Source organism: Onychomys torridus, chromosome 5 (assembly GCF_903995425.1).
Source record: "Onychomys torridus chromosome 5, mOncTor1.1, whole genome shotgun sequence".
NCBI lineage: Eukaryota > Metazoa > Chordata > Mammalia > Rodentia > Cricetidae > Onychomys > Onychomys torridus.
The window spans coordinates 126387095-126459183 of record NC_050447.1 but is presented as its reverse complement, the minus strand read 5'-3'; the positions used below and the strand labels follow the sequence as shown (position 1 = coordinate 126459183).

The 72089-nt window shown below is 43.8% G+C and overlaps 1 non-coding gene across 1 annotated transcript; it reads left to right on the top strand.

Moving 5' to 3' along the window:
- Nucleotides 1-42310: 42310 nt before the first annotated feature.
- On the top strand, nt 42311-42531 carry LOC118584968. Its single transcript, XR_004945125.1, has one exon. It is a non-coding gene; the product is annotated as a small nucleolar RNA U3 (small nucleolar RNA).
- Nucleotides 42532-72089: the final 29558 nt, after the last annotated feature.

Below are 72089 nucleotides of genomic sequence, written 5' to 3'. Positions count from 1 at the left end.
AGAAGGAGATTTAATTGGACAGAAGACTAGACAGCAGCACAGAATTCTACTTGACCTTCCCAGAAGAACTAACTCCAATACTTCTCAAATTATTCCACAAAATAAAAGGAAGGAATGACCCAAACTTCTTTTTTGTGAAGCCAGAATTATCCTGATTCCAAAATAAGACTGTATATATACAATTCTCCCTGATAAAAATAGATGCTAAAATTCTCAATAAAAATAATGCAAACTGCCAGGCGGTGGTGGCTCATGCCTTTAATCCCAGCACTCGGGAGGCAGAGGCAGGTGGATCTCTGTGAGTTCCAGGCCAGCCTGGTCTACAGAGTGAGTTCCAGGAAAGGCGCAAAGCAACAGAGAAACCCTGTCTCGAAAAAACAATAAATAAATAAATAAATAAATAAATAAATAAATAAATAAATAAATAAAAAATAATGCAAACTGAATTCAAGAACACAACAGGAAGCTCGTTCACCGTCTTCAGGATGATTCCATTCCAGGAACACAGGGATGGTTCAGAAACGTAAATCAAGAAAACTTCTGATGGGGTTAGTGCCCAAAATACAAAAAATATCTTTAAAAAGTAAACATCCAACAACCTGATTTAAAAATTATCTATGTGGCTGGAGAGGTGGCTCCACAGCTAAGAGCATGGACTGCTCTTCCAAAGGACCCGGGTTCAATTTCCAGCACCCACATGGCAGCTCACAACTGTCTGTAACTCTAGTTCAAGGGAATCTGACCTCCTTGTATACTGAATGTATGTGATACACAGATGTACATGCAGTCAAAGCACCCACACACATAAAATAAGAATAAATAAAATCCAAATTTTTAATTAAAAAATTTAAATTTAATTTAAAAAACCTCATCTGTAGAACTGGACATTTCTCAAAAGAAAACACAATTGGTTAACAAATACCTTTAAAATATCCAACCTCTTAACAGGGAAATGGAAGACCTACCCCGAGATTCCCTCTCACTCCAATCAGAAATGCTACGATCAAGAAAACCATTAACAACAACTGCTGGCATGTATGTGTAAGGGGGTGCTTATTCATTGTAGTAAAAACTAGCGCAACCACTTTTGAGGTTCCTCAAAGTGCTAAAACTAGAGCTGCTATGAGACCCAGCTGCACTACATCTGGGCATATACTCCAAGGACCTCATACTGTACAACAGAGTTGCCTGCATTCCCATGTTCACTGTGGCTCTATGCACAATGTCAAGGAAATGGGACCAGCCTAGATGTCCCTCAGCTTATGAATGTATAATAAAAATATGGTGCATATACACAAAAAGAGTTTTAGCCAACTGTAAAGTAAAAGAAATTGTAAAATTCTCAGGGAAATGGGTGGGTTTCAAAAACATTATGCTAAATCAAGTAACTAAAGTCCAGAAGGACAATTGCCCCACATTCTCCATCATATGCGACCCTAGCTGGGAATTTGTAGAGTGATGTGCTTCACATTCTGGGCTAGTAAAAGCCAGAACAAGAAAAGAGGGCAACAGGGGTGAAAACTGAGGAAGAGAGATCTGAGGCAGAAAAGCCCAAAGTGGAGGGAAGAGGAGGAAGAGAAAGGAGCCAAGCTGAGGACATGTGGACAAGTCTATAGAAGTCTACTACTTTATAAGCTTATTCTTAAACATACAATTAAGAAAAACCACAGGGATTTTAATGGAGACAACATCCATGGATGAATACCATTACTCCCAGAAGCCACACTTTATCAAACAAAAATCCTTACACCAGGTGTGGGATACCTCCCAGTGAGCTGTTGGCCAGGGAGGTGCCAAAACACTTCTGAAGGTAACAAGCTATGGCCATGGTTCTTGGTTTCCACCAAAAACTTGGTGCTATGACCCTACTGCCAAAGATACCACACACTGTTTTACAGGACATAGAGAAATAAAGCTGGTCATGAGATAGACACTTCATCTCTACTGACCTACTGACATTTATAGTGTCAGAAGCTACTGTTCAGGCTGCTGGGGGAGAAAAATCATCCACAGTCTTATTCAGCTGTGCCTTTTTCAGGCTACAGTAATGACCTACCAACTATAGTGTAATACTGGCATGTCTGTTATGAGGAAACCAACTGCTTTCTGGTTGGATTTGAAGTCCCCTCCACAGGAAGGCACTTTTGCCTCATATTGTAAGCCTACTTAAGAGTCTGTGGATGATGGAGTCTCTGGAGAGACTCTATCACCATTGTGCTAAATGATCATGTTGTCAAACTGTGTGCTTCCTATACACACATTCAGATGCATAGATTGGTGCTGTGCCTTCACCATAGAAGCGGCTCACTACCGCAGGCAAGCTGGATGCCTTTCTTGCCTAAGCAGTGGATGTTCTGTTCTCTTTCTGTTGAACTTAAACACACCTTTAGGCTCATTACTGCCTGCCTGGAGCCAGTCCTGCTCAGCTCCTTTCTGATTTGCTCCTGTAGAAAATGAAAGTGAAACAAAAACAGAACCCGAGTAAAGAGTGGTTCATAGTCCACTCTGAGGAGCATCATATGACTAGTCTCTTGTGTGGGCTTTATGATGACTATCTAGATCCCTGCAAGACTTTTCTTCCTCCAGCTGCATGGAGATGCTCAGGGAGTGGTCCACTTTCTCTGCTTTCTACCTACCATCTTAACATAATCATCAACTTTACTAATTTTTATTCTGTAATGTATCCCAGTTTCACAATAAGTTATATGTTCAACTGCAGTAAATAATCTCTGGAAAAAGCATGGCTTTCTCAACATTTCTATCTCTGGGGCATCACCCTCATTGGAAAACTAAAAGTTAAATAAATAAGAGGCCAGAGAGACAGGTCAGTGTTTAAGAGCACTGGCTGCTCTTTCAGAGGATCTCAGTTCAGTTTCCCAGCACCTACATGGTGTCTCATGACCTTCTGTAACTAGAGTCCTGGGGGAATCTGATGCCCTCTTCTGGCCTCTGTAGTTACTGCAAGCAATATATACATGTTTGCAGGCAAACACCCATACATACAAAAGAAAAAGCAAATAAATAAATGGAGAAATGGGAACTATATTTTAAGCTCTTAAATTCTGGGTGGGTAATATTTATTTTCCTCCCTCTTTGGTCAATCAGTGTTCATAACCCATGTGCATGGAGCCTCCTATATGCACCTCCCAGCTCAGCCCCCAAGAACCTTCTCCCACTTCACAGAAAAATGATATTAATATTGGTTACTCAAATGTGTGTTCTTGAAGGTCAAGTAGTATTGGGTACTTTGGTGAGGAGAATGGCACTGAGGAGAATAACTGTGGCTCAGGGTGGCCTCTGTGGTGACCAGGGCAGCACACTGTTGTGTGGAATCTTCACAGGTATTGCCATGTACACATGAGAAGCACGCCACTCAGCACTCAGCCAGGCCATCCCGACCTCCAGAGACATGAGTTCTACCCTTGTATGTCTTCTTCCCCCTGGGGCCTTGGAAGATTGCTCTGCAGCCTGAAGAAACAAACACCTTTTGATTATTCGATTATTCTTCTCTTTACAAGATGAGGGGAGAGTCTGAAGAAAATACCAATTCTTACTGTATATTTTTTGTTTTGTTTTGTTTTTTTAAGACAGGGTTTCTCTGTGTAGCTTTGTGCCTTTTCCTGGAACTCACTTGGTAGCCCAGGCTGGCCTCGAACTCACAGAGATCTACTTGGCTCTGCCTCCCAAGTGCTGGGATTAAAGGCATGTGCCACCACTGCCCGGCTCTTACTGTACTTTTAAAAAAAGATTTATTATGTACATAGTGTTCTGCCTGCAGACCAGAAGAAGGCACCAGATCTTATTATAGATGATTGTGAGCCACCATGTGATGCTGGGAATTGAACCCAGGACCTCTGGAAGAGCAGCCAGTGAGTGCTCTTAACCTCTGAGTCATCTCCCCAGCCCCCTTACTGTACTTTTAAAAGAAAGGAGGAAGAGGAGGGGAAGGAGGAGAAGGAGGGGAAAACGTTCTCTGTCCTGACAGAGTGATGGATCTTTCAGATGCTCTAGTTAGGCACCACAAATTACATGTGCACTGACCTGCTGGCAGACTGCCCAGTTCACATGACAGAGGTAGCTAATGATTTGGGGCCATGACAGGTGAGGTGGAAAGGGGCCTGGGGCTCCCAGGAGAAGGGAAGGGACAATCAACAGCTTGGGAATGAAGGGTAAGAAAGGCATAGGAATTTGGTTCCAGTTGAGATCTTTCATTCCCTGGACAGAGGACTCACAAGGTAAGTGAACTGCACCCACAGAGGATTAGCCCATTCATTCTCACGCAGTAGACCCATCCAGGACCGCTGCTTGGCACTCCACGTGGAAAATCATCCACGACCTCCTCCCTACTTTCCACCAGGGTAAATGCTTCCACCCTCTACACAAACATCCTCTGGCAGCACTCCTGGATGTGCCGCTCTGATTCTGCCAGCCCTCCCCTATGCACAGCCCTCTCCTATCCACAGTCCTCCCCTATGCATAGTCCTCCACTATGCACAGTCCTCCACTATGCACAGTCCTCCCCTATGCACAGGCCTCTCCTATCCACAGCCCTCTCCTATGAACAGTCCTCCCCTATGCACAGTCCTCCCCTATGCACAGTCCTCCCCTATGCACAGGCCTCTCCTATCCACAGCCCTCTCCTATGCACAGTCCTCTCCTATGCACAGTCCTCCCCTATGCACAGTCCTCTCCTATCCACAGCCCTCTCCTATGCACAGTCCTCCCCTATGCACAGTCCTCCCCTATGCACAGTCCTCCCCTATGCACAGTCCTCCCCTATCCACAGCCCTCTCCTATGCACAGTCCTCCCCTATGCACAGTCCTCTCCTATGCACAGTCCTCTCCTATGCACAGTCCTCCACTATGCACAGCCCTCTCCTATGCACAGTCCTCCCCTATCCACAGCCCTCTCCTATGCACAGTCCTCCCCTATCCACAGCCCTCTCCTATGCACAGTCCTCTCCCTATCCACAGCCCTCTCCTATGCACAGTCCTCCCCTATGCACAGTCCTCCCCTATGCACAGTCCTCTCCCTATCCACAGCCCTCTCCTATGCACAGTCCTCCCCTATCCACAGCCCTCTCCTATGCACAGTCCTCCCCTATGCACAGCCCTCTCCTATCCACAGTCCTCTCTGCAGTCAAAGCCCATGGCTAAACACCTACTCTCCATCAACTCCCCAAATGCAGAGTTGCAACTATTGTTTACATCTCTATTATAATACAATTGCATTTTTTTCAAAGTTAAAAAAAAAAAAAAACTTGCCCCAGTATTTCAACCTTCTAACATCAGAATGTGGATGTATAATATAATAAGGTATTTTCCATAAAATGGTGCCTTTAAGCACATAGCACTTTCCCCAGCTGATGAACTGAAGACACAGCTCTTCATCCTCCCTGCTCTGGGGTTAGTCTTTAAAGTGCCCATCGCCCATCTTCCATTCTGGCTAGTGATGTTCTGGGCAGTAACCCACATTTTTTCCCAGTACCCATGCACTGCAGACACCTGAGGCTCCTCAATAAGAGTGTGAGAGTAAAATTGTTTTTATGTGTTATGAGGCATATCCCTGAAGAAACCTAGGAGCTCACACCAGTGTGATTACCCACACAAGATCAAGCTCGCCCAGATTTCAGCATCGACAGGGTTGGTGATCTCCAGCCCCACACCCCACTGGGAAGCTATTGGTTCATCGGTGGGTGGAGAATTGATTATTCTTTTTTGAGGATATGGTTACTGATAGGTTTCCGTGTTCCCATGGATGGCCCCACACCCTGCACAAATTGGCAGCACTAACGTGACTTAGTGAGTTATAAAATAAATAACATCAACTTGAGAGGATAGAGTGGAGCAGTTAGAGTGGGAGTTGCATATGACTCTAATTCATTATATAAATGTATAAAATTCTCAAGAATTGAGAAACACTTTTCATTAAAAGACAAAAAGAGTGCTAATTAATCCTTGATAGCTCATGTAAAACATGAATTACTATGTTTTCAGCATGCAGATGAGCATGTAGTTGCCAATGTCTTTATTACCCTCCTTCACCTTTTTTTTAAAGTCCAACAGAGCCCACCTGATATGGGAATGCACACCGCATGAAACACTGGCACACACGTTTATTTTCTAAAGTGTAACATGTGACCGATGTTTTGGCTCTTATCTCTGTGGTATCCCCGACATCCATTTCACAAAAGGCAAGCCACACACATTCACTCATTCATCAATGCATTTGCTCATTCACAAATTCATTTGTTCAGCAAGCACATGCCAATCTCCTATCAGGTACCAGCAGAGTCCTGATGGAATGGTGAATCTCTCAGACACTCTAAGTACAAGCCACTAACTGCTGGAGCCCTGCCTGATTCATAGGATAGCAATCACTGATGATTTGGGGGATTCGGTAACGTGGGACCATCTGTGCTCCAAGGAGAACCAGGTCCTAATGGAACTAATTTGAATTTAGTTGTCAAGGGGAAACAAACTCTATGCAACAAGGAAGAGGAACAAGAGAACACCTCAAGTAGCATTAAACAATTAGCAGGCAGATACCACAGTTGAATATGAACATAAAAGACCACGTGGTGGCCTTGGTGTTCGTGTGCACATATTCAATTGTCTCTGCAAGCTACTACCAGGATTTTACAAGTGAGGGGCTAGCCTGCCGACTACAGCTCACTTTCCAAGGCAAAGGAACCATTGTAGCCTTCATCTTTCTAATCCAGAGCAGCAAAACTGAGAAGCCAGTAGAGCAAGGCAGGAAGCCCTCCCTGCTCCCTTCCTCTCACTTCAACCCAGAGCTTGACTTAGCCTGGCACTCGACCTTCAGGGCAATGTGCAGCTTCATTTAGAATTGATGGCGCCTTGGTTTGATACTCTGCCAGGTACTGACTCATACTTTGTATTTTGTTTTTTTACTTCCTGATATTCACTGACACTATGCCACTTCACAAAAGGGAACCTGCCTCACTTCTAAATAGTCTGGTAAGAAGCAGGCCATTGCATTGGCTTGTTAGAATTCCTGTGTTGGACTTCGATCATTCCTGTGAAGCTGAAGTCTTGGAAGACAGAGAAGTATTTCAAGGTACTTACTTCTCAGGACAGTGAAAATATATATACATAGACAATGCTACATAAGGGCAGCTGCAGGGGAGAAACCGAATACTGTTGACCAAAATGATGGCTAGATGGGATGGATGGATTATAGTTGATAGGTAAATGGATAGGATTGATGTCTAGATAATGTTGGATGGATGGATGGATGGATGGATGGATGGATGGATGGATGGATGGATGATGGATGAATGATGATGGATGGATGGATAAGTGGGATGGAATGGATGACAGAAGAATAGATGGATGATGGGTAGATGACCAATAGATGATAAAGCTCTGCCAACATCAGGTGGACCAGTGATGTGCAGTACTAAAATGAAGTTAAAGCTGGACTTCAGAATAAGATTCTGTCACAGTGGTTAAATGGCCTAGGTTGGAGTCAGGACATCTCAATTGGAAGATCGAATCCATCTCTTCCTTGAGGAGCTTGAGGAAGCTCTTTTCCTTGATTCTCCTTCAGTGTAAGAGATGATCACAGTTTCTGTTGTCGTGGTTTATCATAAGGATTACAGTGAATCCCAAGTCCACAACCCACAGCCTGGCTCAAAGTGGGAATAGTAAACATGAACACTTGTCATATTCGCATTTTCCTATTTTTGGTAGGCTTGATTTTTTGAAAAAATGAAGGTTTAAAACAAAATTGAGCAGAAAGTAGGGCGATACCCATGCACACTTTGTCCCCTGTCCCACAGTGTCCTCCACTGTCAACATGTCACACCAGAGGAGGCATGCTTTGGAACTGATGAAGCGACATTGGTCCATAGTTGCCACCAGAGTCCACAGTTAACATCAGGTTCCCTCTCGGGTTGTATATTTTACCAGCCACACAAGCACACAATGGCGATCACTCATCAACTGTGGTACTGCAACCCCTCTGGCCTTGGCTTGTCACCTCTGCCTTCCTTCCTAATATGTCCTAGAGTTGGGAATAGCATATGTAACACCGTTCACTTGGAAATGTTCATTTAAGTCTTCTCCTTTGCTTTTAGTGGCTAGAAGTTTGTTTAGTCTTGAATACTATCCCATTGTGTGAATGTACTACAGTTTATCCATTCACCATCTGAAGGACACCAGTGGCCTCCAAATTCGGGCAACTGTTTAAATAACGCTGTTATAACTATCCTTAGAGGTTTTTGAATGGACATGAATTTTCAGTACATTTGGGTGAATGCCAAGTGGTATGATCACTGAAATGTGTGAAAATTCACAGGAAACTCACAAGCCATCTACAGAGGGCCTGTGTTCCTGCACTCGAAGCCATCGCCATGCGAGTCCCTATCACTCCACATCCGCACCTGCGTTGGTGCTGACAGGGCTCTGGATTTGGGCTGTTCGAACAGGTGTAAAGGGTAGCTCACTGCTTTAATTTGCAGCTCTCTAATAGCCTATGGTTCGTTACTTAAATATTGTTCTTTCTTAATTACCTTGCGGGTTTCTGTAGGAATGAGATGAGCTAATACGAAGTGATTAGCTCCATAACACAGCTTGCCTGCAGCATAACAGTCGCTCACACAGAGAGCAAATGAGAGAGAAGGCTAGGAGGAGAGGGGTGTGTTGATGAATCTGATTGTAGTGGTCATTTCACATGTACTCACATCAATGAATAAACAGTATCCATTTACCAATACCTATTAAAATATTAAAATATACCAATATCTAATAAAATACCAACATATCTATATTTGTCTATCACTTGTGCCTATAAAAGCTGTTGAAGGCTGATCAATGAAATGAAGCAAGATAAATATTAACCACTTCTCTCCCTGTTGACAATCCTTGGATTCTGGAGGTAGTAAAACATTTGTCAAAGGAAGTCCATTTTCATTAAGAAAAATGGTGAGGAGAAATTACCATTTTACACACACATGCATCCACACGCATGTGCGTGTGTGTGTGTGTGTGTGTGTGTGTGTGTGTGTGTGTGAGAGAGAGAGAGAGAGAGAGAGAGAGAGAGAGAGAGAAAGAGAGTATTTGATAGTATTTTACAGTTATTTATTCATTAATTTGGTCTTCTCAGGGGTTTCTGAGGGGGAACTAAATACAGCCCCATGGTTTTAGACAAAGAAGAATTTGAATCACTAGGAATCCAGTCTGCCATCTAAAAGTTAACAGAGTTAGCAAAGAAAGGAGACTCTGCCCCCAAGGTCTAGCTGAGGAAGACAGCAGCACCAAGTCCTAGCTCCCCTCAGGTCCCTAAGGCCATGTCCTTCCCACAGTTCACTCTCCACTGCACTGCGACCAGACATCTGCTCCCTGTTTGATTGATTGTTCAGTTGACATAAAACCCAACAATGGTGTAATTAGACGGTTCAACCTTGGGTGCCTGGAGGGAGGGCAATTATTTGCTGAGAGATGAGTTGCGATAAAGGAAGGAAAGTGTAATTTCCCTGCTGTGCGGAGAGCCTGCAGTTCAGAACTTGTTAAATGTGCTTCTTTAATGATTGTACAGATTTCCTTAGAAGGTGCAATGGCTGTTTTCCTTGCCTGAGACTAGGTTCCCAAAGGTTCTGCTCTGGACCTTCCCCCACCTGCCATGCAACAGAGCAAGCAGCAAGTGCGTGTCTCCTGAGCAGGTCTGCTGCCCCCAACTTCCCTTCCTCCCAGGACAGCACCTGCCTAGGGCAACAGGAATAATAAAGTAAGCTAGTGTCTGCTGAGCACTTACTCTGCTACACACCGACCCATTTCACCCAAGGCAACAGCAGGGGTAGAAAGGCAGGGATCCAAGCTGTGTTGGTTGGGTTCTGAAGTGTACAAGTTGTTTTCTCTCTTCCCCGATTCAATCTGCCTCAGCACAAAGGGAGACACACCAAGTCAGACGGCTGGTCACATCCAGGCCATTTGACTCCTTGTAACCATAACCGATCCCAGCAAAAGAGACGGTTAGTTCTGTAATTCTGATTCCTTATCCTGAGTCATGTTGACTCTACTAAGTGTTCCATTCTAGGTCAAGGTGACCCCACACCAGGTGTGTTCCAAGCAGAGGAAAAGAGCCAAGTTGTGGGGCTAAAATATGTCAGGGAGTAGGCTAATTTTCTAACAACTGCCTAGTAAGCACCTTGCAAAGCTAGCCTGTGGCTCTGCTTCATAAGGTCCGTGTGTGTGTGTGTGTGTGTGTGTGTGTGTGTGTGTGTGTGTGTGTGAAAGAGAGACTCAGTCTCTCTGTCTCTGTCTCTCTCCTTGTCTGTCTCTCTTTCTTCTGTGTTCATGTCTTTCTCTCTTTCTGTCTCTGTCTGACTGTCTATCTGCTGCACAACAGTGAAGTGGCCGGACAGCTAGTCTTGTTCATGTAGACTTTATGTCACTCAGGCTTCTGGGTCCCTGGCCTTTGGTAATGATCTCTCCACATCCTCACATGCAAATTTGGAGGTAGAGATAATCGATAATCAGCCCCATTTTCAAAGGGGAGAAAACTGAGGCTCAGAAAGTCTGAGCGAATGTATGTGCATCAAAGCAGAACTGGATTTGGGGTCAGGAAGTTTGACTTTGGATACCAGTGTTATGGTGTGGGTACTAAATGCTTCCCCAAAGGTTCATATGTTGAAGTTTGAAGCAGTCAGAGGAGATTGGATTATGAGGGCTCTGACCTAATCAGTGGAGTAACACATGGACACACTCATGTTTTGATAGTGTTCTTGTGGGGGTGTTAGGGAGTGGAGTCTTGTGGGAAGAAGCAGGTCACTGCGGGTATAACCTTGGTCCTGTTACACTTGCCTTCCTCCTCCTCCTCCTCCTCCTCCTCCTCCTCCTCCTCCTCCTCCTCCTCTTCACCATGAACTGAGTCCCCTCCTCTCCACATTCCTGCAGTGATGTCCCTGGCTTGGACGGAAGCTCCTGAAACAGGGAGTCACAGTTGTCTTCCTGCTTCCTTCCGGCCTTTGTCACCTCCATCTGTCGTCCCTTCACAGCCATTTGCCCTTGGAAAATGTCAGATTTTCTTGACTTCAACCCAAAGTAAAGAAGAAAATGATCTCTTTGAAATTTGGGGTGAGAATTAAACAAATGTTTCTTTAAAATACCTGCCTAGCATAGTGTCCTATTGTGAGCAGTGTTGTTACAGCATAAGTCATTCTTGAGGGCTTACAAATGAACGACCTGTGTTGAAATGTATTTGGAGCCCACATATGGGGGGAAAAGGACTGGAATGGATGAGTCGTGTCTGTCCTGGCATGGGATAGGCTGTGGCTGCATGTATGGTAAGTATGCCCCATGCTTATGTTAATACTGTCTAAGGTCTTCAAACGGGATCTATTTCTATTTCTACATTTACTTAAAGTGCCCACTTTTAAAATAGATTTGCTTTGTCCTTCCCCTGTGGTAATTTCCTGGATATCTTCTTGGCTTCCATAATGTTACTGCAAACTAGACAGTCTAAAGCAACAGACATTTGTCTCTTAGGTATGGTCACCAGAAGTCAGAAACCAGCATGGCTGGGTGGAAACTGAGAAGTAAGGCCATTCATTGCTTCTCCCAGCTTCCTGCATCCCCAGGCACCCCTTGGGTTATGACTGCATCTCCACATGGCCACTTGTCACTACATCACCTCTTCTTCACATCTCTTTGAAAGACACTTGTCATTGGATTCTAGGCTTCGTGTCAATAATCCAGGATATTCTATCTTAAGTCATAGCTGCAAAGATCCCATTTCTTATTTAAGGTTACATTTAAAACTCTAAGGAACAGATTTGACCCTGTGGGAAACAGTTCTCAGCTTCTGAGCTGAGCCTCAGGCTCACAGACACACCCAGGGGTGTGACCTGCCAGTCTTTGAGCTGTGTTGAAAATGCAAGTTGAAAATGAAGATTAACCATCAGATCTCAAGAACAGCACAAAAAAGGGAAAGTCGGAGAAACTGTCAACCGCCAAACGTAGCCTAAGGGACAGAGTGACTAAAAGCAGCGTCCCAAATGAGGTCCCGAAATAGAAAATAAGCGCCATTAAAACCAAAGTAAGACTCTAAAGAAGACCCAGACTTAGTTCTCAGCACCATGCCAATAGCAGTTCATTAACTATGACAAGTGTAACGCACCACGGTAGCATGCTACTTATAGAAGAGACTAGATGTAGAGCATATGGGAATGCTCTGTTCTGACATTGATACTTTTCTGTTCAACTAAATTTATACTAAGCTTTTGTCATTGTTGCTAAAAAAAAAAGTTATTAAAAGCTTCTCAGTTTCAACAGGTCTCATTGATTGATGGTTTCTCTCAGTGTCTGTGCTACTGGTGTTATATTTAGAAAGTGATCTCCGGTGCCAAAATGCGTTCAAGAGTACTTCCTACTTTCTCTACTATCAGGTTCAGAGTAGCTGGATTTATGTTGAGGTCTTTGATCCACTTGGATTTAAGTTTTGTGCACGGTGACAGATATCGATCTATTTGCATCCTTCTACACGTTGACATCCAGTTATGGCAGCACCATTTGTTGAGGATGCTTTCTTTTTTCCATTGTACAGTTTTGGCTTCTTTGTCAAAAATTATATGTTCATAGGTGTGCGGGTTAATGTCAGGGTCTTCAATTTGATTCCATTGGTCCACATGTAGGTTTTTATGCCAGTACCAAGCTGTTTTTATTACAGTAGCTCTATAGTAGAGCTTGAGGTCGGGGATTGTGATGCCTCCAGAGGTTGTTTTATTGTACAGAATTCTTTTGGCTATCCTGGGTTTTTTGTTTTTCCATATGAAGTTGAGTATTATTCTTTCCAGATCTGTGAAGAATTGTGTTGGTAATTTGATGGGAATTGCGTTGAATCTGTAGATTGCTTTTGGTAAGATTGCCATTTTTACTATGTTAATCCTGCCTATCCATGAGCATGGGAGATCTTTCCATTTTCTGACATCTTCTTCAATTTCTTTTTTCAGGGACTTAAAGTTCTTGTCATATAGGTGCTTCACATGCTTAGTTAGCATAACCCCAAGGTATTTTATTTCATTTGTGGCTATTGTAAAGGGTGATGTATCTCTGATTTTCTTCTCAGCCTGTTTGTCTACTTTATATAGAAGGCCTACTGATTTTTTTTTTTTTAGTTGATCTTGTATCCTGCAATGTTGCTGAAGGTTTTTATTAGCTGAATCAGTTCCTTGGTTGAATTTTTGGGGTCACTCATGTGTACTAACATGTCACCTGCAAATAGGGAGAGCTTGACTTCTTCCTTTCCAATTTGTATCCCCTTAATCTCCTTATATTGTCTTATTGCTCTGGCTAGAACTTCAAGTACTATATTGAATAAGTAGGGGGAGAGGGGACAGCCTTGCCTTGTTCTTGATTTTAGTGGTATTGCTTTGAGCTTCTCTCCATTTAATTTGATGTTGGCTGTTGGCTTGCTGTAGATAGCCTTTATTATGTTTAGGTATGTTCTCTGTATTCCTGATCGCTCCAAGACCTTTATCATAAAGGGGTGTTGGATTTTGTCAAATGTCGTTTCTGCAGGAGTACTACTCAGCAGAGAAAAACAATGACATCATGAGGTTTGCAGACAAATGGATGGATCAAGAAAAAATCATCCTGAGTGAGGTAACCCAGACTCAGAAGGACAAACATGGTATGTACTCACTCATAGGAGGACACTAGATGTAAAACAAAGATGACTAGACTGCTACACAACTCCAGGGAGGCTACCTAGAAAACAGGACCCTAGGAAAGACCCAAGGATCACCCAATGACAGAGAAATGGATGAGATCTACATGAACAACCTGGAAGACAGTGGGAGTAATGAAGGGCAAGATTTGAGGGAAAGAAAGCTTAGAGGAGCAGGAGATCCCAGCTGGATCAAGAACAGAAAGGGAGAACGAGGAATAACAGACCATGATAAATGAAGACCACATGAGAACAGGAATAGGCAGAGTGCTTGAGAGGTCCCCAGAAATCCACAATGATATATCCTCTGTAGTCTGCTGGCAATGGTCAAGAGAAAGCCTGATCTGACCTAGTCTGGTGATCAGATGACTAAACACCCTAACAATAGTCTTGGAACTCTCATCCAATAACTGATGGAAGTGGATGCAGAGATCCTCAGCCAGGCCCCAGGTGGAGCTCCAGGAGGACATGGGAATGGAGAGGAGGGACTGGGGGGAAGGTGGGGGTGGGGGCGGGAGGGGGGAGGACAGGGGAACCCATGGCTGATGTATAAAATTTAAAACACATAATAACAAAGAAAATAAATAAATAAATAAATAAATAAATAAAAATGTTTTTAATAAGGTAGCTCCAACTTTAGACTCTAAAGCAGACATATCACTACTCTAATATCTCCAAGAAGAAATTTGAGCCTTGGGATAGAAATATGTAGATTGAGACATTCGAGAAGCAGATTACCCCTCACCACATAACTAACTAGAGAAAAGCTGAGGTGAACCCAGATATAGCATCAATGGGTTCCTAGCCCTTCTCTGTGCTGCTTGGGAACAGCATGCCAGCTGCCTCTGGCTGGTCATTGTATTTGTGTAAACAGAAATTTATACATGCATAAATATATACGTGTGTGTGTGTGTGTGTGTGTGTGTGTGTGTGTGTGTGTGTGTGAGCTCCAGACTCAGTCAGGTCAGCCAATCAGCCAATACTTCAATAACTTCAGACTCATTTCAATGCTGTTCCTTCCTTTCCCACTGTCCTCTGTCACTCCTCTTGAAGAGCTAGTCATCCTTCCTCAGTCACCTTCTCCAAGGAGCTGGGAAAGACGCCTCAGAACCACTGGGAATGTCCTTTCTGTGCTTGGCCACAAATCAACTGCAGTGATGGGAAGGGATGCTGGAGGAAGGAGGAGGAGACCTTGGGCTGCTGGTAAAGGGATGCGAAGCATGGGGTAAGGGGTTTCAGACTGTTGAAGTAGTTGGGACACTGAGCACACTTACCCATTAGTCCAAAGTCTTTGAGAGTACTCATTCATGCATGTAACAACAGTGTGTGAGCCTGCCTGGGACATGGAGATGAGGGATGGCTAAAGGAAGGAATTTCTATTCCAATTGGGCTTGGGTGGGGAGGCCTTCAATGTGATAATCTTCTTCTATCCACAGTGCCATTTTTATGGTTTCGTGTATCATGGGCAAACATGGTCCAGAAGTATTAACGTTTTTGAGGAGTTCTAGGAAACACCATGAGAATGTACACATTTCAAGTAGCGCACCATCCTGAGCAGTGTGATGGAGTCTTTTGCCATCTTGCTTCTTTCTACCCAAGACGTAGAGTGCCTTTTAATGAAGCATATCCTTGCTGTATAGACTACCCACCTATTAGTCATCTCGTAGCCAGCTCAGTTTACTGACTGGAGATGACAGTGTCACAATGCTTACTGTCAGGTTCCTTCTGTGACTTAAATGCCAGCAATTGAATGTACCACAGAGGACATGTGAAGGTCTTCCTTTAAGTGAGAAGAGGAGGTTACCAACTGTCTTGGCCACTGTTCTATTGCTGTGAAGAGACACCATGACCACAGCAACTCTTGAAAAGGAAAACATTTCATTGGGGCTGCTTACAGTTTCACAGGTTTAGTCCATTATCATCGTGGTGAGAAGCATGATGGTGTGTAGGTAGATGCTGGAGAAGGGGCTGAGAGTTCTACATCTGGATCTGCGGGCAGCAGGAAGAGTGACATATTGGGCCAGGATTGAGCATCTGAGACCTCAAAGCCCACCTGACACACTGTCACTTCCTATGAGCTTATGGAGCCATCGTATTCAAATCACCACACCAGCTAACAAGGGAAGAAGACAGCAGCATGCTGAGGATGCTAAGGTCTAGAGGAAGAACAAATATTTTCTCTGGGAAATGAGAAGAAAAAGAAACTTCTGCTAGCTTTGCTGTCCCTCTTCAGGCTTAGAAGTTTTCAGCCTCAACACAGGGAAAAGCATAGTGCACATGGGATTCAGTGCTATCTGTACTCCTAGACACCCACTGGGGAATGTTCTAATCCATCCCGTATGGAGAAGAGAGGGGTACACTATCTCAAAAGATGCAGAAAGAGCTACACAGCTCTTACCATAATACATTACTGTAATGGTTTGAGCTTGTAACTAGTTATTATTAATCTCTTACAAAGCCTAATTTATTATATAAATATATATACACATATACATATATGTGTACACACACATATTAATGCCGTGTGACATAAGGCATGAGGATCATTGTTTACATATATATAAAGGTTCAACTCACTACCCAACCACCCCAGAAAGTGATTTTAATGAGAATAAGAGTTTTTCCAAGCTGCTGACACAGACTTAATGACCAGTGGTATTTATTTGTTTGTTTGACAATTTCTTAATAGTTTTTTTTGTTTTGTTTTGTTTGTTTGTTTGTTTGTTTTTCGAGACAGGGTTTCTCTGTGTAGCTTTGTGCCTTTCCTGGATCTCGCCCTGTAGACCAGGCTGGACTTGAACTCACAAAGATCCACCTGCCTCTGCCTCCCAAGTGCTGGGATTAAAGGTGTGCACCACCACCACCCAGCTTCTTAATAGGTTTATGAAGATGTAATTCATATACAAGTCATCCATTTATAATGCAAAACTTAATAGCAACTACAAATATGTGTAACCAACAGCTCAGTCAGTTTTAGAACACTTCCTTCACCTCAAGTAGAAACCCAGTCTATGAACTAACTGCAGTAATAGCTGGTGTCTCTAGAAAGGCCCATTGTTGTAATAGTGCCGCAAGTATCATGGGATAACCAACCCTTTTCAGTGGACTTAAGAAAACCCATGCCTAGTTCTGTAAATCTGGCCAAAAACCTATGATTGGGGAACTCAGTCTCCTGTTATTTTGTTAAATAGCCTCAAACTACCCTCCAAACTTCTATCCCTGTACCCATAGATTATCATCTGTCCTACTTCATCAGAGAACTTTCATTGTACAGAATACAATGGCTAATACAAAAATTTATACAGCTGGTCAAAGTACAGAGAATAAGTGATTTTGGAGTTCCCTGCCCAGTTAGGGACATCTATACCACAGCCCCTCCCCTAAGACTCAGGGACCATCACTGAAGAGGAGACAGAAAGATTTGTTTGTTTGTTTATATGTTTGTTTATTTGTTTGTTTGTTTGAGACATGGTTTCTCTGTGTAGCTTTGGAGCCTTTCCTGGAACTCACTCTGTAGCCCAGGCTGTCTCCTGCCTCTGTCTCCCAAGTGTTGGGATTAAAGGCATGCGCCACCACCTCCTGGTGAGACAGAAAGATTTAAGAGCTGGGTTTTGGGAAGAATTGGAGTAAACAGTGTCTTTGGGATACCACAGGACCACTCATGCTCTCATGGACTCACCACAGCCATGGTTGCCAACAGAAGACCTGTACAAGATCAAGCTAGTCAACTTTCAAGCCTAGAGGAGTAGGATATTGTGAGACCACCTCCAGCTGAAGAACTGTTGACAGCTGATGGCTTCTGGGGGAGAAACAGTCGGTCTTCTTTAAGGTGTGCACTCCAGCAGGTTGACTAGGCTCCAGTAGATGACCACGCACCACACCCTTGATTATATTAACAGTAGAAACTGCACTCTGAGTTATTTTAAAAAAATAAAAGAGGGATTATTAAAAAATAAAATAATAAAGCACCAAGTTGGGAAGGGTTATGGGTAGAATGGATTTGGAGAGTTAGAGGTAGGGTTGGCAACTAAAATGATCAAAATATACTGTATGCATTACAAATTTCTCAAAGAATTAAAAAAAAATATTTGTTTTAAAAAAGAAACCCAGTACTCATCAGGTATCACCCACCTGCAAGCCCCCATCTTGCTATGCAGCTTTAAGAAACCTTTCATGCATTTTCTGTCTCAAGAGATATCTGTATTATGGTTCCACATGAATAGAATAGCAAAGCAGATAATTTTTATGGATGGTTTCTTACACTTAACACCTCACATGGTTTGTTCACACTGTAACAAGTGTCAGTGTTTCATGTCCTCCTATGAGCAAACAATATTTCATTTGCACATATGAGTTGTATTGTGTCTATGGACCCGTCTACTGAAGGGAGATTTCCACTGTAGGACTATGATGAATAATCATGTTAAAACCATTCATATGCAAGAGAAGAAGTCCCCACCACAAAGAGCTCACCTCTGTGCCAGGTGTGAGATGGAGTAGTCTCACACAGTCCACAGCACTAGTATGGGGGTAATGTGGAAGGAACAGGCTCACAGTGATGGAGAAAAGTTGGCTAATAGACACTCTGGTGTTCTGAGGAACATACTCACCCAACAGAAAGCACTGCTCAGTTTTCTGCCTTTTCCTCTGATTAGGCCAATAGAAGTTTGGGTACCAGCCTGGCTCAGCATCATCTTCAACAACTGCCACTCAAACCTGGCAGTGGCAACAAGCTGGAGCTTAATAACAAGTTTTATTTCTTCTTAGTGTATTCTTCGTTCAATTAGCCCCCTGAGGATGTAAGATGTTGTGGTTCCTTATCTATGGTAATGATATGCTCTAACAAAGCAGTGAATTGGCTTTTAAATTATCAAGTGTACAATTTTATGAATGAATTAGTACAAGTGCTACCTGTGAAGGTGTGAGGGATAGGGCACCGATGCAGGTGACTACTGTGTGATCTTGCTCAAGTCCCCAAATCTCTCTGAATCTTTTCCTCAAACGTAACGCCAGTCAGATAAGGTTCACTCGCAGAGACCAACAAGCCTGGTGCAATCCTGCTGAGCTGGGCAAGATGAGGATCGGACAAGACAAGTGTAATAGTAGGAGACCCCTAAGAAGTAGTAGATGACAGTGGACCCGAATAAGAAGTGTGTAGTGGGGACCTGTAAGCTAGTCCCTTCCCTTCCCTCACATCTCCTTCCCTCCGTATCTTGCCAGTCCGCTGGCATGACCCGCTGATGAAATACCAGTGACAGTCAGGAGCAACTCCAGTGTGCTGGCCAGCAGTTTTATCTGGTCCCTGCTACAGTGAGATGTTTGTTTGGAAACCAAGAGACACATCCCCCATAGAAAAAACATCTGTCTTTGCAAATTCTGTGACTAAAAACCAGTTGCTTTCAAAACAACTGGCTGTGTTCCCAGCAGAGGCAAGCAGCATGTACAACAGAAAGGCAAAGCAGAAAGATCATCGATCAAGCAGAGGTGCTGGTAAGAGGCTGTTTCCTCCATCACCTGCTCCGATCTGAAGGTGAACCCCAACAACCACAGATGCATCCTTCAGGTGTGTTTAACATCTGGGGAATAGTTAGAGGCAAGCAATGTTTTCATAGGATTAGAAACTGAAATTCTACGAGGTTTGGATAGAAATGTCATAAATACGACATGGATGGGTCAGGCAGGTGGGAAGGAACATGGGAATGAGGAGAACGGGAAAGCAGACATCTGTTAACACCTGTAACATGTACTCTGGGATGGCAGGGCATCATGCGTGCGTGTACACACACACACACACACACACACACACACACACACATACACATGAAAAATTAACAAAATGAAAAACCAAGTTGAGTTATGAAACCCTCCATTCTATTGGTAGTTTAAATCTCTTATTATTGTCAATGTGTACATGCATACACATACCACACAGCAAGTGTGGAGATCAGAGGGCAACTTTGCCAAGTTGTTCCTCTCCACCTACCTTTACGTGAGATCAGAGGATCAACTTAGATTTGCATTGCTGGCACTGTATCCTCAGAGCCATCCCATAACCTGTCAATTCTTCAAGATGTTCTGTGAGTTAAGCACAGACTTGGGGACAGCTATTTCGAAGGCTTTTTTCTGAGTACACTGAAAACCTGCTCTGAGACTCAACCATCTGAAAGCCTCAGGAAGATGAGGAAACAGGGTACAATCTCCCCATGGCTCTCTTCGCCCCATCAGATCAGGGTAGGAGGGGGGTTGGGGTCCTCTGGAAAGTACTTCACAGCCCCGCCCCATTTCTGTCAGCACCAGATTCCAAAACTGCCCCTTTCACCGTGGAGTACAGTCACTGGAGACTCCTGCTTCCATCCCTCAGCGGGGTCTTAGGACTCCATTCTGTCCCATTGCCCCAGCACACGATAGCTAATGCTCGTATTCTGCTGAACACATGAACAAAGACAGAGAACACCAGGAAATTTACTAAGGGTGAAAACTGTGGGTATTAATCCTTCATCTGATATGATCTATGGTAGTTTTCTTCTATTCTATGAAGTGTCTTTATGCCTTCCGTCTTTTATTTCTTTCTTTTTATTTTTATTTGTTACTTTTGGTTTTTTGAGACAGGGTTTCTCTGTGTAACAGTCCTGACTGTCCTGGAACTTGCTCTGTAGACTAGGCTGGCCTTGAACTCACAGAGATCTGCCTGCCTCTGCCTCCCAAGTGCTGGGATTAAAGGCGTGTGGCACCCATTTGTTGGTGGAAGTTTCTGTTCCACCACTGCCACCTGGTGAGATATCTTTTCTTAAAGTATCCTGATAGTGAAAAGTTTTAACTCTGCTGTATCTCCTTTGTTGCTGTTGTTATTGTTGCCCTTGTCTCTGGTTTCAGAGTCAGGAAATCCTGACAAATCCACTATCGTGAACATCTCCTGCTTTTTTGTTTGGTTTTAGTTGATTTTTGGTTTTTCCAGACAGAGTTTCTCTGTGTAACTGTAGTGGGTAGCTGTTCCAGCTTTGACCTGGAAGTATTACCCCCAGGGAGGCTTCCAGTAACTGTCATGCCTACTTATGGCCTGCCCCTGAGGTGGGGCTGAGATGCGGGAGCCCTTAAGACTTGAGATCCAGATGTGCTGGCTCTCTTGGTTCCTGGGGATCCTGGATGCTGGATGGTAGACAGAGCAGAGTTCTCCAGAGAACACCACTGGACTGCACTTTACCTCTCCCGGATCCTGTAACCAATCCCTCTACTTGCTGTAAGTTACCCCCAAATAAACCTCCCTTTTAACTATGTGGAGTTGCCTTAATGAATGCCCCAAGTAGGTGGCAACTCGAGCTGTGGGAAGCCATTAGTAGTTGGAAGTTTCCCTGTGTCCCAGCCAGTCAGCTTTCAGGACAAATCTCTCTACTTGCATCCCCCAAGTAAACACACAGAGGCTTATATTAATTATAACTGTTTGGCTAATTGCTCAGGCTTATTACTGACTAGCTCTTACACTTAAATTAATCCATAATTATAATCTGTGTTTAGCTACATGGCTTGGTACCTTTTCTCAGTAGCTGCCTTGTCATCTTGCTTCCTCTGTATCTGGCTGACTCAGCCTTCCTCTTCCCAGGATTCTCCTCATCTGCTTACCCTGCCTGTACTTCCTGCCTGGCTACTGGCCAATCAGTGTTTTATTTATCAAGGAATCAGAGCAACACATATTTACAGCATACAGAAAGACATCCCATAGCCTGTAACAGCCCTGGCTGTCCTAGAACTTGTTTTGTAGACCAGACTAGCCCCAAACTTTCAGAGATCCGCCTGCCTCTGCCTCCTGAGTGCTGGGATTAAAGGCATGCATCACCACCACCCAGCTTATCTTTTGTGGTTTTTACCTTGAGTGATTTTCCTCTTAGGTTTAGGTCTTGAAATAAATCCTATCTATAGTGTAAAGTATGCAACTTTATTTATTCCCCCAGCATCCTTTGTTGAAAAGAACACGTTCTCTCCTTGTACAGTCTCATAGCCTAATTCAGTTGGTTCTCAAGGTGTGGGTCACAACCCCTTTTGGGGGGATTGAATGATCCTTTCACAAGGATTGCCTAAGATCATTGAAAAACACAGATATTTACATTACAATTCATAACAGAAGCAAAATTATAGTTATGAAGCAGCAACAAAAATAATTTTATGGTTAGGAGGTCACTACAACATGAGGAACTATAATAAACAGTTGCAGCTGGGCAGTGGTGGCACACGCCTTTAATCCCAGCACTAGGGAGGTAGAGCCAGGCGGATCTCTGTGAGTTTGAGGCCAGCCTGGGCTACAGAGCGAGTTCCAGGAAAAAGGTGCAAAAGCTACACAGAGAAACCCTGTCTCGAAAAACCAAAAAAAAAAAAAAAGAGTTGCAGCATTGGGAAGGTAGAGAGCAGATTTCAATTAGGGCTATCTTAGGGTTTGCTATTGCTGTGAGGAGACACCACGACCACAGCAACTCTTATAACAAAAACATTTAATTGAGGGGGCTCACTTGGAGTCAGAGGTTCAGTCCATCACGGTAGGGAACACGGTGGCATGCTGGCAGGCATGGTGCTGGAGAAATGACTGAGACTGCTAACATCTTGCAGGCAACAGGAAGTTGACTGACACACTGGGTGGTGTCCTGAGTATATGAAACCTCAAAGCCCACCCCCACAGAGACATGCTTCCTCCAACAAGGCCACTCCAACAAGGCCACACCTCCTAATAGTGCCACTCCCTATGAGATTATAGGATTATAGGATTACAGGACCATGGGGATCAACTACTTTCAAAGTACCGCATAGGGCTAACTGAAAATCAGGTGGCCTTATCTGTGAGGGCACTAAGTTGGGGGAACCCTAGAGCATAGTATCAGATGTTTTCAAAGAGTAATAATTTGTTCGAGGTCACAGAGCAGGTAGGACGGGTGTTCAGATGGCCGTGGCAGCCCTGTTGACAGTGGTAGTAATGGAGCAGTAACAACTCATAGCTACTTAACACTTGCCCTGTGCCAGGAACACTGCCAGGTGTGTTTGCCCTGCACACCTTCCTGGAGTTCTCCCAACAACTTTATTATCTTCATTTTACAATAAGAGAACAAACTATGAGCAGTGAAGTGAACTTGTCCAAGGACCACCCTAGGGCAGAGTGGATGCAGAATCCAAAGCCAGGGCTGGCAGCCAGTGAGCTGTGCTGGGTGTCCTTCACCAGGTGCTGATGGCCCCCAGTGCTGATAACTCAGAGCAGCCATGGCTGCCATTTGTGTCTGGTCTGCTGAAGTCCCATGGGAGTCGGCCCAGTTTGTAAGGCCCCATGCAAAAGGAGAACAAAAGCAGGGAGGTGAGGGTTCGGGGCGCAGCTTGTGGTACAGTGGTTGCCTAGGGTGGAGAGCCTGAGAGATGAAACCCCAGTTGGTGGTGGGAGGCAGCAGCAGGGGACCCCTACTTCCTTTCCTCCATTCTCTCCCTCCCACAAGTGGTAATGGTATTTTTGTTACACAATGCCACATCCCCTTGGGTATGAGATGAGCAAAGGCCTTCACAGGTGCCAGGAGCTGACTGACAGCTAACCGGACAAGGTTCGCACTGCCAACCTCAGTTGACCTGTTTCTGTGCTCAGGGCAGACTGCAGTGGGGATTTGTGGGTGAGAGCACAGAAGGAGACAACCCAGACCCCATAGGTAGACCAGAAGACAACAGAGTGGACCCAGGCCTGGCCTGAGGCTCCATGCACCAGCACATGCCCCACTTGTGCCAGCATACAGAACACAAAGATAAAAATGACATGAACAAGAATTGCAGGATGCTGAGCACAGAGCACCCTGAACTTAGGTCTCTGGGACTCCTGATTTCACACCAGAGATCACAGGCTGACTTCTTAGAAGAAACCGAAATATGAGATTTTCCATTTCTCTTCTTGTTCTTCTGGGAATCTTGAATCATCCATCTCCAGTTCTTTCACCGCCAGGAGCCTTTACCATGGGAATTCTTCTAACCCAGGCTTCAAAGAAAATGTCTAATTCTGTCACTGGGAGTCACTGCCAGGGGTGACTAGGAAGTTAAAGCCATTTGCTGTTAATTTATTAACTAACTACCAGCTAAGGCGTTGACTATGGATAAGCTTGAAAAGTTAGCCAGAGAGCATGCACTCATCTCCCCCAAACAAGCAGGGACCTGGGGTTCCTACGGGTGACCCAGGAAGTAGAGTGCTAGCTTCCCTGGGGTTCTACGGGTGACCCAGAGAATGCTGGCTTTCCTTTCTTCCAGAAGGATGGATTGTTAGGCACCAAACCCAGTTAAGGGTGCTGAAAGCTTGCCACATGTGGCTCCTCAGTCTCCCTCTCAGAGTCTCAACATACCCCCTGAATATTTCTACGTGCTCATCCCCACCAAAGGCTTCCCATTCGTAGGTGCAAAGGAGATTATTTGGAAGTTCTTATTCATGATGTAATAATTGCTCTCTAACTCCTCAATCACTGGACTCAGTGCTGGAGAGAGAGATTGAGAGAAGTACTCTCACCTTTTTCTACCCTCCCCACACACCTGTCTCTGACTGCCTCCTCCCACCCACAACTCGAAGGGCAGACACAACTGGGTACATCTTATTCCTCCACTTCAGAAGTCAGCAGGGACTTTTTTGCAAAAAAGGACTGATTTGATCCTTCCAATGGTGGTAAGTGAAGGTGGGCATGCACTATTGCAACATGGCACAGCCTCCCCTCTACTTTGTGGGATAGTTTAATTGACTACATCTGTCTTCTGGTTGGGCTATCAGCTGTAGGGTCCAAGATGCTCATATGGATTATGTTCTATCAACCCCACATTTGCCCAGTCTCTTCTTCCCTCTTTCCTCTCACTCATTCATAAAATCATCGAACAATGAAGTGAGCTCTACTCTGAACACCAGGGACACCCAGAAGAAGGAGATGATGATCGTAATGATCATGATACTGAGGATTACCATGATGGTGATGATGATGGTGATAATGATAGCGAAGTTGACGATAAGATGTAAGAAAGAGAAGAAAAGGGCAGTGGTGGTGCACACCTTTAATCCCAGCACTCAGGAGGCAGAGCCAGGTGGATCTCTGTGAGTTCGAGGCCAGCCTGATCTACAGGGTGAGATCCAGGACAGGCACCAAAAACTACACAGGGAAACCCTGTCTCGAGGGGGGGGGGGGGAGAAAGAGAAGAGAAAAGAAAAGGAAGGGAGACTTACCTCTATAAGTAACATGTATTGACTTTGTACCAGTCATTTGAACTTACCTTCTCAGTCTCTCTCAGTGACACACATATGACCGGCTACATGCTACAGATGGGGAAATGGATGCTCAGAGATCTAAACTGAGATCTGAAGCCAATCATGTGACTCTAAAGACACACCTTCTTCATCATCAGACTCTAAAGACTCACTTGGTGAGTGATAGGCCCAGGGTCTAGGATCCAGCAGGTACTCAATATATATGCTTCAATATGTGTTTATTGTGTTGGTTTGGATGATACTTTCAAGGTGGCTGGAGCTGGGTGCGGGGAACCCTGCCAGATTTCCAACCCCTTTTTGTGAGCTCAGGGTTTGAAGGGTAGGGAAAGGCAGGTCTTGCAGCCCCCAGATCCAGTAATGGGTGGTTCCCACTCCTTCTCCTGGGACAGAACACCTTTTGTTTATTGTACCTCCAAATCCTACCCAGTCATTAGCATTGGCAGCTTCATATTGAGCCTTTGTTTTCATAATTCATTTACCTGCGATGACATAATAAAAGGAATATTGATTTAATCCCAACTTCTCTTGGCCTAAAGCCCACATCAACCAATAAAAAAGAATTGCTAATTGCAGGGTGCGCTTGCTCAGCTGAAACATCTGAACAAGCCATTAAGATAGCGGTGGGAGGCAAGCAGTTCAGCAGCCAAATTCCCCTTGTCCAGGTTTGGGGTACCATCTTCAGCTCAGAACACAATTCTACAACAAGGCTTCTAATTTCTCCATGGAATGGGAAATAAGAGCAAGCAGGGCTGCCAGGGTGGAAGCCAGGCAGGAAAAGCCTTCACAGGCCCGTTGGTATAATGTCAGGTGAACCGTCCTTTGCTTAGACAGGATTTTGATATTTATTGGTTCAAAAGGCCAGGCAGACTCAGTCTTGCATAAGTCTCAATGGTCCATTTTAATCTTGGCATTCTGGGAAGCCACAATGATAGTGGTAATGACTGAGTTTACCTGAGATAAAAAATGGGAAGAGAGCAAGAAGGGGGATCCACAATAATTACAGGGGGGCAGTGTATATTTTTGTGTAATCTGGAAAGGTGATTTATGAGGCTGATAAAAGTGAGACTGTGTTATGAGTGGAGCCAGCGTGGATTAGCTGCCCCAGAGCATTCTGTGTAGGAAATGAAGGGGGAGAGTGTTGTTTATTGGGTAAGTACTTGATCCCCATCCATCTTTTGCTCACTTACTTTCTGAAGTGCCTGAGATAAGGCTCAGTGGAATATAGATTGTGGTCCTTCAGTTACAATTCCTAAGGTCCCTGTTTCCGCAGGATAGGGAGGCAGTGAAGGGATTTGTGTAATTAAACCCAGAAAAGAGGATGGGCTGGGAAGAAATGCCCCAATCCCTGTGCCCGGTCTAACGTCTAGAATGAAAGTTAGTCCAGCTGATGTAGCTAAACTTGGCCAGAATGAGGGTTACTCTTTGTTCTGTAAGGCCTCTTGCCTAGTCTCCTTGGGGGGCCCCCTCCAGACAAGACACATTTTGCTGGCCCAACGAGAAACATTCTGATCCTATCTCTTTAGATTTGTGACTTACAATGTACATGGAAAATCACAGTGGAAAGGGGATGGATGTCTTAACAAAGATGATGCCACGATGATGCCTCAAATTATTTACTTCTCTTCTCTGTGACCACCGTCTCCTCCTCTCTAGGAGCCCACCAAGTAATGGGACCTCTAGACCAACATCTGCACCTGCCATAACATAAAATGCTAATAATGGTGAGGTCAGTCCACCTCGGATATGTTCCTGTTATTGGAACCTATCTCCTGGTATACCCACTCATCTCTGGATCAGAATGCAGACTTCAGTGAAATAGTCTCAGCATGATTTCCAGAAGTCACAAGATGTGCTAAAGGCACCTACCACTCTCACAGCTAGTTCCTCTTTCCTGCCATCTTTTGCCCTTCCAACTATCACAGAACCAATTGAGGTGGATTGTCTCTTTTATAAATGAGGAGCATGAGGTACAGGGAGATGATTTTCTCAGGAACACACAAGCATACATGGTGGGACTGAAATCCACTTTTAGACATGCTGATTTAAAGTTGGTTAAAGTTAATGCATATGAATCTTCTCTCAACCAGGGCATCTTAGGCTCCTCTTGGAGTTAGATGATGTGGAATAATCACACTCATACATTAAAGGGATGGTAAAAAATATTCTGGGTATTGTCTGTTTTAGTTTTTTTTTTTGGGGGGGGGTTGTTTTGTTTGTTTGTGTATTTGGTTGGTTGGTTGGGGTTTTGGTTTCGTTTTTTGTTTGTTTATTTTGCTTTGTTTTTGCTTTTTTTTTTTTTGGTATTGAGACAGGATTTCAATATGTAGCTCCAGCTGAGCTGGAATTCCAGTATATTCCAAGCTGGCCTAAAACTCACAAAGATCTACCTGACTCCAGAGTGCTGGACTTAAAGGCCTGCACCATCATGCTGAGTCAAAACTTTTGAAAGTCAGAATTGACCTACTAAAACCCCTCATGGTGAACACAAGTCACTCCCATTTAGTCACCCAGGTATGAGCAAGGGACCTGGCTAGGGAGAGAAGTGAGGACTTGGGAAGTGCCAGCCACTGGGCCTCCTTTCATGTCCAGCTTTGACTGTCCGCAGGAGATTTCTGGCAGATGGTGGCACTGGAGAGGCAGAGATGTGTCAGATCTATAATGTGGCAACTCCCAAAGGAAAAAAATAAGACAGCAAGATACTCATGGGTATGGTTATAAAATGATAACAGAACTGATTTTTTTAATCACAGAATTTTCCATCCATCTGCAAGTGAAATATTATTAGCAAGAGGTCTTACTTCACAGGGCCAAAAGTAATTAATTCATTTAATTAAGTATTCATTTGTTGTAATGTAAGTAAAACTGAGATAAAACGCAGCAAAATTACCTGTGCCTCCAAACAATGGATATGAATGCCCTTAACACAGTATCAGAAATATTGTATTACCTTCGTATGTGTGAGATGCATTCACTAAATAAATGCAGATGGAGTATTTACTACCTGTTATACCCAGTGACAGACACTGAGGGGATGGTGCAGTCCTAAGACAAAGACACAGTTTTTGTCTTCAGGAAGGGAAAGAGGTTAGAGGCAGTGGAATTTTATTTGCAAAGGTCCAGCTGAGGGCAGGCCTTCTCAGGAAGACTGTGTGAAGTCAGTGTGCAGTGGGTAATTAATGTGAGTTAGGCCAGGCAGTCCTCAGAACAACAGTCTGGCTTGACACTAAACAGTGCTGAATGACTTCTAAAGCAACAACTTAGATAGGTGACTTCATCGAATCCTTGGACAGAAATGGGAGGTTGGAGCCAGGCAGTGGTGGCACATACTTTAATCCCAGCACTTCGAGACAGAGGCAGGTGAATCTCTGTGAGTTCAGGGTCAGCCTGGTCTACAAAGTGAGTTCCAAGACAGGCAGGGCTGTTATACAGACAAACCCTGTCTCGAATAACAAAAAAAGGAGGAAAATGGGAGGCTGGCTTGGAAAGGGGTGAGAGTGGGAACAGAAGAGCAGAAAGAGGCTATTTAAGGACCCAGGTGAGGGTGATGGTGCCTTGAACTGAGGCAGGGAGGCACTGTGGTGAGCATGCCTGACAGCAGCATGGTCTCCGAAGCTCACACTGTCCTCTCAGACACATTATCTGACGTTATTTCTGTGTTTGTCCCATAAAGAAAGGGCTATAATATACTTTATTTGGTAATAAGGAAGTCAAAACTAATGAGGGTTTAGGGAGGGGCCAGAGACCAAGCTTCAAATCCACCATCAACTTGTTCCAGGTTTAGGTTCTTGTGGTTAAGCATTTATATCCAAGTTATATCTAAGACCACCTTGAATGCTATGTTTCTAGAATGGAAAAAAGAGGAGGGAGCAGAGGAGGGGGCAGGGGACAGATGGGGGGGTCAAGCAAGGAAGCGTGGACAAATCACCTGAAAAGTCACAGAGATGGACAGCACAGAGGAGAAAGCATCTGTTTTCACTTGGAAACTAAGAAAGGTTCTCTGGAGGCAAGAACACCCCCCCCCACACACACACACACACCAGAGGCTCTAGCTTACAAATATGCAAATTCATTTAATAGGTGAGATTCTAAACTGAGAAGTCTACTGCAGAAGTTCCCTGCTTCAAGATAACTGCCTAAGGAAATCTCTTCCCGAGTTCAACCTCAAAGGCACCATGATAGGGAGCCTGGTTACACCTCAAGCTGGCACAAGAACTTGGTTCTATCCACATGCTGATAGTTTTTCAGGCAAAATAAAAGAGTTATACAGTCATGGAGGCTTATGTCAAGCTTCCAGGGAGTCACTGAGGTCCAACAATGTGTGGCAAAGTCAGATTCTTTGTAGAGAGTTCCTGAGACATTCCTTGAAGTTGCAAAAATAAGTCACCTTACAATGGAGACCCTAGTATGGTAGGCATGGCTAAAGAATGAGTTGTGTTCACCAAAGAAAGCTGCAGGCACTAAGTGGAGCCAACCTAAGAGGTCACAGAGGCTACAAGCAATGAAGTTTGAGGGTCAGGGGTCCCCAAAGCTGCTGGAAGCCAGGTGATGCCATCAAGAGCCCCTAATGCCAGACGTACTACAGGGTTTAGTGTTTCCCCTGCTGGGTTTCTGCCTTGCTTTTGTCAGATCTTTCCTTGATATTCCTCCTTGCCTTCCTTTTAGAATGGAAAAAGTTTACAGGGACTCTCAGTTAAAGTTTGCTTTGGGTCTAATAAGAGACTCTGAAGTTGAACTTTCTGAGCAGTTTTGTAGCTGCAGGAAGTCCTTCCCGTCTGCCCTGCCTTCCCGGTCCCCAGTCCACATCCCACGTTGGCAATCAGTGTCTGCCTAGTCAGTCCTGTGGATGCAGAGGCAGTGTTCCTGGCCATCCCCAGCCTGGAGAATGGAGCAGGAGACACCCTTTTGTTGGCTCTGGCCTCCACGGTACCACCTGCTTCCTCCCTAGTGTTCATTAAGGCTGCTGTTTCACAAGCCCCGGGGAGCTGGGGGTGGGGAGGGGGCTGCCAAGTGAGAGAAAGCGGGCAAAGCCATTTCTCCCCTGGAGCACAGCCTTGCTATTGACACCTGATATGTCTGGCTGCCATTCAGCCCCTGGGTGTCTCCTGTGTCACTGTACCTGCCTTTTACACACATAATTAACTGTGTTTTCAAAAGTGGCAAATCATGCCTCCATATAAAACAACAAACTCAGTTCCGAGACAAATTGAATCAAGTTCTTCAGGCATCTTTTCGCTTTAATTAACACCAAGACTGTTGTATATCAGAGGTGCAAATCTCCGTGCGTTGTGTGACCACAAACAGGGACGCAGCAGAAAGTACACACCCCGAATTATGTCTTTAAGTGCTTATTGGAGACACTTGTAATCATGGTTTATTACTGGTCTCCTCCCCAGCATAATGAACTTTGATGAAATAATGAAACAACTCTGGCGCCTGAGCAGTCGGCTGGCAGCCTCACCAGCTAAGACCTCCCCTGAGTACAATAGCCCCAGAACTGCGCCCAGCTCCTGTGGCAGAGGGGCAGGAAAGCTGGCACTCAGCCCTCTGCTTCCCACCTCCCAGCTGCCAGGCCTGACCCCCTGAGTCACAGAGATTCACGGCCAATTGAAAGTTGGAAGTAAGCCAAGAAATCTTGGGACTCAGGGATCATAAAGTAGGAGCGATGGACAGAAGTGGGCAGGATCCTCTCTTAGCACCCACTGTTGTCCAGATGGGGAGACTGAGGCACACGATCATGAAATGTGTATCACCAAAGGAACACTGTGGTAGAGAAAGGCCTAGAAGCCACTTCTTTCCTGGAAGATTTTTCTATGGCTTCTGGGTTGGGGGAGTCCCATAACTACACACATATAGCTTTTAAATAGTAGATACCTGCCCTGGAGACCAGTGGTCTGTTGACAGAGCCATCTTCCCGTACTCTTTCAGTAATCCCAAAGACATGGCAGATGTGGCTGAGGGCCACAGAAAATTTGATGGCCTTTCCAGTTGAAAGCTGATGTTTCTCACTACGACTCAAGGTATGGGAGTCAGCCTGCAGCAGACAGCCACAGAGCACAACCCCCAGTGTTGGGAACACTACTACCCTTCTGAACAGCCTTGTGTATGTGTGGAGAAGCTGACTCCTGCATCCTGACATAGAATGCCTTTCTGCAAAGAACCTGCTGTAATAACAACTTCTGCCATGAGCCAGCGCAGCCCAGGGGCTGTGCCCTGCAAAGAGCTGGGAATAGCTCACTCTGCAGTGGAAGAAACTGAGGCCCGAGAACCGATTAGTAACTTCTAGTGTGAACTTGTTCACTGTATGTTTCTCCTTTCTCCCTAAGCTCCTCTTCCCTGTGTGTGGCATGTGTGTGAGGCTGAGGGGCAGAAGACGTCTCGGGGGACATCTCAGTAACAACGATTACGTTTGTCAGGTAACTTTGTGTCGGGACATTTTGAGGAATGGCATATGAAGTGAATAAATCTAAATGCATAAATAGGGAACTGGAGCCCTCTAAATCTTGGCTGTAACTTTCTTTCTTTGTGTAATATTACCTGCAAGTTTTCTTTAAATGTGCTATAAGCAGTGTGCTGGTGTTTTCACAATAACTTACAGGGGCTTATTTTCCATCATGTATTATCCTGTGTGCATGTGTAATTTGGTGATGTTTTAGGAAATACGCAAAGCTGTGCACCTTTACCATGACCCCTCCATTTGGAAACATGCCCACCAGGCCTCTCTCATCTTCTTTCCCTGTTAATACCTGCTTCCCACGGCTGTTTCTGTTTCTGTTTCTAAGGGTTTGTTTCGTCAAGACATCCCTCATGTTGTGGGAAATGGAGTTACCTCTTCTGTCCGACATCTTTCATTGACACTGACTCGTCCCCATCAGCATCTGTGTCCACGGCTCATCTCTTTCCTGCTGTGTCACATGTCATCTGTCCATTGTATGTGATGAAGTATCTACGCCTGGAGGAGCACAGTTAATCTCTCAAGGACATTCATGAGGAATGTGCCATCTACATGCATTTAGGATTAACACCAGGTACAATTATTATTCAGAATATGGGTGTTCACAATAATTTTCCTTTCCTCGTCTATTCTCTGGTGATATAAACACCCAAGGAAGATTTATTTCTGCTCGTGGTTCTGGGACTGGGAGTCCAGGAGCTGGGTAGTAGATTACTCATGAGGCTGGACCTCATGTTCAATTATAACACAGCAGAAGCAGAAAAGCAGCTGGTGAGGTGGGAAGAGGCAAACACAAGGGCAGCTTCGTTGCACAGCAGCCAGATGTTGGGGTGACTATCCTCATCCAGAGTGAATTGACCTAGTCCTTGAAGAAATACATTGATCCCTCGCAATGATTGAACCACCCTCTAAAGGTACCACCTCCCGATATCACCAGAACAGAAGTCACATTTCTGCTTGAACTCAGGAGAGGACACATCCTAGGTAGCAGCTTGACAAAGTCTGGTGGCAGGCTAGGGGCTGTGTTGTGGTCTGGACTCTATTATCTGGTGGACTAGAACATTGCTTTCACTGTGATATGTAGGGACAGAGCACAGGGCTTCCCTCATTTTAGGGGGATGCTGACCACTGTCTCCATCTGTCATCCCAGGACTCTCCTCATTTGCTAACAAATGATGTTCATCAAGCACTTTCAGGCTGAGGCTCTATCATTCCCCCATATGACCTAAGAGTGACCCTGCAGAGAAGCAAGTGTGCAGATTCCTTGCCCGCCCTAATTATCCAAAGGTAATCTACAGTTGGTAAACAATGAGGTTGGTTTGGGTAAGTGTGCCCTGTTTCCAAAATTCTTTACTGAGTACTTCCACTGTGGGCAGTCCATGTGAAGACACATGACTGGTTCAGCCAACAGGATGTGAGTGGCTCCAGCACCTTCACTTCCGCTCCAGAGCAGGCCACTGCCACTGTTTGTGTACCGTACCTCCTGTGGGAGCCTGAGGCACGGGGTGGAAGAGCTTCCTGTGCCAGAGGTATACATTTCTGCCCAAGGCACTGGACAGGCTGGGGTGGACAGAAAGGCTGCCAGGTCTGTACACAGTACAGATTGTTTCTCTTGGGGGTCTTTGCTCCTCAGTTGGCTGAACCCATGGCTATGAAACAGTTGTTATGTGCTGCACTGTGATAATAATAAAGTGTTCCTTTACTGTGCTTTAGAGTTTGAAAATGACTTTGATCTATAGTAAAAGCACTTCATAGATTTTGAACATCCTGTAGTTCATATCTGTCATAAAACACAGATTTCTCTACCAACCTCCTGAGCTCCTGACCCCTGGCCTGGGTCACTCCAGAAACCAGTCACTTTGCTGTTCTTCAGACCTCTGTGTGTGTACCTGGAGCCTGTACACTTATGACTCTCATCCCCCTGCTACCCTTTTCCAGAATTCAGCCTCCTTAGGGAGATTCCAGACTAGGAATAAAGATACCCTTATAATTGCATCTGTATTAAACCAGCAGAGATGCTTGCCCCTGTATCACTCCCACCAATATAGTATAACAGCCATTTACATGATCTCCATGGTGCCAGGTGTTGAGGAACTTTCTGTACAAATTCATGTCAGTACAGAAGACCCTTTTAATCTGTGCTTGAAGTTACCTTTAGTCAAACATATTCCTTTACTATATAAAGTAGTATATTTTTAGGAAGAGAGAAAACACATTTACATAATGTTGGTAGGGTTGCTATAATTGTTCTGTTTTACTATCACTTTGTTCAATTATGTGTCGGGTTTACTTAAAAAGAATAAATGATAAAAGAATAAACTTAAAGAATAAACTTCATTGCAGGTGTATATGTATGGGAAAGAGTATGGGATGCCCAGGGTTGGGTCCTGTCTGTGGCTTGAGCATCCTGTTGGCCTTGGGTCAGATGTCAGGTAGAAGGGGCTGCTGTATGCATAAAGGTTTCTCGTTTTCTGAGAGGCCTTAAAAGAAAATAGCAAAAACCATGAAATCATCTTGGAAGCCATCCTTTAATCTCTGTGAAGAATCCTGAACACTTGGAGGCAGAGGTAAGCCTACATTTTATATAGAAAACACAAGGCTGCCAAAGGGCCCAGAGACCAGGCCTGGAAGCTAACAGCCCATCTCCCATAAACTCACATGCACAATGGAAGGAGAGCAAAGCCATGCTGATTTCCTGAGTTAGCAGCAGCTGGGCTCTTAGCCCTGTGCCCTGAATGCCTGGTCCTCCGGAACAATCCCACTGCAAGAGAACACCGATGAAGCTTGAGATAGGAGACTGGTTCTGCCTGCTGCCCTTGCACAATGGCAGTGGATGACTGACTGGAGGTTTGGTGACACATCCAGTCAAGAAGAACTAGGGAGGGGTGATATTAGAGTGATGTCTGGAGTGGTAAGGAGTCAAGGCTGAGCCACTACCAAAGGGACAGACGCTAGAAAGATGGACAGGTGTTTTCATATTTAAGAATGCAACACACTGTGTGCTTACCCAAGGAGTGTGTGTGTGTGTGTGTGTGTGTGTGTGTGTGTGTGTGTGTGTGTGTGTGAGAGAGAGAGAGAGAGAGAGAGAGAGAGAGAGAGAGAGAGAGAGTGTGTGTGTGTGTTTGAGATAGAGGGCAAGGGAAGAGGAAAAGGGAGGGGGAGAGAGCACATGTGAGAACACCAAGGAAAGTGAGGCCAAAGAAAGGCAGTGACTGCCCTGCAATATGGCTTCTGTGGATCCTTGTCTCTGGTCATAGAAGGAATTCCAGTCGTGATTTTCATTTCCAAGTCACAGCATTTTTATCTCTGCCAATAGAACTCTGTTTATCCACAGGGGTTAGCGGTGTGTGCCTACAAGCTGACTGCTGAAGCGACTTTTCACACCTGGAGATCAGAGGCACTGTCCCAGCAGGGGGCAGTACACGGGACCACAGAGGAGTCCCCATTGATGCTTGGGAGAGGCAGGGAAGCAGGGACATGCAGGGTGGAAGGTGGCAGCTGCTGTTCTGTGCCAGACAGATGTGATGTGGCCCTGAGGAGGGACAGACCTCAAGATTTGCCAGAGAGAGAAACTGTTTAAAGGGAAAAAAAACTTTTCTTTCTTATTTTCTTTCCTTCTTTTTTTTAACCATTGCAGAGTCAAATCTATAATCTTTGTTTTCCTTGACCCTCTGGCATCTGCAATCACAATGTAACCCATAGTTCTTGGCTGATTTCTGAGGTCAGAACAAAGAATTAGAAGTGTGGCTTCCAGTGTCCTTATTCTGAGTGATGTTTTGTCCACTGTACCACACAGTAGATGTGTGCAGGCAGGTGGACATAACCTACTGAAGAGCCAGGCTGAGGAGGTCTTATGACTTGACCTGTCTTTCCTCCGACGGCCGCACCAAATCATCTCCTAGTACCTCAGTCCCCAGAGGCACAGCACCTCTGTCACGCTCTCTCTCTATCCAACAGTTGAACAGTCCCAGGTCTACTAAGAAGCTCATTACTAAGGTGACGGGGGGGGGGGGGGGGATTTCTGGATTGCCTTGTCAGGGCCCATGTGGTGCTAGTTTTACAAATAAGAACTATTAAAGAGCGAGGAGCCCTGGAGGCTCGCCCCAGTGCCCTGTGTGAGGGAAGACTGTGTATGGTCAGCTCCCCCAAGGGGTCTGAATCAGACTGATGATCTTAGAAGTTTGTCTCAGCCACTTCTATGCTTACGGGGACTTGGCACTTCTTAGTGTTAAGTTTTGTCTTCATGTGCTTCTAGTGTCATAGCAAAATACCTGAGACTAGGTGATGTAGAAGTGAAAGTTTCTATAGTTAGCATATTTAGTTCATGATTCTGGAGGCTAGAGAGCTCAAGATCGTATCACTACCATCTGACCAGCGCCTGTCAAGGGTGCCATGCTATAGGACAGCATTTCAAACAGCATCTTGTAGTGAGACAGAGCTCAGACATCTTGATTTGCTCTCCCCAATCTTCTAAAGATTGTGATATCATTGTGGACATCTCATGACTCCATTGATTCCTACTTAACCTTCATTTCCAACCCATGCAGAACTTTCACAAAAGAGGAAGCTGCCACAGATTCCATCAAGCTTCCTGTCTTCTTGAATCCAATTTTGCTTCCTGCCTCTCCTTTCCAGGCGTCTTGACTGCAAGGCGTCTCCTATTAAACCTGTCTGCTTTCCAGGAACTAATCCCAAGCCAATGAGTGCAGGAAGGAGTGAGCCTAGAGCTCACTTAGTTTAAGACTGGGTCTGCACAGTGTCCAACAAAAGCCCCTACCAGAACCCGAGAGATAAATACCCACCAGACACTGAAAATGTCCCACCCCATAGCCTCTCCAAGAAGGGCTATCACTCTGCTAGTCTAATGCGAAGGTGGCACCTCACTGTCAGAGGCAAGAGTCATCATGGGAAACAGGTGTGCAGAGACCCAAGTGCTACCCTCTCACCACACACAACACAGTATCCTTCCGAGGCATTTGCAAACTCTATTCATTTCTTTATCTGTATAGTGTGTGTGTGTGTGTGTGTGTGTGTGTGTGTGTGTGTGCACATGGTGTGCATGTGTGCAGATCAGAAGACAATTACCAGGAGTCAGTTTTCTCCTCTTACCATGTAGACTCCAGGAATTGAACTCAGGTTGTTGTATTTGGCAGCAAGTGCCTTTACCTGCTCAGCCATCTTGTTGGCCCTGGAGGCATTTCAAAACAAATTTTTGTTTAACTTCCTTTGTGACCCACATAATCAACACAATCCTGAAATATACTCAACTTCTGTTTATTTGAAGGGTATTTGTCTATTGGTGCTTGAGCGGGGCCAAGGTAGATTTACCTCACTGTAAGTATCAACTGACGAGATTTGCCTGCCATGTTTCAATTACTGAAAGACTGCTTTTCACTGTTTGGTAGGTGGCAGCAGGCAGCATATACAATGTAAGCATTTACATGCTGGTCATCAAAGATGCAGAACTATGTGGCAGCTACCGTAGCCGAGCTGTGTGTCCTTGCAGAGCCCCTGTGAACTGAGACCTGCTTGCCTGCACTCTAGAGTTCACAGATCAGGGGAAATTGCAGAGTCCCATCCTGCAGAGCACCAGGCACTACATCCTAGGATCCACCCAATGTCAAGAAGAATGTTTCTAATTAATCTGAGCTGAATATGAACAGACCATGTTCATGTCATTATTTTGAAATAATACAATATCTATATGCATAATTCATATAGATATTGTGTTCAGTGTTAGGAATAATGCAGAGGTGCTTTAAATGACCCAGGAGGCTGTGTGTGTGCCATATGCACACCCCCTGCTGCTTTACATAGGGGACCTTGCATACTTGGAGGATGGAGCCAGATGAACACCAAAGGGGCTATAATTATATAGTATTTCACATACATATATTATATTATATGTATATAATACTAGTGACATATTGGGATAATATTTAGGGTATATTCTGTGATGTAAACATTAAAATTAATTTGCCTGTTTCTTTTTATTACTTTTGTAAACATTTATTTATCAAAAACTACTATAGAGGAAGATTTGGATTAAAAAAATCTTATATACCTGGTCAAGAAAAAAGGGGGACACCATTGGCTGCAGGGGGAGCATGGTGGCGAACTGTTTAGTGTCATTAACAAACACAAAGTCCACAAAGGAGTGAACAGGGACAGAACAGTACCTTAAGCATGTGGCAGTCAGCACCAGCTTGACAAGGCCCTAGTAGTGTGGCACTGGCTCCCTCTTGCTACAGGATAGCTGTCTGTAGTAAGGAAGTCCTGGGGGGTGGAAATCACAGGTTCAAGGGCTACATTGTTCACGACTAGCCTGGGATATGTCAGACAATAATCACTGTCAAAATGGGGAAAGACGGTTGGCCAAAAAGATGGTTCTGCTGTTAAGAGTACTTATTGCTCCAGAGGATAAGGGTTTGGTTCCCAGCACCTATGTCTGGTGGCTCACAACCTCCTGGAACTCCAGCTCCAGGGGGCCTGACTCCTCTTGGCTGCACTCATATGCACACACACACACACACACACACACACACACACACACACACACACATACACACACACTTTTAAGGTTTATTTATTTATTATGTATACAGCATGTATGACTGCAGGCCAGAAGAGGGCACCAGATCTCATTACAGATGGTTGTGAGCCACCATGTGGTTGCTGGGAATTGAACTCAGGACCTCTGCAAGAGCATCCAGTGCTCTTAATCTCTGAGCCACCTCTCCAGCCCCCCAACCCCCTTTTATTGAGCTGAGGATCGAACCCAGGGCCTTGCACTTGCTAGGCAAGCGTTCTACCACTAAGCTAAATTCCCAACCACACACACACTTTTAAAACAATAAGAATAAATTTTATTTTTTAAAGAAAATCACACATGGAGGCTGACAGGTGGGACAAGGTTTGAACTAAGCCTGAGGTGCCAGTAGAACTCTTGGGAGTCTGTGGAAGCCACGCTGCTTTCCGAGTCATCAATGTTTACACTTGGGTAATAGCACACATGTAATTAAGTGAACAAATATAATGAATCTATCTGCAGTGGCATGATAGCTGGTGCCGAATCCTATTAAACACACTTAATTAAAAGTGCATTAAACCTTCAAGCTTTAGAACACGCCCTGCTCTCTTCAAAGCTGCCCCTCCATTAAAACCTTCCCCACTATTAACGATGAGTCAGCCTGTGACCCCTTTGGGCATGACCCGGTGAGGTGAAGTGCCTCTTAAACACCCGTGTATCACAGGCACTAATGGATTGAAATCAGGGAGATTAATTCTATTCATTTGGCTCCTTGTTTCAGAAACAACTGTCACACTGAGCTTAATTGCTGAAGATGGTTGGAGGCTTTGGAGATTAGAGACTCTGGAGGCTGGTTTGGAGCCAACGTCAATTATTCGGTCTGCTGTGCAGTGGGCACAGGAGGATGATTCAAATCCAGACAGCCAGTGGCTCTTGTTTGCCTTCGTGCCTCGGTTCTCTATCAATCAGGTGTTCATAGGCCCAGGAGAGGGTGGTGGGGTGCACTGGGATTTTTGTTTGGCTTCAGAGCTTGGCTTTTCACTCTGAGCATGGCACTTCCTGCGGATGGGAGCCTTGTATGGCTAATTTCCCTTCGTTCTTCTGCATTTTGACTGAGTAAGAAAGTGAGAGAAGTGACCAAGAGTCTCCAGGAAGGAATGTAAGATCCCACCTTGTGAAGAAGCACCAGCCCATACATGAGGAAGCTTGCCCTTGTTTCATAGCCTGCTTGGCCCCTCTCACCACCCCATCATTCCTACAGCTATCATTCCCATGCTCCCCCTTTCCAAAGGGGTTCTAACACACAAGAAGAGGTTATGAAAGTACCCATCACTCTCACCAGGCTCCAGACCCCCAATCTTCTGTCACAGTCTCATGCTTTTCTGGGCCACTCTATGCACAGTGCTTAAATTGGTTGTGGATTCATTGAGAGTTGGCCGAAGAAGCTTCCTGACGAAGCTGTGCGGGAGAAAGCCTGTCTCGGAGTGGCACACAGCTGGAGGATGTAGTGGTCAGCACTGGCTGGCTGGTCCTAGAGAGAGTCAGTATAGCTCCCCCTGCTGAGGACCCGAATGTGGCTGCCCTCTTGGGGTGTAGCTGGCCATGTACTGTTAGAAGGTCCCATGCCACTTTAAACATCTTAGATTTCAGAGTATTTAAACAATGGCCCCATGGTTTCATTTTACATTGGCCCCAGCCAACTATGGATTTTGTCCTGGTGCTGAGGGTGCGTCCCTGGGTGTGAATCCTTCCCACCCTCACCAAAGATGCCCTGGAGTCTCATCATTCTTCCTGGAGCCTGTGCCTTAGCAGAAAGCTTTTCCATTAGGGGTTTTTTATTTTCATCTTCACCAGAAAACTGCTCTTTTGCAATAAAGCACCCAGCAGACACTTGACAAATGACAGGTGCCAGCAGTCTGGGACATCCACAGGACCCTTGCAAACTGTGTAAACTTCTGAATTGAGCTTTCTGTAAGACATGCATGACAAATACACACACCAGAAAAGCATTCTCCAAACCCCATTCTTTTATTAAAATATTTTAGATTTCTTTATTTTATTATTCTGTACATATGTGTGTTTTTCCTGCATGTATGTATTTGCATCATGTACATGCCTGGTGCCCACAGAGGTCAGAGGAGGGCAATGGATCCCCTGGGAATGGAGTTACAGACAGCAGTGAGTGGCCATTTTGGTGCTTGGATGGGGACCTGGGTCCTCTGCAAGAGCAACAAGTTCTCTCAACCATGAGCCTCCCCTCCATCCTCCAAGCTCCACTCCTTAGAGCATTTCTCCAGTTGTCAGAAGTGCTCTGAGCACAACAGTTATTTATAGAACAAAGCTCGTTACTCCTTACTAAGCACTAGTGCGCATGTCACAGCCAAGGCTCTGAAAAGTTTCTGCAGCAAAGACATGTATTCATGAGACTGTCCAGCCTTTCCCTACCTCACCCATTTAGTCACAAACCTTGGGACACTTGGGAGGCAATGTAACTGGCCTTAATATCATGGAGGTGAACATGGAGGAGAGAAACCAAGGAGCAGCACAGAGGACCACAAGATGCATGGCAGTGAAGGAGCTTCATTATCTGCAGACATGGTGCAGTAACTGCTCATAGAACTAGGCTAACCTTCTTCACACTTGTTCTGTTCTTTCCTTTTCACTGGTTATAGGAAATAAAATAAGCCTGTGGCTCATAGAACTGTGTTAATCGCCCTAGGCTGGCTCAAACAGCAACAGGGACCCAAGTCTGTCTAAAAAGGAAGGAGTTGAAAGGATGGGAGAGAAGGGGATTCTGGGACTTAATGAATGTTCATAAACAATTGATATTGAAGTGAACAAATTAGTCAAATATCAAATGATGTAACAACTATGTTAGAGTAAGGTGTGAGTCACACTTGAGGTTGGACTGTAGCTGGAGAGCTTTTCTCCAGGTCCCACTAAGCCCCAGCAGTCCAGTAGCCCACTTATAAAATGAACACACAGACACTTATGCCATTAGCTCAGGCCTGCCATTGTCTAGCTCTTACTCTTATATTCGGCCCATTTTTACTAATCTATGCTTTGCCACATGGCTCGTGGCTTACCTGTACCTTACATCTCACTTCTCGTGGTGGCGGCTGGCCAGTCTCCTCTCCCAGGCCTTCACTTTTCAGAATTCTCTTCTCTGCTTGTCCCGCCTATACTTCCTGCCTGGCTACTTGCCAAATAGTGTTTTATTTATACAGAGCGATATCCATAGCACTTCCTCTTTTCTTTTTTTTAAAGGAAGGTTAACTTTCATATAGTAAAATTACAGACAACAAAACAATTATCAAGCAAGAATTACAGTTACAATATCTAGTCTATTAGTATTTGGCAAAATTAAAGAAGATATACTATCTATCTTATATTTATGAGTCTGAGGTTTAATATCTAACTTATCTTTTATCATAACTAAGGAAAATTGTAACTATCTGGCTTCAACTACATCAAAGACCCCAGAAGGATATAATATTACCTAGAACCGGAAGAAGGATGTCAGCAACTTTCGGGAGTCTTGCAGGTAGACAGACAGCCGGCAGTAAAAGACTGAACTAGCAGTCATCTAGGGTGCTCCTGGTCCCCCTCATCCTGGAAGTCCTTGCAGATCCCAGTGAATACAGCAAAGCTAATGTGAGAGAAGATAGAGTCAGGAAGAGCCTCCCAACAAAGAAAAACACAGGTTGTCATGCCCACTAACACTATCAAACACTAAAAGAAAAAGTAATGTCCATCCTCCTCAAACTTCCAAAAATGGAAAAGAACAGAATTTTTCATTCTCTTTTTAGAAGGCTAGCATTTTTGCTGATATCAAAACCAGACAAAGACACTAATAGGAAAAAAAAAAACTACAGACTAATTTCCCTGACAAATATCAATGCAGAGATCTTCAGCAACAAAATTTAACATGGATTTCATGAGGGAGAAGTATAGAAGAAGCTTGCAATACGAGCAAACTACCTCAATAAATTACAGGGATAAAAAGTCCTGGGTAAGATGGTGCTCAGAGGTGAAAGGATAAAAGCCTTCCTTTGAAGAGAGGGAAAGTCAGGATGCCCACATCTGCCTTCTCTGTTCAGGATAGTATAGGAAGTCCCAGATGCAGCAATCAGGATAGTACAGGAAGTCCCAGATGCAGCAATCAGGCGAGAAACGGAAACAAGCAGCAAGCAAAATGCTGTTCCCGCTGATACAGGATACTTAGGCAAACCGTGTAAAGATGTGTTGCTGTTTTACTTTGCCTGTCTATTGCACCTGATTGGTTTAGTAAAAAGCTGAATGGCCAATAGCTGGGGGAGGAGAGGTTAGGAGGGACTTCTGGGCAGAGAGAGGAACTCAGGATGAATCTGGGTGAATGAGAAAGTCAGAATGAAGACTTTACTTTCAGGGATCATTTCTGTAGTTTGTTACTAGAGAGGTTTCTCTGACTGTGTAGAGCACTGGGGAGACCACGAAGATGAGACATAGCCTTCCCTCCTGAGCGTGAAGCCGGCTCTAGGTGCTGCTTTTCTACAGCTGCCTCCAGCCATTGATGATGATAGGTCTTCTCTTCCTTTGGGAGAGCGAGAGGGAGGGAACACAGTCTGAGTGGGAAAAACAAAAAGACAGACATACAGAATGGAGCAGAGGTAAAAAAAAAAAAAACCCATCACGTGGCAGAATGGAGATTAATAGAAGCAGGGTAATTTAAGTTATAAGAGCTAGTTTGGAACAAGCCTAAGCTAAAGGCCAAGTGTAGCACAAATCTTAACAGTTCTTATTTGTAAAAACAAACCCAGAGCCAGGTATTGGGGGAATGCTGGAAGATCAGAGAAGCAAAACAAGCCACATCTACCTCACCTCACCAATTCCTCAGCTGATCCTGTTTCCTCAGGCTAGAAGCCTCTGATTCCTCATCCGAATGGATCTCAGCTGAACTGCTGCTAGAAGCCTGAAAGCTTAACCAGCCAAATGCTTCTAGTTTCTGGCCCTCACATCTTATATACCTTTCTGCTTTCTACCATCACTCCCTGGGATTAAAGGCGTGAGTCACCATGCTTGGCTGTATCCTTGAACAGATGGATTTCTGCCTCTGGAATGCTAGGATTAAAGGCATGTGCTACCACTGACTATCCTCTATTTTTAATATTGTGGCTGTTCTGTCTCTAACCCCAGATAAGTTTATTAGGGTACACAATATTTTGGGAAACACAATACCACCACAGCCAAGCTTTCATAATTAATAGTAAGTCTCCATGTCTTTATTTGGGGAGTGGCGGTCCCAAAAGAAAGAAAATCCAGCTATACCTGTCCAATGGAGACATGGTGTTAACAAGCTTATGGAAGTCATAAATTAATTCAGTGATGTTGTGGGATACCAGATCAGCACATTGATACCAACTGTGTTCTATACACAAACACTAACCAAACCAAAGCCTACATTAAGAAAACAGTTCCATGTATAGCAGCATCTGTAAAGATAAGACATTTAGAGGGAAAATACCTAAGGAGCTAAAATACTGAAAATTCAAGAACAATACTGAAAAAAAACCCAAGAACACCAATAAATAGAAATAAACAACCAATAATCATGGATTAGATGTGGTGTTACTAATATGTCAATACAACACAAATAACTCATACATTCTATCAAATTCAATGTAATTCCCATAAAAATTCTGTCAGTTTTGGGGGAAAAAAAAAGTCACCATGGACCCAACTAGCCAAAATTATTTTGAAAACTAAGAACAAAGTTGAGAGTCTCACATCCCTTGATTTCAAAACATATTACAAACCTACCAAAGTCTGTCATGTACTCAAAGAGAGCTACAGAGACGGATGGGATAGGTGAGAGGTAGGAAGAAAGTCTTTGGTGCCTTCTCAGCAAGACCGTGCAAGAGGGAAAAGACAGTATTTTCAGTACATTCTGTTGAAAAAAACGTATCTCTATACACAAGACAACAAACAACTTACAACAGATCAAAGACAAAGGTATAGCCCCAAAGTGTGCAACTCCTGGAAGAAAACAGGAGGAGATCCTAAAGCACTGTATCCAGCCAAGATTTCTTGGCTATAACCCCAAAACCACAGGTAATAAAGGTAAATGTGGTGGTTTGAAAGAAAATGGACCCCAAAGGGAGTGGCACTATTAGAAGGTGTGGCCTTGTTGGAGGAAGTGTGTCACTGTGGGGGTGGGCTTTGAGGTCTTTTTTTCAAGCTTCACTCAGTGTGACAGTCAGTTGACTTCCTGTTGCCTGTAAGATGTAGCACTCTCAGCTCCAGCACCATGTCTGCCTGCATGCTGCCATGCTCCCTGCCATGATAATAATGGACTGAACCTCTGAACTGTAAATGAGCCACCCCAATGAAATGTTTGCCTTTATATAGAGTTGCCATGGTCATGGTGTCTCTTCACAGCAATTAAAAACACAAACTAAAACAGTAAAGATAAATAAGTTGTACTATGTGAAAGTTTGAAACAGTTGGGCAAACAATACAATAAACACAATGAGGGTTATAGAGCGAGAGAAACACAAATCATATATCTAAAGAGGGATTGATATTAGAAATGTGCTTTTAAATTCCTGAGCCCAATATACACAACAAATTAATAAGTTGAATCCAAAGTAACTCAACCAGTATTTCTCTAAGAGCGACAGAAGAAGGGTAAATCTCATGACAAGAGGCCCAGCATCTAGAGAAATGTCAATCAAAGCCACGGTGAGATGAGCTTCATGCCTACTAGGATGCCCAGCACAAGGACAGCAAGCTTGGTGAGGATGGAGAAGTTAAGAGCCTTCTTCCATTGTTCATGGCAATGAGAAATGATGTCGATGCTGTGAATACAGAGTAGCAGCTAAATTCAAACAGAGTCACTAAGTGACTCAGAAATTCCATTTCTGGTTATAGACTACTTCCCCTATACCTCAAAACAAACCTGCAAGTATTCCAAAGAAATGTTTGCCTATTCTTGTTCAGCACTCATATTCCTAATGTGTTTTACTCATTATAAGCAAAAGGTAGAAACAATAGAAGTGTCATATAAACAAAATAGAGTATACACATGAAGTGGTATTGTTATCATTGAGACTCAAAGAGGAAGGACATTTTGGCACATGGTGTAGCAGCAGTGAATGCTGAGATGTAACAAAGCTATAAACGCTGTGGTGTGGATGACGGGCGTCCCTGGAGTTCTCAAATAGACTATACAGTAGTTCAGCAGCAGTCTACACAAAGGTGCGTTCTAGGGGCGGGGCAATGTGGAAGTAAGAGTTGTTGCCTGAATGTCCTTAATACCTCTGAACTGTCCTCTTAAGAATGCTTGGCATAGGGCTGGAGAGTTGACTCAGTGGTTAAGAGTATTTGTTGTTCTTCCAGAGGACCCAGGTTCCACTTCCAGCATCCACTGGGTAGCTCACGACCATCTACAACTCCAGTCCCAGGACATCTGATGCTCTCTTCTGATCTCCCAGGGCAGTAGGGATGCATGTGGTACACAGACATGCATCATACATATAGGCAAAACTTACTCATAAGCATAAAATAATAAATAAATCTAAAAAAATTTGAAAAAATGCTTAGAATAGAAATTGTGTTTGTTTTGTTCACCCCAATTAAAGATTTAAAATTAAAAGTAAAAATGTTAAAATAAGCCACAGATCAAGAGAAAACCCAGAAAAGAACAAACCAAAGTTGATTCCTTTTTACTTCTGAGATAGAAGGAATGAAAACCCTGATTTCCCCCTCTGTCACTGACTCACTCTCTGGAAGCCAGATGCCATATCAGAGAGGCCTCTGTGGCAGGCCCCAGGTGGCTTTCAGCTGACCACCATCAAGGCACTGAGTCCTTGGTCCTTCAAGGAATTGAATTGTGTCAACAGTCACACGTGTAAGTCTGAGGTGCAGACATGCATGACCATGTCAGCATCCTCCAGCCTGAAGATAATGTTACCAGGTGTCTTCTGCAATATTCACAGAGATCTTAGAACAGGGCTCAGCCAACACTCTAGAAGCTGCCCTGACTTTCATTCTGAGACCTAGATAAGAATCCTATTTTAGTACAAGTCAGGGGTTTCTCCTTAATGACACAAATCTCCTCAACAACTACAATCATTTTGCCTGTTCCTACTGTGTCCTGAGTTTTACCCAGTTCATGGCCACTTTCCTCACCAAACTGCACAGTTGGCCCACAATTGAACTGGACTCATGTTCCTTCCCTCATCAAACTCCAGCGAGCAATAACCATGCCATCACCTAGATGATACAGTTTTTAAAACATCCTCTGTCATACAAATCTTGTAATTTTCAATTACTTTTAAAGTTCGCTGCCTTTGAGTTTTGGGGGCATAGGCAGAGTATGGCCAGATTCTTTGCCAGGATATAGTGTGGGTGGGCTCTAACCTAGTTCCTAACAGCATCCTGCTTCAGCTCTGAAACCTCAATACCTCATGAGCATGGTCTCTGCTGTCTGCATTTCTTTTGACATTTTGGTCTTGCACATCCCTACCAGATAGCACACTGAACTCTACCTAGAGCACTTTTAGGACTTCTCCAGCTCACAGTACGAAGGCTCTCCACATCGGTTCTGCAGAGCAGTTCCAAAGGCTTACAAATCACCTAGCTAAATAGTCACAGCAACATTTTCTCATCACTGTGAGCAAATGGCCTGAGGAAAAACAGTTTTTAGTAGTGAGGAGGTTTGTTTGAGCTCATGGTTAAATGGTTAGGGTCTGCCATGGTAGAGAAGGCAGGAGAGCAGGCAGGTCCATGGAGAACTGAGGTCATGGTTTGATGATTAGGGTCCACCATGGTAGGGAAGACAGGATGTCCGGCAGCTTCATGGTGAAATGAGCTCACAACAGCCACTTGCTCACATCTGATGGGATCAGGAAGCTAAGGACAGACAGTGAAGACTGAGCTATAAACCTCAAGGCCCAATCCCGAGATTCACAAGTCAAACACATTAACATGTAGGGACATTTTATATCTAAGCTGCTGTGACCTGAGAGGATAACTATGGGTCAGACAGTCCCCACACATCCCATACTTACTAAATGAATATTCTCTTTGACCTTGTGTGCTCTTAACTACCTATGGATATGTAACAAATGACCCCAAATTTTTATAGCCTCAAAAGACAGTGTTGATTATCTTACAGTGCATACAGGTGGCAACTCTCTACTTAGATTTTCAGTGCCCTGATTTGGAATCTCTCATAGGCTCTAATGAAGGTGTTGGGCAATATTATAGTAACCATGAAATTTAGCCAGTGAAGGATCCACAGAGGCTCCTCAATTCATGATACAGTTATATCCTTATGAACTCATTGTGAACTGAGACTCCATTGTTAGTGGAACTATTAGGAGATGGGAATGCATTTACTATGAATACAGTCAGCTGAACATCACAGCCTTAAATGTTCTCAGAGTGCTTGTATCAGCCCAATAAAATAGTGTTCCCTGACTGACCACGGCTCTAAGGTAAAACTTGGATGGTCATATGAGTACACTTTTGCAGCATTGCTACAGCCCTGGAGCAGGATCCTTGTAAACCCTGGCTTTATCCAGGGCACAGACTGTCTGGGTGACACCAGCTCCTCTGGCTGAGAGCCTAGCCCTGTGTCATCCAGGGCACTGTGTGAATCTGGGAAAAGACAGTTGACCTCTTTGACTCCCAAGCTTCTTTATGAGGACAACTCAAAGAGTGGGGAAGGAAAGTGACGTCAGAAACACCTCCTCTCTGTGAAGAGTGGCCACGAGCCTTCAGCAGGATAGAAGAATAAAAACATAAGCAAAATAAAATAAATCGAAGGTAGGGAGAGGAGAGGGTGGTGCTACCTGCTCAAGCAGCTGAGCTAGAGGCCGGTCTTTGACTGGCACTTCACTCTTTTCAAATGCCTTGTAACAAGGCAGCCTAGGACGTGTCTGCCCTAGACTAATGTATGTGAGCTGCTCAGAGCTAAGGTGACAGCATCCATTCACTTATTTTTCAGCCAATAAATATTTATTAATGGCCTACTTACTCATTGCCAGGCACCAAAATAATTTAGTGAGGATGAAGGGGAGGGAAACAGGTAGGGAGAGAGAGGAGGGAGGGAGGGAAGGAGGAAGAGAAGGAGGGAGGGAAGGAGAGAGGGAGAGAAAAGAAGGGAAGAAGGCAAAAAGAAGGGAGGGAGGGAGGAAGTGAGGAGGAGTGGAGGGAGAGAAAGGAAGAGAATGAGGGCCTTCCTAATGATTCTGAAACACATTCCACTGGTCTGTTGAGGTATTCAGGCATTAGTTACTTCATTACAACATACTATTTAATTAAGTGAAACTATGATCAAGACATGCTTGCTATTGAGCAATGTACCTCTAGAGAGACACACAAAAATTGGCATATGGAGCTAATCCTCCTAGCCTGGAGACCCAGGTAGCATAGATGTTCCTCCTCTTCTTCATGTCTCTCCACTAGGGACTCCACACAGTCTCACCAAGTGTTTGACAGGAATCCCCCAGCTGCCTAACATGGCCTAGAGGCACAGATAGCAAGGTGAGTCACCTCTTCCTAGCCATCTCAACTTGGAGCATCCCAAAGCCTGCCACTACCAGTCTGACACCTCTACCACTTCTTCTCCTGGCCCCTTCTCATGTTTGCCTCTGCAATTACCTGTCTCCTGCCTTCCAGGGACCCTCCAGCTGTCTCATGTGTCCCAAAGACCCAGGTTGCAACCTTCTGCCTCCTCCTGGCCTCTCTCTCCTGGAGATTCCCCATAGCCTCCCTCATCAACCATCTAGGAACATATGCTTCTGTCTGTCGCTCCCTGCTTCAAAATCCCAATCGCCCCACCTGTCACACAACCAGGACCTCCCAGCTACTGCAAAAGGCCACAAAGGAGCACATGTGGCCTGTGTTATATTCTCAAAACTCATATTAAAAGATACTCTTGATGCCCAGGTCCCATTGTAAGAACACAAGAAATATGAAAATCTAAAATAATGTGTCCCCCACAGAACACCAACTGCATAGTGATAATCTCTAACGAGAACAACTCGACAAAACGCAGGACACAGAGTTTAAAAGGGACGATCCCAAACCTGTTCAAAAGGCATTCAAAGGAGACAAAGACTCAACATCTGAACCAACTTGAAAAGTAGAGGAATGAATTAACTGGTTAAAGCCAGGAAAGCACAATAAAGTAACAGAATGTAATTTTAAAAAAGACGATATAGAACATGAGAATAGAATTTAATAAAGAGAATACGGCCAGAGGGGAACTATCTCAGCATAATAAAAGCTATATATGAGAAACTTAGAGCCAACATCATCCTAAATGAAGAACTCAATGCATTCGCACTGACATCAGGAGCAAGACAAGGCAGTCCATGCTTCCCACTCCTTTCCAATAAAGTACCTGCGGTTGTTACCAAAGTAGTAAGACAAGAGAAGGAAGTAAGAGGGTCACACACAGGAAGGAAGAAGCCAAAGGACCTGCAGACGGCATATTCTATACATAAGAGACTCCGCTAAAAACTTCGACGTGGTACGCACTTTCAGGAAAGCAGCAGGTTACAAAATCAGCATACTGAATCAGTAGCTCTGCTGGCACGGGGAGATCAGTTTTCTTTAAAGAAATGGCCGTTGAAGGTGGTCCAGGATCCAGTGGATGGCCCTGCACCCATGCACGCTGTAATGTCACTGATAGGTCTCGCTGGGCTATGAAAAGGGGACATGAGAAGGGTGCTTGGGGGAGGAGTCTGGGGAGGCATCGAGGGGGGAGTTGTGGGTCAGTGCCATCAAAATCCACCTATGTATGAAGTTCTCAGAGTCCGTTTTAAAAATCAGTAGTTTTCCTATATACCAATGACATGCACACTGACAAAGAAATAAAACTCTGTCCTTCACAATAACCTAAAAAAAATAATAAAATAAAATAAAAAAGAAAACATAACAAAACACTTGAGGCCTACTAAGAGGGATACCATTTTTGGTACTATAAACCTGGCTTAAAACGTCTGACTGAGAAGGTAAGAGACCCAGCAAACTTGCTATTGTCATTTAGCTAAACAAAACCATAGCTAGCACCAAGCTGCCTTATAAATATTTCTACTTTACCCATACACAAATGCTACTCTCATTCTTAATCAGAAAACTTCTCAGCGAAAGTAGGTGAAATCAGAGATTCATGACTCTCCAAGATAATAAGAATAAGTAATGGAGGAGTGCTCACCCCTAACAGGACATTCGTGCCTCCCCTTCTAAGTCCCAGAGGGTGGGAAGAATACCTAGGTGGCTCTCAACCTTAGCCAGAGAGACTTCTTTCTGCAGAGGTAATGCAGAGTCTAATTTAGTCAAATCAATAAGAAAAGAGATCATGAGTGCTCAGCCCTAAATGAAACACCCACATTAACCCCACCTCCACCCCCAACCCCAACCCCCGGGCCCATGGAGCATCATGGAGGAGGAATGTTAGAAAGAATGTAAGAACCAAAGAGTGACGAAGAGTGATGTGAATTCCTGTTTCATGAGTGTGTTGTGGCTGCTTCTCTCATGAACTCACAGTACCTGTGGTTACCTACACATGACTGCACAAAACCAAGCCAGTCAAAGTTCCAGTATGGATGTGAGGGGGGTTCATGAGACCACACCCCTATCCAAGGGTTGATTGGCAGCTGATGGAGGCTATGCAAAGGACAGTAATTTTTCTTTAGGATATGGCCACTACCAAGCGTCAGGGAATGATCTCACACCCATAAGCCTAAGGACAGCACTAATTGTACACAATGAGATACTTTTAAAATAAAGAAGAAAGCATGATGTTGCAGGGGAGATACATTGAAGGGGCCTAAGGGGAACTGGAGGGAGAACATGTCAGTAATTGAATTATATTACATTGTGCACATGTATGAAACTCTTGAAGAATAAATACATTTTAAAAATTAATTGGCAAACAGTGTTTTTCAAACTGTGCATTCCAAAAAGAGATACAGGAGTAAAGCAGAAACATAGCTCAGTTAGTAGAGTGCTGGCCTAGTGTGCATGAAGCCCTGAGTTTGGTCCCCAGCGCTGCATATACTGGGTGTGAGGGCCTATGGCTACAGTTCCAGCACAAGAGAAGCAGAAGCAGGATGTTCAGCAGTTCAGGCTCATCCTCAGCTACATAGCTAAGAGTCTGAGGCCACTCTGGACTCTAGCCCATATATGAGATTGGGGCGGGGGGCTCTGGCACATGTATCATTACTGCCCTATCAGGACAGTCATGAAGCTGTTAACATAGTCTCAGCATTATGTGGTCACATGGGCAGGCAACTATAGGGATAGACTGCTTCTCAACTTTGATATCCAGCCTCATTGATACCTCCATCCATTTGGAAGTCATTTGGCCTGTCTTTTCCAGAACCCCTGCCCTGAAGAAACTTGTCATTTGGTAGATGAAACAAAATAGGTCACACAGTCTCTGTGTGAATGGCTTATCAGGAATTATAGAACACAAGGTGCCTGGAAAAAGCTGCAGATGATGGTAACGGTTTTGTCAAGGGGACCCAGCCAAGCTGCTTTAGGATGTGGACTTGTAGAGTTGGTTTGTTTGTATGTCTGGGGTCATTGACTGGGGTGATAGTGAGAAGATGACCAGTCATGTCACTTAGCTTAGGATTCAGGGGAGCTACCTGCCCATGGGACTTCCACTGGGACAACCAGGGAGGTTGGTACCCTAGCATGGCCCCAGCTGGTATGCCACAGTAAAGGAGGTAGGAGAAAAGGATAGTGTGGGTAGTAGATTCTGATGGAGATGGTAGCATCAATGACTGTGATCTGGACCTTGCAGCAGGGTGGTGCTTGGGCAAGGATCTTAGTCAGTTATGGTTGCCAGTATTCCCCTCCCCCAGGCAACTCCACATTATTGATCATTGACAAGAAGTACCCAATAAACCTCAGACTTCAATGTCCTCTTAGTTTATCCATATAGCCTGCTGCTCCAGTTTATATAAAACAGTAAATTTCTCCTTATGTATCAAAGCTAACCTAATATCTGAGGACAAATTCAAGCCTGACACACTTCTTTCTTTCTTTTCTTTCTTTTTTTAATAACAGCCCTGGATGTCCTGGAACTTGCTTAGTAGACCAGGCTGGCCTCAAACTCACAGAGATCAGCTTGCCTCTGCCTCCTGAATGCTAGGATTAAAGGCACGTGCCACCACTGACCAACTTCTGACATAAATTTCTGAGAGGTGCACCTGACTGGTAGCCGTGGGATTTTTCTCTCCCATTCCATTTGCCAGTATTCTGGGTGCCTGAGGTAATAGCTTAGATGTCACCAAGATGGTATGCCAGGAATCATTTTGACTGAAACAATGTATGGAGGGAGAATCTAACTATATCATTTTCTAGGTCTGGACTCTATCTTGACTTGGGTGTAGCTGAGTACAGGTGATTAAATCTGCTGCTTTTTTGATGTCTATACAGAAGGGAAGTACAGATGACTTACTTCTACTGCTTGCCCAGCCTTAGGTCACCTTGGTGACTGATCCTGAGAGTGACCAGGTTCTGATCCTGGTACATCAGAGATCTCATGACAGAGTTTCAGAGAATGGCATGTCTGTTGTAGCCAGTGGATGCATCCCCTTCACCTGATTGGAATCTTTGCCATTTCTTTACATTGTGGCTGTCTCTGTCCCATTCAAGGCTGGGGCTGATGTTTGTTTGGGCTACATAAGAATGAACAGGCTTCGGAGGGCATCTGGCCACATCCCACTTTGAAGGTAAGCAAACTGAACTCAGAGACAGGCAGATACTTATGCAAAGTCACTTCATGTGGTTGGATTGTGTCTATTTTCCCTTAATCCCCAAATCCATATGTTGAAGTCCTAACCCTACATCATGTGAACATGTGGAGATAAGGTCTTTACAGAGAGGACATTTAGGTAGGCTCTGCTCAAACATGACTACATCATTTTAAAAAGGAGAAAACTGGACACTGACATGCACACAGGAAGAATCTCAGAGGAAGCTGAGGGCAGAAGGGCTGTGTTTGTCCAAGCCAAGGGACACTTAAGATTGACAACAAACCATAAGAATTTGGGGAGAATTTGGCCAAGTCTTCCAGCTCTCAGGTCTCCAACTCTAAGCTCTTAGCTCTCCAACTAACTCTGCTGATAACTTATCATGGACTTGAAGAATCGTGACCCCATAAAATTATGTGGTTTATATGTCAGTTTGTGAGTGAGTGTGTGTGTGTGTGTGTGTGTGTGTACATGTGTGCCTGTTTAGAGGTTAGTCATACTGACCCAGGCCCACCCTTTGTCCTCAATTTAATGTGATGACCCCTGCAAAGATCCTGTCTCTAAATAAGGCCACATTTTGAGATAGTTGGGGTTAGAGTAGGTGAATTTAACAGGTGAACACAAATAAATCTGTAAGTTTTACCTAGTCATTTTTAAAGCAGAGAAGACAAGATCCCATTCCATATCTGGCTCCCAAGACACTGCTGTGTACCTACACACTCATGCTCATGCTGAGAGAAGACACTCTGAGCCTGGAATCCATGCCCTGTGACTTGTTGAAGGTGTGGCATGCATAGGAATGAACATGCCATGATGAAACTTGTCTCTTTGTATGCTAGCCTAAAAGAGAAATTGTTTAATAACTGTAACACTTTGGCTCCCTGACCTTTTCAAATTTCTCTCTGTCTTTGGCATGCACGTTTTAGGACCATCCACCAACACCCAGTTACCTGTCCCCACCTCCTGCCATGGGTTCTTGGCAGGGCACAGGAAGTTTCAACAACTACCTACCTCTCTTCAAAGCATTTTTCTCCTACCTTTGATTTTTATAGGTGCTTTGTCTATAATTACATGCTTAGCTGCATGTCTTGTTTAATAATGACTAATATGAACTACATGTACCAGCAAAGGGCAGCACATAACTAAATGAGCATTTAATAACTAGTATTCATTAAGGCAATTATTTTAATAAATTAGGCTCAGTTAAATATAATCATTTCACCATGATTTTTAAAAATAAAACAAAAAACAAAAAAACAAACAACCCTACCTGGTATAACATTGAAGCGAGAACAAAGGAACAAAGAAATGGGCAGAAATAATGAAGACCAAGATGGTAGTGGGGGCCACTAAGAGATCAGTGGTGGTAAAGACAAGTGTTTTAAGGAACTTGGAAAAATATAGTTTATTGTGTATTTAATTTAAACAACAAGAGTGAATATTCTAAAAGAGCCTCCCAACGATTATGACCTTTTTCTGTCTGTAAGCCTTTAAAGCCAGCCAAGGAGTAGGAGTTTTCCATTATTGCCACTTTAGAGATGAGTTTGCCAGGGCTTGCCTCCACACACACACAGATAGGCAACCTCCCTTTAGAACCTTGACTCTTCACCCCTTGCCTCAGGAGTTGGAAATGAAATGCACCATCTCCAGCTAAAACACCAACAATGCCTGCTGGAAAACCAGGTGGGCAACCTGGTACCAAGTTCATCCTTCCCTCCACCCTGCCCACATCTCTTGTGGAACCCACAAACCATCCATTCCTAATCCACCCCCAACTCATCACTGTATCCCAGACCTCAACTCCAAATGGTACCCCCTGCTAACCCAAGGGCTGCTCCTCCCAGGGCAACAACTATGACCTATACCTCTCCCACTGCTCTTGAGATCCAATTCCCTAGGCTCATCCTCAGCTCTGTAGCTGGAAACCTGCTGTGTTCTCTCTTTCCTCAGTGACCCCCATCCCCAATGGATTAAAAAGACCTTCTCCAACCTTTCTTCCCCAACTCTTCCCAATTATCCAGCCTCCAATATCAGCAGGCATTCTCTGTGAACACATCAGCTGAACAGACCAGGACAGCAGGCAACACACAGCCATCACACTCTGAAAAATCCAGAAAGGAAACAAACCAAAGAACAAAACACCCACTCAACAAAGACAGATCTAGAAAGCAGCACCTAGACCTTTAATCATCCCAAATCCAGATGCCTAGATACCAGTGTAAAAACACAATCAACAACAGTCTGGACTATGTGTCTCCACTAGAGCTCAGCAGGCCCTGAATATTTCAACATAGCAGAAGCACAAGAAAAGGACCTTAAAATAGCCTCTATGAATATAATATAGATCATAGATCCTTAGAGAGGAAATTAATAAATCCCTTAAAGAAATTCAGGAAAACACAAACAATGTAAGGAAACAAATAAAACTGTTCAAGGCCTGAAATTGGAAATAGAATCAGAAAAAAAAATCCAAACTAAAGGAATTCTGTAAGTAAAAAATGTAGGAATTCGAACAGGAATGATAGAGGCAAGCTTCGCCAACAGAATGCAAGAGGTGGAAAATCTCAGGCACTAAAGATACATTAAGAAGAAAAGGATATATCAGTCAAAGAAATCATTAAACCTAAAAACTCCTGACACAAAACAGGCTGTTAATGACACACATGAAAACATAGGAAATAGCTTCACACCAGCAAAATTTAAAGAAGGGAATCACACACCCACCAACATCACCACCACCACCACCAACAACAACAACAAAATAATAAGAATCACCAATCATTGGTCATTGATATCTCTCAATATCAACAGTCTCAATTCTCCAATAAAAAGACACAGACTAACAGAATAGATGCAAAAATAGGATCCATCCTTGTGCTTTATCCAAGAAACACACCTCAACATCAAGGATAGGCATTACCTTACAGTAAAGGGTTGGAAAAAGATATTCCAAGCAAATGGACCTAAAAAGAAAGCTGCTGTAGCCATTTTAAGATATAACAAATTAGACTTCAAACCAAAAAGAAATAAAAAATAGATAGTGGTGGCATGCGCCTTTAATAGAAGCACTTGAGAGGCAGAGGAAGGCCAGCCTGATCTATAGAGTGAGTTCCAGGACAGCTAAAGCTACACAGAAAAAAAGAAAAAAAAAAAAAAAAAAAAACAGAGATAGGGAGAATACTACATATTCTGAATACTACATACTCATCGAAGGAAAACTCCACCAAGAAGACATTTCAATTCTTAACATCTATGCCACAAAACACAAGGGAAACCAAGTTTGCAAAAGGAACACTATTATAGCTTAAATCACAGATTGATTCTTATTCATTGATAATGGAAGACTTCAACATCCCACTTTTACCAATGGACAGGTCATCCAGACAAAAACTAAACAGAGAAATACTGAAGCTAATAGATGTTATAAACCAAATGGATCTAATATATTTACAGAATACTTCACCCAAACACAAAAGAATATACCACTTTCTTGGCACCTCATGGAACTTTCTCTAAAATTGACCACACACTCAGTCACAAAGCAAGTCTCAACAGACACAAGAAAACTGAAACAAGTCTCTGCATCCTGTAAGGCCATTATGGACTAAAGCTGATATCAATGACAACAGAAGCAAGAGAGAGCCTATAAACTCAGGGAAACTGAACAAGTCTCTACTACTGAATGAAAACTGGGTGAAGACGGAAATCAAGAAACTAAAGACTTTCTAGACTTTCTGAAAATGAATACACAGCAGACCCAAACTAGGGGACAACAAAAGAGGTGCAAAGGGTAGTTCACAGCACTAAGTGCCTACATAAAAAACAATGGAGAGATTTCATACTAGCAACTTAACAGCACACCTGAAAGCTCTAAACAAACAAAAAAATATGCACACCCAATAGGAGCAGAGGGCAGAAAATAATTAATCTGAAGGCTGAAATCAATAAAATAGAGACAAAAAAAAAACAAAGAATCAATGAAACAAAGAGTTGGTTCTTTGAAGAAAATCAACAGGATAGACAAACCCTTATGCCAACTAACTAAATAAAAGACAGAGCAAGATCTCAAATGAACACAATCAGAAACAAAAAGGGGGGCATAATAACAGATACTGAGACAATTCAGAGAATCATAAAGACATACTTAAAAACCCTGTATGTCATTGAATTGGAAAATCTAAAAGAAATGGATAGTTTTCTCAAAAGTACCACTTACCAAAATTAAATCAAGATTAGATAAAGAATTTAAATATACCTATAACCCCTAGTGAAATAGAAGCAGTCATTAAGAGTCTCCCAACAAAAATAAGCTCAGGGTCAGATGGCTTAAGTGCAGAATTCTACCAGACTTTCAAAGAAAAAATTAACACCAATACTCCTCAAACTAGTCCACAAAACAAAAACAGAAGGAATATTGTCTGATTCATTTTGAGGCCACAGTTACCCTAATACCCAAATCACATAAAGACTCAACAAAGAAAGAGAATTACACACCACTTTCCCTTATCAATATAGATGCAACACTACTCAATAAAATACTTGAAAACCGAATCAAAGAACACACCAAAAAGATCATCTACCATGATCAAGTAGGCTTCATCCCAGATGCAGGGATGATTCAATATACAAAAATCAGTAAATATAGTCCACCATATATACAAACTGGAAGAAAAAACAAACCACATGATCATCTCATTAGATGCAGAAAAGGCCTTTGACAAAATCCAACACCCTTTCATGATAAAGTCCTGGAGAGATAGTGAATAAAAGGAACACACCTAAACATAATACAGGAAATTTACAGCAAGCCTACAGCCTGCATCAAATTAAATGGAGAGAAACTCAACATAATTCCACTAAAATCAGGAAAAAGACAAGGTTGTCCACTCTCTCCATATTTATTCAATATAGTAGCTGAAATTTTAGCTGGAGCAATAAGACAACTGAAGGAGATCAAGGGAATACAAATTGAAGGGAGAGGTCAAAGTATTGTTCTTTGCAGATGATGATAGTATACATAAGTGACCCTAAAACATTCCACCAGGGAATTACAACAGCTGATAAACACTTTCAGGAAAATAGCAGAATACAACATTAGCTCGAAAAATCAGTAACCCTCCTATCTACAAATGACAAACAGACTGAGAAAGAAGTCAGGAAACAACACCTTTCACAACAGTCTCAAACAATGTGCAATACCATGGGGTAACTCTAATTGAGCACATCAGACTTGTATGATTAAAAACTTCAAGTCTTTGAAGTAAGAAATTGGAGAAGATATCAGAAGATGGAAAGATCTTTTATGCTCATGCATCTGTCGGATTAACAGTAAAAATAGCCATCCTACCAAAAGCAATCGACAGATTCAATTCAGTCACCATCAAATTCCAACACAATTCTTTTTTTTTTTTCCTTTTTTAAAATTTATTATATTTGTGTTTTAATTTTACACATCAGCCATGGGTTTCCCTGTCCTCCCCCCTCCTGCCCCCACCTCCACCTTTCCCCCATCCCTTCCCCTCCATTCCTATCCCAATCCCCCCTGAGGATTCAATTAAACCTGGTGGATTCAGTACAGGCAGGTCCCGTCCCCTCCTTCCAGGCTGAGCAAAGTGTCCCTGTGTAAGCCCAAGGTTCCAAACAACCAGCTCGTGCACTAAGGACAGGTCCTGCTCCCACTGCCTGGGTGCCTCCCAAACAGTTCAAGCTATTCAATTGTCTCACTTATCCAGAGGGCCTGCTCCAGCTGGGGGCTCCACAGCCTTTGGTTCATAATTTATGTGCTTCCATTGATTTAGCTATTTGTCCCTGTGCCTCTCCAATCTTGGTCTCAACAATTCACGCTCTTACAGTCCCTCCTCCTTCTCGACAATTGGACTCCTGGAGCTCCACCTGGGACCTGCCTGAGGATCTCTGCATCCACTTCCATCAGTTATTGGATGAGAGTTCCAGCACGACTATTAGGGTGTTTGGCCATCTGATCATCAGACCAGGTCAGATCAGAATTTCTCTCGACCATTGCCAGCAGTCTACAGAGGATGTATCATTGTAGATTTCTGGGGACCTCTCAAGCACTCTGCCTATTCCTGTTCTCATGTGGTCATCATTTATAATAGTCTGTTATTCCTTATTCTCCCTTTCTGTTCTTGATCCAGCTGGGATCTCCTGCTCCCCTAAGCTTTCTTTCCCTCAAACCTTGCCCTTCATTACTCCCACTGTCATCCAGGTTGTTCATGTAGATCTCATCCATTTCTCTGTCCCTGGGCGATCCCTGTGTCTTTCCTAGGGTCCCGTTTTCTAGGTAGCCTCCCTGGAGTTGTGTAGCAGTCTAGTCATCTTTGTTTTACATCTAGTATCCTCCTATGAGTGAGTACATACCATGTTTGTCCTTCTGAGTTTGGGTTACCTCACTCAGGATGATTTTTTCTAGATCCATCCATTTGTCTGCAAACCTCATGATGTCATCGTTTTTCTCTGCAGAGTAGTACTCCATTGTGTATATGTACCATATTTTCTTTATCCATTCTTCAGTTGAAGGGCATCTAGGTTGTTTCCAGGTTCTGGCTATTAGCTTTTGTAGAGCAAAGGACATGGTCAACAAGACAAAGCGACAGCCTACAGAATGGGAAAAGGTCTCCACCAACCCCACATCTGACAGAGGGCTGATATCCAGAATATATAAAGAACTCAAGAAATTAGACATCAAAATGCCCAACAGTCCAATTAAGAAATGGGCTATAGAACTAAACAGAGAATTCTCAACAGAGGAAGTTTAAATGGCTAAAAGACATTTAAGGAATTGCTCAACATCCCTAATTATCCGGGAAATGCAAATCAAAATGACTCTGAGATACCACCTTACACCTGTCAGAATGGCTAAGATCAAAAACACAGAAGACAGCTCATGCTGGAGAGGATGTGGAGCAAGGGGAACTCTCCTCCACTGCTGGTGGGAATGCAAGCTTGTACAGCCACTTTGGAAATCAATATGGCGCTCCCTTAGAAATCTGGGAATCCATCTCCCCCAAGACCCAGCTGTAGCACTCTTGGGCATATACCCAAGGAATGCTCAATCATACCACAAGGGCATTTGCTCAGCTATGTTCATACCAACACAATTCTTTACAGACCTCGAAAGAACAATACTCAACTTCATATGGAAAAACAAAAAGCCCAGAATAGCTGAAACAACCCTGAATAATAAAAGAACAAGTAGAGGTTTCACCATTCCTAATTTCAGACTGTACCTCAGAGCTATAGTAATAAAAACCACATGGTATTGATAAAAAAAAACACATTAATAAATGGAAATGAATTGAAGACCCAGGCATAAATCAACACCTGATCTTTCATAAAGAAGCCGGAAATACACTCTGGGAAAAAAGAAAGCATCTTCAACAAAAAAGCATAGTCCATCCTTGTTGGTAATACAGTAATGCTGAGGTTTCCTATAAGGGTAGACCAGCTAATTGGACAAACCACATATCTCAGGGTAAACAGAGTGACTAGAAACACAGACATCCTGTCAGACTTGTCTAAATTCAATTTTTCTAATAGTATTAACTAGCTGCAGGATGTTCTTCTTTGTGGATCCTATTTTCTCTAAAGCAAAAATAAAGTAATAGTACCTAACTAATAATGTTATCCTAAAAATTAAATTATAAAAGATTCAATGCCAGGTGGTGGTGATGCACAGCTTTAATCCTAGCACTTGGGAGGCAGAGGCAGGCAGATATAGTAGTTTGAGGCCAGCCTGATCTAGCATTTTATAATGTCTCTAGGCAAAAAGAAGTAAGTAACATTCTATTCATTAAACAGTTAGCTAAGAATGTCTTAACAAGCATCTGACATAGAAACTTAGTTGAACTTTGGAAAATACAGTTCAAAAAAATGAAAGGGTAATGACTTTTTTTTATTTGTAAATAGGCAAAATGACAGTCATTCCTCTACATCCATTCAGGATTGATTCCAGGATCCTTATGGATACCAAAATCCTGGGAAAGTTCCAGTCCTTTAAATGGCACAGAATTTGCATATAGATGATACGCATCCTCCTCTACACTTGAACCATCTCTAGATAACATGTAACACCTGACAACATGAACATTCTGGTATAACAAGAGCAAATGGCCTGAGTGTTAGGGCACATGTGTGTGTAAGGGCACACTCAATGTTCTCTTCAAATATCTTTGATGTGTGGTGTCTGGTTGACTTGGGGTTGAGCTGAAGCATGCTGAGCCTACAGACAGAGGCATTCCTGCACTTACAGAAGGACATGTGCTCCTTTTGGGTACTCTACAACTTCTCACACCCAGGAAAACTGAGGAGTGCCACCACCTTTAATTCCTGCTTCATGTATAATTTGCAAATGATGTTTTGTTTTATTACAGCAATTCCTAAAAGCTGAAGCCGTTGAAAGGAAAGTACTGCTGACTTAGAAATGGTAGTGTTTACATTTGTACGTGTGTGTGTGTGTGTGTGTGTGTGTGTGTGTGTGTGTGTGTGTGTGTTCCCTTGAATTTGCTGCAGCACTTTAGAGTGCTTTGGCTCACGGTTTAGCACGCTTGAAAGAAATCACTCAGGAAATGTCCGCTCTTCCTTCTCCTAGTCCACTCCTCTCCCTTCCCTCTTCCTTCTTCTCTCTTCCTCCCATCCTCTTGTCCCCTCTTACTATTTTAAAGTCCTTTTCCCTCATTCACGTCCAGTCATTATCAACTCCTACAGGCTACCATCAAACTCTCCCTGTGTCTCTAGCACCCAGCATCATTTCTGTTGAAATGAGTGGAATTCCATTGAGCATCATTCTCTGAGTCTTGTTCCCTTTTGTTGAACAAAATTAGTCCCTCCCACAGCACATGAGCTGAATTCTGCACCCATCTAAGTCAGACTCTCATCTATGGTTGTGAACTTTGACACAGTTAATCTCAGTCGTGAGCTCATTGCTTGTTAGCGTCCTCCTCCTTGAGTCTAAGAATTGTTCTACCTGATAATTATATTAGAATCATCTCCAATTAATGTCTTTCAAGTGCTGCAGTGTTTCTCAAAGGGTTTCAGATCACCCGTATTTGATCCACCCAGAATGCTTGTTCACAGCACTAGTTTAAATTAACTTACTTTCATCCTTTACATTATTTCAAACTATTTCCCAAGATGACTTGATGCCTGTACACTTGATATCCAATAATCTTTAATCTTGAGAAATAATGCTGAGCCACCACTATCCAACTAATTAGAAACTGTTCAGTCTTCCCGTCAACATGGATCCAAAGCCCCCAATGTCTACTGAGGACTTTAGGAGGGGAATCACAGCTCTTTGTGAAGGCAGAGCCTAGTGCTTAGGTCTCCTGAGGAGTGCTGGCTTCCCCTAGACTTCACTTTGCCTCCAATTCCTGTCCCCCAAGTACCCAGGTCCTCCCAGATCTGTGTGCAGTTTGATTAACCAGGCTCAGTTCTTGGGACTTGGGCTATCTTCTCTTTCTGAAATCTTAGAAGTCGTGGCCTGTAAAGTGCCTATGAAAGCCTCTAAGCATCTGTAAAGTATCTCCATAACTCCTAGAGCAAAAGCAATTGTTTTCAAGCCATGAGGGGTTTTTGGTATGTGCACAGAGAAATGACTTCTTCTTACAAACCCTCAAAATACGTGTCGTAACTCTAGTGGTACCCGCTCTTGGCCCCCTACTTCTCTTTGCTCATTCCAAACAACTGAATGTTCTTTCTAGAAAGCCACATTCAAGCCTCCTAAGTCATCACACCAACTTGACGACATCTTGTTTCACTCCCATAATGCTATGCAAATGTGCTATTAAATGTGTTATGAAGCTACAGAAAACATGAAGATGATGCTTCTTTAATATTCAAATAAATGCATTGTGTATGTCAATTGTAAAAATCAATATTTTTTAAAGTATGATTTCTTCTAGATTCTTAAAACTTCTGCCCCAGTTTAGATCCCATCATTTTTTCACCACATATCACAATATTCTTTTATCCAGTATGCCCTGGCACCATCCTTGCTTTGCCAGATCCATTCTTCTAAAAGTATGTCTAGCTCCCCCAAAACTACTCCAGGCTTCCAAATGTATTCAGGGAAACACCACAGCCATGAATGGGGCAGCCGGGCCCGGTGGCCTGGCCCAGCCTCAGCCTTCAGTGTGCTTCCAGCCTTCTTGCATTGAAAAAGTTGCTCCTTATCCATATAGTTTAGTTACCTGTGGCCAATCAGTTCAAAATAGCAAGAGGAAAATTCTAGAAATGAACGATTTATAACTTTCAAATAACATTTAAAACAATGTTGTTATTGTTGTAATTGTATTCTGTTTAAATCTGTGTCTAATTTATTAAACTTTGCCATAGGTGTGTATGTTTAAGAAAATTCTGGTGAACAGTGTCTTTCAATATTATTGAATGCTTCATATATGAGCTGAAGATCCCTTGCAGATGAGGGGACCACTGAGCTCTCTCCCCTGTTCTTCTAGCCCCACATCTACACATAGACTGTGTCCCCTACTTCTTTTTTTCCACTTCCTTGAAGTCCAGGATCCTCCTGAGCTAGAAGGAAACTGCTTGAAATGCCTTCAAGCCTTGCTCAACTCCACTGGTTGGTTGTGAGTGGCAAACAGATACACCCTATCAAAAAGGCAGCTTAAAAACAGCTCTCAAAACATCCCACACTTTGGTCCGAAACCCACCTGATGAGAATTCACTGTCTGTTCAGTTTCACACACGTGCTCAAAGAAATTTACAAAGATCTTCCTTGATATGTTATTTTTAGGGTGAAAACAAAAGCAAGCAGTCATTGTGTCTCTGATTCTGATTAAATACAATTAAATATCCAGTTATCCGCCCTTATGCTCAGGACAGGAACCTCTCCTGGGTGAGTTGAAATTATAGTATTTGCATAAACTCTGTGTGCATCCTCCCATATGCTTCAAATCGTCTCTGGATGCCATGATGTGTAACCCAATGTACATGCTGTATAAATAGTTGTTACACTACATTGCTAAGTAAATGTCAAGAGAAGTATGTGTACATCTTCAATAGAAAAGCAGTATTTGTCCAAGCCAAGTGTTTCTGACCCACAGACTCAGAGGCCAGCCATAATCATCACAACAGGGATCACTTTGTACTGATGTCAGATGATCCCCAAGATGTTGATCACATCAAACCATGGAGTATGCTTTGAAGCTAAGTCTGCACCAGCAATAGTCACAGGAACGTGTGCAGATACAGCACAGGCACTAAGGTAAACCTGGGAGGAAATCGACAGGACTTAGAGGAAGACATAGCTCTCATTCTAACTACCTTGGCACAGTTTCAACTGTTTCTATGCATAGTTATCACTTACTAAGAAATACTACATAATTATGAACTGCTAAGCACTGTTGAGGCACCACTTCCCCATGAAGTCTTAATTCCTCAGTTTATAAATACTCACAGCTGTATGCCGTCTTGTTGAGGGTGTTGTACCTTAGTAGGCCATTATCCATCCAATGCCTTCAGACCTAAGTCAGAGGGTTCCCAGGATAAGCTCTGTGCTGGAGTCGTCCCTGGATGCCCAGGCCCGGAATGGGCAGGGCAGTGTCACTAAAGCGAGTGGATCCTTTTGTCTCTTCCTGTGTTCAGCATGAACATCCCAGCGGACTTGTGGAGGAAGGCAGATGTTCGTGGATCCTTGGGACACATGGCCAACAGGAATAAAAAGCTGGTCAGAGTCCTTGCTGTGGGGAACAGACAGAACATTCTAGGTCAAACAGAACAGCAGCTCAGACTCAAGTGATAAGGGCTACTCAGAATGTTAGATTGGCAGGTGGCCTCTGAGGGTATGGGACAAATCTGAGTTTTTTGAGAACTCCTCAGCCCTGAGGTTCAAGGTGACAACAGCAACAGTAATTAATGCCCAAGCACTTAGTATGCCCAGACAGCACTGCAGTTATAAGGTGGGTGGGACTAAGCTGTGGTGCACAGTAGATTAGGTCTGTTAAATGTTCTGGCTCTTTTCAATTTCCTGTGGGGTTATCACCGTCAGAAGATGAGAAGTGTTAGTACTGCAGTTCCCTAGCTCACAGGACCCTTTGACTTTGGGTGCTCCCCTTATCTGCACCTTCAACATCTGCCCTCTCTCCTCTTTCTCTGGATTTGGCAATAGTGAGTTACAAGCAACTCACGCATTTACAGGTGCACACAAACAAATTCAGCCAACTGTGGATTAAAAATATTTAGGAAAAAAAATCACATTTATATGAAAAACACACAGTCCTTCATTCCTTCTTCCCTACATATCATATAACAACTATGAACCTGGCATTTATACTGCATTTGGGTATTACAAGAAAACCAGAGATGATTTAAAGTGTGTAAGAGGGGGGGTGGCTGGGAGATGGTGGTTAAGAGCACTTGCTGCTCCTGTAGAGGACCCAGGTTCAGATCCCAGTACCAAGGCAGTTTCCTCAACACTAAAATGAAAATGTTAGGTCAAAGCCCCTGGAACTAGAGTGACGGACGGGGGGGGGGGGGGGGGGGCGGTTAATGAGCCATCATGTGGCTGTTGGGAACCAAATTCAGGTCCTCTACAAATGCAGTATGTTCTCTTAACCACTGGGTCATCTCATCAGCCGTGTTTCCCAACTTTTAAAGGAAACCTACCTCTCTGAAGGCTGTGATGGAGGCTGAGGGCATCCTCCTCCTAGGTCATTGCCTGTATGTCTTCTTTCAAGGTGGGCATCTGGGGTGCAGGGATTGCTGAGGCTCTTGGGTTTAACCACAGAGTCTTACCATCTTTTCATCTTGACTAAAGACATGTCTTACATTCATAAATTTCAGTCTGGAAACATTTCCAGCACATTGATTTAAACTTTTTTTGTTTTTTCAAAAAAATGAATTAGAACTGGGCATATGTCTCAGTAGTACAGCATTTACCTAGCCTGTTCAATATTCTGTTCAAGCCTCACTATAAAGGAAGTGTTTAGAGCTTTATTGGGGGCATGATTGACAACTAATACATGACACACTGTAAAGGTACAATTGAATGAGTTCTGACAGACACCATCAAAATCAAGATGGTAAACTCACCCCCCACCCTCAGAAGCTCTCCTGTGTCTCTTTGTAAGCCACCCCTTCCCTTCCTCCCCTGCATGCATCACTGTTTTGCTTTCAACCACACTCTACATTTGTCTCCGTTTCTAGAAACAGAGATTTCTAAATTGGGATCCCCACCCCCTGTTCTGTTTCTCCAGTTGCTAAGAAAGTAGTAAATGACTGAATCACTTTTAAGATCAAGGTTTTCTTTCCATTGTGGTGGGGGGGGGAGTGCATGCATATAGCATGTACATGCATGTGTCCATGTGTGTGGTGGTATTGTGTTCCCCAAAGTATTGTGTACCCCAATAAACTTATCTGGGGTCAGAGAACAGGACAGCCACAATATTAAATTTAGAGGATAGGCAGTGGTAGCACAAGCCTTTAATCCTAGCATTCCAGAGGCAGAAATCCCTCTGGATCTCTGTGAGTTCAAGGTCACATTGGAAACCAGGCTTGGTGACTCATGCCTTTAATCCCAGGGAGTGGTGACAGAAAACAGAAAGGTATATAAGGTGTGAAGACCAGAAACTAGAAGCATTTGGCTGGTTAAGCTTCAGACTTTGGAGCAGCAGTTCAGCTGAGATTCATTCTGGATGAGGACTCAGAAGCTTCCAGTCTGAGGAAACAGGATCAGCTGAGGAACTGGCAAGGTGAGGAAGCTGTGGCTTGTTCTGCTTCTCTGATCGTCCAGCATTCATCCCAATAACTGGCCTCAGGTTTGATTTTATTAATAAGAACTTTTAAGATTCATGCTACACATGTGTACAAATTCAGAAGCCAAAGCAGGACATTGGATGTCTTCCTTTGTTCTCTGTGTTACAGTCTTGAAACAGGGTCTGCTATGGAGCCAGAAGCTTGCCATTTTGGAAAGGCTAGCTGGCCAGTTCACTATCTAGATCTGCCTGCCTCTGTCCTCTGGGTTTCAGGCACACGCAGCTTCGAACGCCAGTGCTCATACTTACAAGGCAAATGCTTCTTTAAAATACATTGTTTAACGGTTTCATAGATTTACACGGCAGACATTGGTCACTCTCACGCCCCAAGCTCCTCTCTCATCCTCTTCTCAGGAATCCCTCTTACTTTGTTGCTGTCCTTTTGTGTGCCCAGCTTACTTATACTCTCTTGCCTGAGCTAGCGTGGAAGGCAATTTACCTTCCCAACAGCAACTGATGTGCGTAAGCACTCTTACCTATAGTGATATTTTATTTGTATTGAAATGTGATTTTATTTGTATGTTAATAAAGTTGCCTTGAGGTCAGAGCAAGCCAGAGCAGAAGCTGGGCGGTAGTGGTGCACACCTTTAATCCCAGCACTTGGGAGGCAGAGCTAGGTGGATCTCTGTGTGTTCAAGGATACAGCCAGCATGGAGACACATGCCTTTAATCTCAATACCAACCATAGAAGACGAGGAGGTCATGTGGCTGGATTTACAACCAATGAGAAAACAGAACAGAAAGTCTATAGAAAAGACAGAACACACAGAAGTAGGTCTCTGGCGGAGAGGAAAGACAGCAGAAGCAGTGAAGGGTAAGGCTCTCAGCTATTGCTCTGACTTCTTGGTTTTTAACTCTGCAATTGACTCTGTGTTTCTTATTTAACAAGACGGTTACATCTACACTTACCCACTGGGCCGTATCTCCAACTCCTACTACACTGAGGTCTTCCCTGGACCTCACGCTACAAGACAGACACAACCTTTGGATAAAAGAGTGTGAAAGGGTGTCCCAAGCAGAAGGATAAAGGGAACAAGCAGGGGTCACTGGTCCAGTATCTAACAAAACAGACTTAAAATCAAACTTATCCAACACAGACAGTTGTTTTGTACTCATTAAATAAATGCACCATCAAGAAGACATTACAGCTGGCAAGATGGCTCAGGTATACCAAAGGAGACTGCTGCCCAGCAGGGTGATTAAGGTCAGTCCTTCATACCAAGTGCAGGAAGAAAAGAATTGACTCCCAAAAGCTGTCCTCTGACTACCTGCCGTGGTGTGAACACACACACACACACACACACACACACACACACACACACACACGGTATAATTTTAAAATTCTTGTTTTTAAGAAGAGATGTAGCAGGAATCTTAAAGAGTCTTATTAATAAAATCAAACTCAGCCAGGTTTTGGGGTAAACACTGAATGATCAGAGAGACAGAATAAGACACAGCTACCTCACCTTGCCAGTTTCTCAGCTGATCCTATTTCCTCAGACTGGAAACCTCTGTGTCCTCATCCAGAATGAATCTCAGCTGAACTGTGCTGCTCCAAGCCTAAAAGCTTAACCAGCCAAATGCTTCTAGTTCCTGATCTTCATGTCTTATATACCTTTCTGCTTTCTGCCATCACTCCCTGGGATTAAAGGCTCTCTTTCTGGGATTAAAGACATGTGTCATCATGCCTGGCTGTTTCCAATGTGACCTTGAGCTCACAGAGATCCAGAGGGATTTCTGCCTCTGGAATGCTAGGATTAAAGGCGTGTGTGCCACCATTTTCTAGCCTCAGTATCTAGTGGCTTTTCTGTTCTCTGACCCCAGATGAGTTTATTAGGGTACACAATATTTTGGGGAACACAATACCACCACAAAGAGAACTTTACAATTCTGAGCATACACAGACCAATCAGTTACATCATTTCGGGAAGTGGTGCTGGCAGTAGTCATACTAAATGAACTAAGCTAGTCCCAAAAGACAAATGTTGTATGTTTTCCCTCATTTATGGTTCCTGGATCTTACACAGATACAAAATCAGGTAGGTATATATAATATGACTATAGAAGTAAGACTTTCTAGAGAGCCAAAGGGAACTAATGGGGGTGTGGTAAGAGAAAAGGGAGGTTGGGAAGATGTTCAATGCACCATATACACTGTGCAAATACAAATAAATAATGCTTTTTCAGACAATGTCTCACAATGTAACCCTGGTTGTCCTGGAACTCACTCCCTATACCAGGCTGGCCTGGAGCTCACAGATACCCACCTGCCTCTGCCTTCTGAGAGCTGGGATTAAAGGAGTGTGCTCCCAAGCCTGGTTAAAACATGGAAAATCTTTGAAATTTGAAACATGACCTTCATCTTTTTGTTAACTGGTGATTTTTGGATGCTGGGCATATTAAAGCAATCTGTACGTAATAACTGTGTGTGACTTAGTTGCACCTGGAGGTACTGTTCTGTCATTAATAGTTCTTACCTGTCAACAGGTAAAGATGCTTGCACTCAAGACTGAGGTCCTGAATTCTGTTCCTAGTTCATACCTGGTAGAAGGAAAAACTGACTCCTGAAAATAGTCATCTAACTGCCATACATGTGTTATGACATGAACACCTTCTCCTGGTGACACAAAGTAAATACATAAAAATGTAATTACATTTAAAGACAGTTCTTGCCAGAAGAAAAAATCAGAAGAACTAAGGATTTCTATTGGACGGGGAGAGTCCCCGGCTGGAAGGAGGAGCCAGGCCTGGCATCAATGATCTCTCACAGATGGCCACTCCTAGCCATTAGTGCAGGAGGAAGTCCCCAGGCTTCCCTATAGGCTCTTGAATCGAAGAGGAGCCTGCCAGGATGCAACCTGATAGCTTCCTGGTCCCAGGGCCTGCTGGACAGGATTGATTTACATAGGCCCACTAGCAAGCCAGTATTCACCAAACTATTGAGTTACACGCAACACACAAATCAACTTCCTGGAATAACTAATAGAGGAAATTGAGAAGGAAGAAACAATCTATCAATTATCAATGGGAAGCTCACAGGAACTCAGCAAATGAAGTGGTTAAAATGGGGACTAAAGATGAAAAGAAAATGATGGGATTTTCAAGCACATGCCTCTGTGATGCTGCAGATTAAAGCAATGGGTGGATTTTCCTGCCACCAGGATAATGTACCAGATCAAGTACAGCTGAGGAGGGAAGGGAGCCCAGGAACAGCAAAGCAGCCAACCTTGCCTGGAGGCGTGCATCATTATAACCCAAAGAAAACAGCCTTTCATCTGAGAAGCCACCACAGGAGGGGTCTGCTCAGCAGACTTGGCCTCGTATTAAATGACAGTGAGCTGAAGAAAGAGGAAATGACTACCTTTTCAATTCTATTTCAGTATGGCACAACCGCCTCTTTCACACCTCCCTTGCCAGGGCAGAAGGAGGTCTGCAGTTGACAAGGAGACCCAGAGGCACACTCTGCTGGAGAGCCAGGCTTGTGTTCATCTTCTGTTTGGGTTCAGTTTGGTTTTTACTTTTTATTTTTTATTTTTTTTATTTTTTTGACACAGCCTCACTGTGTACTGGAGCTTGCTCTTGTAGGCCAAGCTGCCCTGGAACTCAGGATTCTTCTCCCTCAGTCTCCAAATGTGAGCTCTTTCTTGAACAACAAGGCAGACATACGGCAATGGTCTCCCATGAAGAATTTCTATGGCTGAGCGCTGTTGTCCTGACACAGTGTGGGTCAGTGCTCACGTGTTTGTGGTACGGCTGCTGTAAGCAAAGGCAGATGTCCCAAAGTACAGTCCATATGACTCTGGACTCCATAGTGAAAGTGACTGGCTGCAGTTATAGACTCACTTGACTGCCCTTGTCTCAGTGCATTGCTTCTTAACTACGTTTTAAACGTCTACTGCCAACACGACGCTGGGTCAGATAGGAGTAGCTGCTTCCATTTTGTATTTCCAGCATCAGGTGATGTGGTCAAACGGCCACATCCGGGTATTGGCCTAGACCATCTGATTTGTATAGCCACCATGGTCTGCTGGTTCCAGCACAGGTTCATTCCAATGCATTCCTCAGATGGTAACCAGTTGTTAAGTGATGTGGTAGTATTCATTCTCAGTTCCTTTCCACACACAAGTGGCACTACTTTCCCATGAAGGAGCTGCTGAAGGCCTATTGAAATGTGTAGACTTCAGTTATATAAAATGAAGTGATTTAAACAGTACATTCAGGGGCTGGAGTGATGGTACAGTGGCCAAGAGCACTGGCTGCTCTTCAGAGAACCTGGAGGAGCACTACACAGCATCTCACAACCATCTGTAACTCCAGATCCAGGGCTTCTGAACCCTTCTTCTGTTCTCCTCAGTACCGCATGCCCATGGTACACACACACACACACACACACACACACACACACACACACACAGAGGCAAGATGCTTGTACACATAAAAATAAATTTATGCCGGGCAGTGGTGGCGCAAGCCTTTAATCCCAGCACCCAGGAGGCAGAGGCAGGCAGATCTTTGTGAGTTCGAGGCCAGCCTGGTCTACCAAGAAAGATCCAGAAAAGGCGCAAAGCTACACAGAGAAACCCTGTCTTGAAAAAAAATAAAATAAAATAAAATTTATTTTGAAAATCACATTAAGAAAATACCAGCTCCCAAGTTATAGATTTAACACCTCCCTCAAATGCATACAACTCTTGGGACTGGCTGTTATCATTATGTTAAGAGACAGCATTACCCACCTTTACAAATGAATAATCTGAGGCACAGGGACAAAGATACCTAGATATGAAAATATAGAATCTAGATGGCCTCACAGGCAGGGTATTGGGCTGCCTTCTCAAAACTTTCCTGAAGATTAAATGATAAAGTGAGGAGTAAGCCCTGGCTTCATGTCTTGACATAAAGCCCATGCCTAACCAATGTACAAAGACGCTCAGCTTCATGCTAAGAGGAAACCAAGCAAGGTGAGCATCTCCGAAGGCCACAGAGCAAACTGCAGCAGAATTGACACTTTCACTGAAAGATCCTGGAGTCTAAACCCAACTAAGGGTTCTCAGCGTTCTTTACAGGCCTGTGGAGGACCAGCTCAAAGAGCCATGAGCGTCTATTTCATAGGTAGCTCATTGGTTCCCTATCTGCTCCACTTTGTTTGCAAACAGTCCCTGTGTGGCTTCTGGATTAGTCTACATAGATGTCACTTACATCACTCTCAGCTCTCAGGACTTCAGTGTCTCCCTGGAAGGTGGGACATAGTGTCTCAGTTAAAGTTCCCACCCAGCTCTCCAACCTTCTACCTGGACCCATTCCCATAGAAAGAGCCTGAACACCTAGGACAGTTGGCTGGTCCTCCTAGAAACCCCACCCTGCTCTCTTCCAAGCCTTTAGCCACCACATCTTCTTCTGTGGAGTCTTTTCTTCATCTCCATTTACTTCCATCATCCTGCTACAACCTGGAGTTCATCCTGGTCTGACAACTCCCAGGCTACTCTTCCATGCATTGCCACAATGTACTTTCCAACTTGAGTGTGAATTACTTAAGGTAGGGTGGAGGTGCAAAGGTTTTTACTTACAATTTGTTCTGCCCAAATCTACATGCATGAGTAAGACATTTATGTCTCCATCATT